The sequence below is a fragment of the Lygodium microphyllum genome, chromosome 26 (genome assembly GCF_053477565.2).
Source record: "Lygodium microphyllum isolate KBCC chromosome 26, Lygodium_microphyllum_v1.1.10, whole genome shotgun sequence".
Taxonomy (NCBI): domain Eukaryota; kingdom Viridiplantae; phylum Streptophyta; class Polypodiopsida; order Schizaeales; family Lygodiaceae; genus Lygodium; species Lygodium microphyllum.
In genome coordinates this window covers 122,302,221-122,374,309 of record NC_141160.1, presented here as the reverse complement: position 1 = coordinate 122,374,309, position 72,089 = coordinate 122,302,221, and positions in this window count along the sequence as shown.

Here is a 72,089-nt window from a genome sequence, read left to right as displayed (position 1 = left end):
CCGGTCCAAATCACATGGCACTATAATTTCCATCTAGTATCTAGAATAGGATCTTTCAACACCCTAGTTGCTGGGCTCACAGTAGTCTCGAACTCTATCCTGAACTTAGCAAGGGGTGTCTAGAGCTCTATTGACCCCAAGTGATCTAGAAGTGAGACACAATTTCCATGGTTGGCCTTTTCGCCACTCGACCTTTGGCCCATGAATCGGGCACCGCCCTCTCAAGTTGAAATGCGGCGTAACCTTAGAGATGATCCACCTGTGAAAATTATCCTTCCTTAATTAATCCAAGTAAGAGTCAAGCACAGTCAAGGCAATTAGCCTAGTATCATCTTCCAAGAAGACATCCCTTTATTTCCCACGGCAACTTGTCATCACAGACCCCTACCATGCATTTACATCAAGCACAGGCACTTGGAATAATCATCCAAATCACATCCCAACAATTAGTTTAATGCAAAAAGCATTTAATACAATGTTAGATCAATCAACAAAATGATGATATCCTTTTCCAACATTGCAGGAATAGTCGCGATAACCTTTTCATCACGTATTTTATCTCCCCCTTGGGATCTAAGAGATTCCATGTAAAATTTACTTAACACACCCTTCTTTCGGCTAAAGAATTTTCTAGGGGTTTTAACATTGTTCAAGACATAAGTTCTATTAACCACTTACATTGATCGATAACCCCACCTTCTTCCCAACAAGTATAAGAGCATCACTCTTTCCTTCGGCTTAGGGTTTCCTAATCCTTGAGCTCTTCACTTTCCTTGGAGCTGTTGTTGCATCAAGCCCAACCCCAAATAGGATTGATAAACATAGTAGCTATTGGATAGATCTCAAGGCATCTTAATTTTAATCTTTATGATCATTATTTGTGTTAACTACGCACACAAGATACCAACGAACTAACAGATTCGAGATTGAATTTCTCCTAGGCTAGATTACTTATCATGCAATCCTTCAAGTGTGCAAGCTACAACATACTTTTAGTAAGGAAAAATACCCATCTATTATTTTCACAAAAAGGAGAGTCGACAATACCTTGGAATGCTATTATGCTATGTTCGACTTTGTCACATAGCATCTAGATACAATTAACTTTGCTTCATACGTGTGCTTTGCAACTTTATCTTTTGAATGTATGAGATGAAGCCTATCCCTTTCCATGACCTAATCTCATGCGGCATCTAATGTACTTCATGCCGGAATCAAAACAATCATCTATTAATTTGGAAATACATCACTTATGAATGATACCACAGTTGGATTGGAAGTGATCTCCTCACGTGAGGCTCCATTGCTCATTGAGGGATTGCCATCCTAGCGCGTCAATTTCCACTTGGGGCCATTCTCGAACTTCGTCACCCTTACTCGCAAGTTGCACAAGAATTTTTCACCTTGTGCTTGATTAGTGGGGCTAATTGGGGAGCAAAATACATTGTGGATAATCCAAGTGAAACAAGGGGTATGGATCTGTGGCAATGCAGAAAAAAAAAATGTGTGTGGCCACCGTCTTAGGAGTGGAAGAGAAGGAGACCCTTTCAAAAGGCTCTCCCTCTCTCTCTCTCCCCCTCTTCTTCTTCTTCTTCTTCTTCTTCTTTCCCTTCTCTCTCTTCCTCTTCTTTTTCTTCTTCTTCTCCCCCTTCTCTCTCTCCCTCTTCTTATTCTTCTTCTCTCTCTCCCCCCCTCGCTCTTTCCCTCTTCTTCTTCTTCTCTCTCTCTCTCTCTCTCCCTCTCTCTCATGCAACTCTCACTCTCTTTCACACCCTCTTCTTCTCTCTCTCTCTGTCTCTCTCTCTCTCTCTCTCTCTCTCTCTCTCTTCAACGTGCTTGGTTAGTATGTCAAGCCCCTTTCAAGGAAAGTGTTATTGGGGGGAAATGTGTGGAAGAGGTTGGGTGGTGGTGGTATCTCCCCACCCACCACCTGTTGGTAAGTATGGCATTGCTGCCGTTGATGCCTTCATCGAATTCTTTGTCATCTTTTGCATGAACTTCCTCCTCTCCCCCTTCCACGTCATCCGTTTTCGCAGCTCGTAGGGTTGAAGGTCATCACAAGGGTTTGGCAGGAGAAGAATGTATGGGGGTTCAAGAGTTTTTACTCCGAAGATGGTAGAGATAAGAGAAGGGTTGAAGATTTCAAGCCAAGTTCTTGAAGATAAGAGATAGCAAGGTGAAGGTAGATTTAGGGGGAGGAGTAGACGGAAGAGAAGGGGTTCAAAGAGATTGAAGATGTAGAAGGGTACTGCCAAAAAGAATTAGAAGTTAAAGAAGAATACTAACAAAGATAATGCCTGTCAGTTTCTTTCAGCATTATGAGAAAATATAACTCTAATAAACAAAAATGTGTACAAAATAATACCTTCCTCTATGCTGCTCAAATTGCCAATCTGATACCTCCATTAGCTCCAAAAGGGGGGTTAAATACTAGGACACTTGGCCAAAATTCAACCAGATCACTCCTTCATCTCCCACTTCAGAGTGTTGTTCACTACTTGAAAACAACGATCGTGTGTTGCGCGATTTCGTCAATCTCTCTTTTTACATAAAATCCTCTCAAATTGGCTGAAAGCTATATGTTTTCTTTTACATGCCATCCCAATCTAGAAGTTGTCTATAGTTTTATGGATTTTTTACAATAGATAATATCTAGAATATCAAAAATTGACTAAAAACTTGTTCAAAAAAATCCAATATTTTGAACCATGGACACTAACACTAATGCCTAAAGTGGCATTAGCTCTTTAAATCTAAAAGGAAGCCACACTCTAGATTTTTTTACATGGTGTATGCGTAGCGCCACGACATCCATCCCCTCCTAACTTGCACATCCTCTAGCATGTACCAAAGTCTTACGGATTTGTGGTGTTAGAAGAAGTATCTTCTGCCATGTCAATGTCTTCATCTTTGAGAATAGACTGGTGCCATCTCTCACTTTTCCCATTGCCTTCAGGGTTGTAGGCTGATGTTAAAGCCAACTTAATACCAAATTGAGCAAAGAATTTTTGTGCCTCATCAGCATCCAACTCTCCTCTATCTGCAGTTACTTTACCCACACAACCATATCTACAAAACACTTCTTCAAGCAAAAAATGACAAACAGCTTGAGTGGATTTGGTTGTTAAGGCTTTTCTCTCAACTTGATTGGTTAGATCCTCTCTTGTAAGCATTAAATATTGCATATTCCATATTCCTGTAGGCATGGTTACAAGATCAATAACCCATCTATAATGTATAGACAAGGGAGAAGTCGGCTGTAACCCATCTCGATGCTTAACCATAGAATACATCTGACACACATAACATGTTTCAACAAAATGTGATATGTCGCGATACATGTTTTGCCACCAATATTTTTCTTTGACTTTAATAAAGGTTCTCTATATGCCTCTATGTCATGCCCACAAGCTTTTATGAAATTCCTTCATTATCTGTTGTTGCAACCTTTTATTACCTACAACTCCGACAGGTGCTCCTTTCTTCTTCTTTGCATGCTTCCATAGATGTCCTTCTTTAAGAAAAAAACCATAAGCTTTCCTCTTGATATGCTTGAACTCCTCATCAGTCCAAGTCTCCTTCTTCTTCATTGTGCTCAAATATTGGCCAATCTTCAGCCAATCTTCTTCAAGGAAATGAACTAGAACTTCAGCAATGGAATGAGCATGCTGGCTTCTAGTTGACCACCCTGTTGTTTTCAGCTTTGGACCAGTATATACTATAATTGAAAAGGTATTTCCAGCAGTCATGGAATGAAATTCAGCAAGGATAGATTCTTCAGCTTCATCTTCTTCCATTAGCTCTTCTTCATTGTCATATCTTTCATGTGATAGCATGTCAGCAAGTGGATTCGCCTTTCCTACAATATGCTTTAATTCGGGGTTGAGAGATTTAATATACATCTTAGTATAGCAATGCCGGGTGTAGAGCAGTATGCAATCATGTGCAAGAGTGGAAGACAATCAGTTTCTACCACTATGGTGTCGCAGTGCGTAGGGTTGAAGGTCACCACAGGGGTTTGGCAAGAGAAGAATGTATGGGGGTTCAAGAGCTTAGACTTCAAAGATGGTAGAGATAAGAGAAGGGTTGAAGGTTTCAAGACAAGTTCTTGAAGATAAGAGATAGCAAGGTGTAGGTAGATTTAAGGAGAGGCATAGACGGAAGATAAGGGGTTTGAAGAGATTGAAGATATAGAAGAATACTCCCAAAAAGAATTAGAAAATATAAAAGAATACTAACAGAGATGAAGCATGTCAGTTTCTTTCAGCATTATGAGAAAATATAACTCTAATAGACAAAAACGTATACAAAATAATACCTTCCTCTATGCTACTCAGATCGCCAATCTGATGCTTCCAATGGCTCCGAAAGGGGGGTTAAATACTAGGACACCTGGCCAAAATCCTGCCAGATTACTCCTTATTCATCTCCCACTTTCGGAGTGCTATTCACTACCTGAAAACAATAATCGTGCGTTGCGCAATTTTGCTAATCTCTTTTTTTTTTACATAAAATCCTCTCAAATTGGCTAAAAGCTACATGCTTTCTTTTACATGTACTCCTAATCTAGAAGTTATCTATAGTTTTATGGATTTTTACAAGAGATAATATCTAGAATATAAGAAATTGACTAGAAATTTATCCAAACAAAATCTAATATTTTGAACCATGGACACTAAAACTAATGCCTAAAGTGGCATTGGCTCTCTAAATCTAAAAGGAAGCCACACTCTAGATTTCTTTACACAGTGTGCACGTAGCGGCACAACATCCACCCCCTCCTAACCTGCACATCCTCTGGCATGTGCCAAAGTCTTATGGATTTTCAGTGACGCATCTTCTGCCATATCAATGTCTTCATCTTCTGCGTCTTCTTCTTCCTCTATGTTTTCATGGTCTTGAATTATATTCAAGTCTTCTAGCTCATATGTTGAACTTTCTCTTCGTTTGAAGAGCTTGATTCTTTTTCCAGCTATGGGTATCTTCATGCTTGTTCCATCCAATTCAGCCAATGAATATGTGGCATTGTCATGAATGACCTTTACCACATATGGGCCAAACCAATGCTTTACCATCTTCCTAGAAGCACTGTATTGATTGTCTAGGCTGTTGTCATAGACAAGCACCCAATCATTTTCTTCAATTGCTCTTGGCCGAAGTCAATGTCGCTTATCAAATCTTCTTTTGCTCTTTAGTCTTGCTATCTTTAGCTTCTCAATAGCTGCTTGAATATCTTCAGGCCTTCTTTCTAGCTGCCATATGTGCAAAGTTAGCAACTCTTCTCTATTGATGCCTTCCTCCCAAGGTAGAAGACTCCATGTGAGAATAGATTCTTCAATTGGTATAACTGGTTGTTACCCATGTATAAGTTCAGCTAGCATATAGCCAGTCACTGAATTGTGAGTAGTCCGGTCAGCCCATAATGCAAAAGGTAGCATTTTAGGCCATTCTTTGATCTTTCCTCTACAAGACTTTGCTAGAGCTTTGAGAATAGGTTGATGACCTCTCTCACTCTTTCCATTTCCTTCAGGGTTGCAGGATGATGTTAAAGCCAACTTAATACCCAATTGAGCAAAGAAGTTGTGTGCCTTATCAACATCCAACTCTCCTTTATCTGCAGTTACTTTACCCACACAACCATATCTACAAAACACTTCTTCAAGCAAAAAATGACAAACAGCTTGAGTAGATTTGGTTGTTAAGGCTTTGCCTTCAACTTGATTAGTTAGATCCTCTCTTGCAAGCACTAAATACTACATATTCCATATTCCTTTAGGCATGGTTACAAGATCAATAACCCATCTATAATGTATAGACAAAGGATAAGTTGGTTGTAACCCATCTCGATGCTTGACCATAGAATACATTTGACACACATAACAGGTTTCAAAAAAAATGTGCTATGTCCCGATACATGTTTTGCCACCAATATTTTTCTTTGACTTTACTAAAGGTTCCCCATATGCCTCTATGGCCAACCCACAGGCTTTCATGAAATTCCTTCATTGCCTATTGTTGCAATCTTCTGTTACCTAAAACTTGGACATGAGCTCCTTTCTTCTTCTTTGCGTGCTTCCATAGATGTCCTTCTTTAAGAAAAAAGCCATAAGCTTTCCTCTTGATATGCTTGAACTTCTCATCAGTCCAAGTCTCCTTCTTCTTCATTGTGCTCAAATATTGGCCAATCTTTAGCCAATCTTCTTCATAATCTTCTTCAAGGAAATGAACTAGAACTTCAGCAATGCAATGAGCATGTTGGCTTCTAGTTGACCATCCTGTTGTTTTCAGCCTTGGACCAGTATATGTAATAACTGAAAAGATATTTTCAGCAGCCATGGAATGAAATTCAGCAAGTATAGATTCTTCAACTTCATCTTCTTCCAGAATCTCTTCTTCATTGTCATATCTTGCACGTGATAGCATGTCAGCAACTGGATTCACCTTTCCTGCAATATTCTTTAATTCGGGGTCAAGAGACTCAATATATGCAATCCATCTTAGCATAGCAATTTCGGGTGAAGAGCAGTTGGCAATCATGCCCAAGAGTGGAAGACAATCAGTTTTTACCACTACGGAAGCACCTATAAATTATTCACGATCACACTTTAATGTTGTTACAACTCCCCACAATTTCTTTTTTACTTGTGCATACCTTCTTTGACGTTCATTGAGAACTTTTGCTCCAAAACGAATTGCATACATGTTACCTTCAAGATCCTCTTGGCCAAGAGCCCATCCTATCCCAATGGGACTTGTATCCACCCACAGTAAGGATGATGGGTTGACCATTTGAATAGTCAGCCCTTTTGAGAGTGGGGGCTGAAATTAATAGCTTCTTTAATTTACGTATAGTGAGAGTATGCTCTTTATTCCAAGAGAATCTTTGGCCTTTTCTTAATAATTGATAAAGCTTTTCAACTACATGAGCAAAATGTGGTATCCATATGAGATAGAATACACATGTGCCAAGAAATCTTATCACCTCTGAAACATTTGTGTATTTTTCTTGCATTCTGATGATGGCATCTATCTTGATTGGAGAAGGTTTGCGTCCATAGGGGCCACATAGATGACCGACCACTAGGACTTCCTCTACTCCAAAAAGTGACTTTTCTCCTGAAAGGGTAAGATGTACCTCTTCTAGCCTTATCAAAATCCTATCACAATCATGAATATGATTAACTACAAATGCCATGCAACCAACTTTGTTAAGCTCCTCATTCTTTTCATTGACTTTACATCCCTTGATAAGTACATCATCAAGAAATGGAAGAGTAAGTTGTGGAATAAAGTCCCTTAAGACTTTGTGCATGGCATTCATCATATGGGCTACGGAGTTTGTTGCACCTTGTGGTAGAGTGCACATGCAGACCATTCCAAGAGGTGTCTTCATTGTGGTAATGTCTCGGCTTTTTGAAATTGGTCATGTCCTGAATATAGGTCTCCCATAGAATAAATTGCTCTACCTGCAAAAGCTTCAACAAACTCATCAACAATTGGATCCGAACCAACATTTCGGATTGTGACACAATCGACAGGCTGTAGATCTTGAATGAATCGCAAAGATCCATTTTTCTTAGGCACAGTAAACCATCGATTTGAGTAAGGTGGTGAAGAAGGTTCTAAAATCTTCATTCTAATCTTCTCATTTAGAAGTTCCAATAATTTGGGCAGATGCGCCCTTGGAATGGGAATGGGCTTGAGGTTCCAAGGCACATGTGGGACCGTAAAAATGACCATAGGACCCACAATATTTGGATCCACACAGCCCATTTCACTTGGTTGAAATGCAAAATCTTTTCCATGTTTCATTAGCATTTGTATTAAAGAGTGTTTCTCAGTCGGTGAAAGGAAAGAATTTTCACCTATTTTGAGCTCTTTTATACTTTTAGATGTGAACTTGTGACAATGTTGGAAGGATCATGAAGACTTGGCTAACTTGCTGCCCTTTCAGTGAGCCCTTCACTTTCAGGAGGCAGTGGGACTACCACAGGTTTGACTTTATTATCGAGTGTCTTGTATTTTGTCTCCACTTGTGCTTCAGCCTTGTTGAGTAAACCATTGTCTTCATGTTCAACAAATTCTTGAATTGTTTGATAAAAATCCAATGTACATACTTCTATGGACTGATTTTCAGCCTGATTTTCTACATGAGCAGTTGCATATATTTCAGCCAATGTGTCAGTAGTAATCAGTCCAAAAAAAATGCTTGAAATATCTTCATTTTCAGCCATCATATCATAAGTTTTCAGCTCCCTTTTTACATGGCATAAATATTTTCTTTCAGCCTTAGCCATGGCCAAAAGAGACTTATAATAGCCCATACTATTCGTTGTACATACATACAAATTTGCTAGAGACAGTTTCTGTAGCATAAGGAGGTTCAATCTTTTTACATGACACACTACCATAGCCTCCCTTTATAGTAGTGCAGTCCGAAAACCCTTGAATTTTGGAGCGTTAAGAGGCACATGATAATCACACAGTCAATCTCTGTTTTGATGATGGTTAACACACACAGTAAGAAATTGGATAGCTCGTTCATTATCCTTGCTTTAGATTCGAGCATAGGAATAATCATCATCAAGAGCTTTTGTTTCCAAGCGGGCTTTAGAAATGTAAGGTTGCCCAAGAATGATAGGGTAACTACAAGAGTCTTGAACAAAAAAATGAAAATTATCTTTTATGTCTCCAATAGTTACCTGCACATTAGGACATGCAACATATAACTCTCCAAAAGAGTTATTTGCAGCTCTCATTTGCCAACCTGGATCAACATCTATGGCCCATCCACCACTTTCATAGAGACTCCTTGCCATGACGTTTATCTCTGAGCCACGGTCTAAGAGTGCAATACATGTTGTTTCTTTTACTCCAATTTTGACGACTGTCTCCGTTGTTGCTTTTGCCCAATGCGTATGGGAGTAGTGAGTGCTTGGAATGAACCGAGCCTCTTCTTCCTCATGCATGTGCTAAAGACGACCTTCTTTTTGAGAGGTGGACTGCCCAACTGGTTTGGACCAGCCAACCATTACATTTTCAACTTTCACTTCTTTAATTTTTGCATTCATGTTTTCTTTATCTTCAACTTCAATTGCTGTAATTAATTCTTTAACTGCTTCAAGTTGAATTCCTTGTGAAGTCAGCATCTCTTCATCCTACACAAAAACTCGAAGAACTTTCAAAAAAGCATGCACTGTTTCTTCAGCTTCATCACCAACATATTGTCTTTTCCTTTTGATTACATTAATAATTACATCATGGAATTCACGTTAGGTAATTCCAAGAATTCTCCCTAAGGCAAATTCAATTTTGCTTCTTAGAATTCATTCTTCTAGGACTCGTTTGAGATCGGTTGCAGATTCTATGTCAGACTGAAATTTGTAGCCTAGCTGCTTGCCTTTCTTCTTTCCTTTGGTCTTCTTTTTTGTGGCACATCTTCCATTTCTTGATTTGGGGTTATACTTTTAGCAAGCTTTGGTTGTTCAGGCATTCCTCTAGTTACTTGTTTTGGAGGTCTAGAAGAGGAACGCCCTAGTTCATCTTCTCTTTTCTTCAATCAAGACTTCTTTATGATTGATGTCAGCCAAATGTGCAAAGGTAGAAAAAGGATCTACTTGTTCTTTCCAACCAGTTATTTCTCGAATATACTGACTGATGTTAGCCAAATCTTCTTTGGCTACTTTACCACATTCCATTTGATCTAGTTCCTACATCCATACTTTAGATTGCACATTAGCTTTACATGCTTTCAAACTTGATTTAATTGGTTCAATTTGCAGCGCATAGGTAGCTGCATCAATTGCTGCATAGGCATTCTTTACAGCTAAATCTTCTAATCGTTTCTTCATTCCACCATTGCCAAAATTTGGCTCTAGTGGAAGACCAGTTTCAGTCGCATGAATTTTTTTGTCTTTCCAAAAGATGAGCTTCTGTGCTTTAGCCTCACGGAAGGCAAAACACTCCCTCTTATCATGTTGTTGGCTGTCACACCAAATACAGTGCCTCTTAAAGTCTTCTCTCATGGGTCTTTGAGTTGATGCTCGTCCTCGCTCTTCGACTTTGACATCCAGTTTCTCTACTTTGAAATTAATTTCTGTAAGATTCAAATGACGATCACGCATGCTTTTAATAAGTTCATCCATTATATCATTTTTAGAAGGAACAGAAAAAGAAAGAGTTGGTTGATTAGTCAAAGGAATAGGGGATTTTGAAGGTGGCACAAGCTCCATCAATGGGTTTGTTGAAGTTGAAGTACAACCCAATCTTAGTCACATCCGCTCTCTTCAAGAAATCATGTTAACTGCATCAGTAACATTTGTCCATGCAGTCTTGACTCCTAATTGGGAGGTAGCATCTTCTAGGCAATCAACAAGCTTCTCTTGCAAAATGGGATCTGTAGTCTTAAGAAATAATTCAATCTTCTGACCTTCCATACTTTGTTGGTCTTCAGTATCAAGTTGTCCAAATTTACTTTCAAACTCATGGTATAGAGCTGTTGTAGCTAAACCTTTGTTGGGTTTTTCAACCCATTCAGTGAAAATTTTCTTCATCATTAGGCCAGAGCCTTCCAAGAAGAATTCTTCGCGTAGGGCTTTTTTGAATGCAGGCCAATCCGCATCTTGTTGAAAAAGACCATTGATTCTTTCTTGAAGACCATGATTGGCTAGTCTAGCAAAATAACGGCTCCATACATGTTGTGGTACACCAAAGAAGAGCATTTTTTTCAACATATAAGCGAATAAAAATAGAGAAATTTTGACCATTAAATTGGTTTAATTCACACGTAACTTCCTTTAGGGCCTTGATAGCTATGGAATCAATCTTCTCTTCATCTTGCCTTTGTTTTTGTTGTTGTAATATTTGGATTTTCTGTTGCTGAGTTTGCTGCAGTATGCACACCAATTGTTGTAGAGTATCTCCTCAAGAATCCCCCATCTTGGAGTTCTCTTACACCGACCTTCACGTCGGGTTCACCAATTTTGTAGCGCATAGGGTTAAAGGTCACCACAGGGGTTTGGCAAGAGAAGAATGTATGGGGGTTCAAGAGATTTTACTCCGGAGATGGTAGAGATAAGAGAAGGGTTGAAGGTTTCAAGTCAAGTTCTTGAAGATAAGAGACAACAGGGTGAAGGGGGTTAAATAACAGGACACCTGACCAAAATTCAGCTAGATCACTCCTTCTTCATCTCTCTCTTCGGAGTGCTATTCACTGCCTAAAAACAGCGATCACACATCGTGCGATTTCGTCAATTTCTCTTTTTACATAAAATCCTCTCAATTTAGCTAAAAGCTACATGCTTTCTTTTACATGTCATCCTAATCTAGAAGTTGTCTATAGTTTTATGGACTTTTTACAAGAGATAATATCTAGAATATCAAAAATTGACTAAAAACTTGTCCAAAAAAATCTAATATTTTGAACCATGGACACTAACACTAATGTGTAAAGTGGCATTAGCTCTCTAAATCTAAAAGGAAGCCACACTCTAGATTTTTTTACACGGTGTGCACGTAGCGGCACGACACCATTGTTTCCCCCTTCGTCCTTTTCCTTCCCCTGCCACATCATCTCCTACTTCCTCTTCTTTCCTCCCGCCACTTGTTTGGCATTGGAGGGGGCAGAATCATTTTTAAAAATTGAACTATTTTTAATTTTATAAGGGGAGGGGGGGTTTTATGTGGTAGCAATATGCGGGTAGGCGGAGACATTACATCCTCTCCCCCTTAGAGAACTCAAGATGTCCTCATCTTAGAGGAACTAGGGAATACAAGCATTAATGGGGCTTAGGGCCTATGGGTTAGAACCCACCATGTGTCCACTATGCTACTCGTAATCACTCAAGTAGTGCAACTCATAAGCATGTGATCGTTTGAAACACAACTTATTGTATTAGATCTATATGAGTCTGGATTACAAGAGAAGAATTTATTGTAATTACGTCTCATGGATATCTTCTAGGTGTTTCCTAACTATTTGGTATATTCTGGATCACTGGAGCTTGTACAATTTTATTCCTTGTAAGTTCAAGTTCCCTGTGACTCTTGTCAGGACAATTGACATGGTTATATCCAAAATTGTGGTGCTTGGAGCGTCAGTGTTTAGAGTGCTTTGGACATTCACTTTTGAAATGACCTAGCTCCTTGCAATAGAAACATCACGAAGCTTTATCACTTGGAGTCACAAGACTTCTGGACATCCTTGGCAAGATTTTCTTCTTTAGGCCAAATTGTTGTAGGATCCTTAGCAAACTAAAGTGGTCCTTTATCGCGGAAACTTTGTTTCCAAATTGTCCTCTTTTTAAATCTCGACTGATGTCCATGGTTAATTAGCTTTGCTTGTAATATTAAAGAATACTCCCAAACTTTGACATTTTGGCAGGACCCAATCTATATTAGTCGAGAAGAACACTTAAGGAAATTCATTGCAAGTTATAATTGTCATTCCTTGCTAGAGTATCTCTAATCATTTGCAAGTTCTAGGCCCCAAATAGATGCAACTCATATTACTCGCGTGGTTAACTGTAGTTACAAGAGTAAGGTTTATACCCAATATAATTTGTATTACATGTCGATAAAACTTCTAGGATTTCTAGTCATCCTAATAAGATGTAGTGGGTTCTAGGTCTTCGTCTTTATCTGATTCCTCTATATATCCGTAGACTACACCTGTGTAGCTTTGTTTTCTTGGAGGCTCAATATCTTCTAGACTTAAGTAAGTTTAGTCAACTGGACATGTCCTAGCTCATTGCAGTGGAAGCATTGACAGTAGGGACATCTCCTACGGATGTGCCCTATCTCTCCGCATGTGTGACATCTCTTGTCATGGCCACGCAAATCATCTTTACCACAGTTGCCTAAATTAAGTTGTTGGACGATTGGCTTTGCTCAAAGTAATGCATCTTGCAAGTCCATTGGACATATTGCTTCAAGACGGTCGTTTAGAGGAGTGTTCAGGCCATGGCAAAACTTGGATACTTGCTGCACAATATCCATAGGTGGTGCATATTTTAGTAGGGTTACAAACTTTGAGTAGTAGGCTTCCAAGGCTAACTCCAGTTGCTTGATCTTGAAGAATTAATTCATCTCCAAAGTTTGGTAGGTTGGTGGAAGGTATTGCACGCGTACAACATCTTTCAGTAGAGCCCAAGTGGCAGCGACTTCAGAAATACCTTGATCTTTGCACCATTTTTTCCACATATCTGAGCCTAGCCAATTAACTTAAGTTTGGCTATCATTGCTTGATTGGTAGAAGCAGTTCTTGAAGCTGCAAAATAATCGTCCATTGACTCAATCCATGTCTTTGCCTCTACTGCGACGTCTATTCCTCTTCCATCAAACTTGGGTGTCTTAACTTGTTTGAGAAGGAATTTCTTCTCTTGCATGTCAGCATTCGTGGGTGCAGAAGATGCCTAACAATCAACCCATACCACTTAGATTATTATGTTTAGGATGTATCTAAGAACCATACATTAATCAATCATAGTACAAAGTTTTGCTCTAATACCAACTCTAACATGCCTGTCCAAGCACGTTTTAGCAGTCCATCGAGAAACAAGTCTAAGCGTCGATGCTCAGCACTCCCATGGAATGTTTCGGGGTTTGTCACCTAGGGTTCCTCAAGTCTACCTCGCAATGGAACATTCGTGGCCAAACCCACTAAGATCAACCTGAACTCTGGGTTTCTAGTGGATAGGGTCTCTTGACAGTGTTCTAGTGTCAGATTCTGGATATTCTACTTTACCCAGGGATATCCAAGCCGAAGAAAATCCATACCACACTTGGTTCAAAGAGAATGGGAAACAAGAGGGATGTGCTTCTCAGTCTCTCTGCTGCATAGTCCCATTCCGTCCCCTAAAACAGCATGAATCGAGTTTTAACTTAACATTACCTAGAGGTGGAATGACACTAAAACCTTGTGAGAAGCCTCCCAAATCTCTAGGACTACCCGATCGTAGGACACTTCCATCAGGGTTTTGCCCACCCGCTTCCCTTGATAGCTTTTTTTTTCTAATTAGATCCTATCACATTTATGTGGGGCATTTAAAAACACCTTCCTTAATTAAGACTTTTAAAGAACAGGATTCGTTTACATAATTTATAGCACAAATACAAATATAGAGTAAAAAAATCATTTTGACAACAAGTTCCTTAACTTATTTTCCAGTTAATCTTTATCTCATGACCATATAGGAGAATTATGTATCCCTTATGTCCAACTCCAAATCACATGGAACCATAATTTTCATCCAATATCTAGAATAGGATCTCCCAATGCCCACACATTGGGCTCATGGAAATCTACAACTCTGGACTCGGCAAGGGGTGTCGAAAGCTTCAGTGACCCCAAGCGATCTAGGAGTGAGACACAATCTCCGTGGTTGGCGTTTTCACCACTTGACCTTCTGCCCCTAAATCGAGCGGTGCCCTCTTGGGTTGAAATGCGGCGTGACCTTGGAGATGATCCACCCATGCAAAATATCCTTCCTTAATTAATCCAATTAAGAGTCAAGCACAATCAAGGCAACTAGCTTGGTATCATTTTCCAAGAAAAAATTCCTTTATTTTCCATGGCAACTTGTCATCACAAATCCCTGCCATGCATTTACCATCAAGCACAAGCACTTGGAATAATCATCCCAATCACATCTGAATAATTAGTTAAATGCAAAAAACATTTAAGACGATGTGAGATCAATCAAAAAACAATTATATCATTTTCCAACATTGCAGGAATAGTTGCAATAACCTTTCGATCGCATTGTCATACCGCTACACGTACACCATATTTAAAAAAAACTAGAGTGTGGCTTTCTTATTGATTTAGAGATCCAATGCCATTTTAGATGTTAATGTTAGTGTCCATAGTTCAAAATATTAGATTTTTGGAAAAGTTTAGTCAAATTATGATATTTTAGATATTATCTCTAGTAAAAATCTATAAAATTGTAGACAACTTCTAGATTATGATAACATGTAAAGAAAGCATGTAGCTTTCAACTAATTTGAGAGGATTGTATGTAAAAATATAGATTGGAAAAAACGCGCGATGCGCGATCATTGTTTTCAAGTAGTGAATAGCACTCCAAAAAGTGGGAGATAAAGAAGGAGTGATCAGGCACAATTTTGGACAGATGTCTTGGTATTTTACCCCCTTTCAAAGCCAATGGAGGAATCAAATTGGCGATCTGAGCAGCATAGAGGAAGGTATTATTTTATACACGTTTTTGTCTATTAGTGTTTTATCTTCTCATAATGCAGGAATAAACTGACAGGCTTCATCTATGTTAGTATTCTTCTACATTTTCCAATTCTTTTTTGGAGATTTCTTCTACTTCTTCAATTTCTTCAACCCCCTTCTCTTCCATCTACTCCTCTCCTTGAATCTACCTTCACCTTGCTATCTCTTACCCCTGTGCTGGACTCTTCACCAAATGCACCAACAACACCGTGATAGGGAAAATTTATGCTATCATCAAAGGTGAATTCTAGAAGATATTTGGGCTGATTTGGGGCTGATATCTTCAGCCATATTCAAAGAATTAGCTACAACAATGTTCTTTTTATTCATTTCTTACTCTATAGAAGACATCTTGTCAAAATATGCAAGTATTATGTGCCCCTATGGAAAGGCAATGTTTGTAGATCATTCATAGATGCTTTGATTTGAATTAAGAGGATTTTTTTCTCTTATTTCTTGGCTGTGGTAACTTATCCTTATCAAGAACTCAATTTGAAGCTCTCTTGAAGCAAGTCTCTTTGCTCTACTGTAAGCCTTGTAATTGACTCATAAGCTTTTGTCCCTAACAATCTACATTGAATGTAATCATGCAAAGTTGATTCATGCTATGGCATCATGTATGAATGATGGGATGCATAGTTGCTTATGATACATGACAACATATTGCTCTTACAATCAAGAAAACAAGCTTGATTTGAGTTAGAACTTGTGAGATAATACTCTTGTCATTTTTGCTAAGAACATGCATTTGGAAGCTCTATCAACATCTTCAAGAACTTGGCTTGAAACCTTCAACTTATCTTATCTCTACCATCTCTAGAGTCTAAGCTCTTGAAACCCCATAGATTCTTTTTTCTCAAACCCCTTTGATTGACCGTGAAGTACCTCTTGAACCTTTCAACATTCACTGTGTTGGAAACTGCGAGGAAGACGAGAGATGAAAGGAAGAGAGAAGAGAATAGAGATATGAGACACCGGAAGTGGAACCTCAGAAGTGTGTAAACTGAGCACACATGATAGGAATATATAGAGGGGACCTGGGGCTCTATATATAGAGAGACTTTATATAGCTAACACTATATATAGCTAACACCCCCGCTCAAATAAAGGTCCCTTACTATGGATGAAAAAACCCTTGGGGGCTCAAGGGAAAAACCCACAGCTCTATATAGGCCTATCGTTATATTAATATTCAAAATATAAAATTACAAAGTTGAACTTACAAGAGCCTATTCATAAACATCAAAGGAGCTACATCACTCGTGAATTACAACATCAACGGAGAAGGAGCTACATCACTTAGGAGCTACATCACTCCTGAATTACAACAGCCTATTCAGAGGCATCAAAAGAGCTTTATCACTCCTAAATATACAACATGTAAAATAAGGATAAGTGACATCATTGCAAAAGATAAAATCTCCAAGAAATTCCTTCAACTGAACTTGGGATGTAAGTAGTATATCTGTCACATCAAAACTTTTAATTAAAAAAAACGTTACAGTGACATTAGAACAACACAAGGTCTATAGAGATGGTTCGCAACGCCACTCTATAGACAACATAATACATGTGGGGCCCCATGAACAGAATATAAATAAAACAAATTGTCATCAGCTAGAATATAGACGCTCATTAGCTGGAAAGAATATAAATGAAATAATGTGTCATCAGCTGGAATATAGACCCTCATCAGCTTGAATAATGAACGAGGACAATCATCATGAATCTGAGTAAAAGTCAAGACATTAAGAAACTCTCACAATGAGTACCCTGAATTACTACCATAGATAACAATCAGCTTGAGAAACTACTCTTGAACTCAAAACATGACCAAAATGAGGCAAACTGTAAGCCAAAAGAAATGCACACATATAAAGATATTAAAGGATCAACTTTACTTTACCTTAAACTATTCCTTCTTGGCGTTTAGTGGTAAGTAACTATTAGCGTTTTAGAACGAGACAAAACAATGGAAGCAAATGCATAGATGCGCACTTCAACCTCTCCATTGGTCCCTAATCATCTGCTCTATATGCTCGCGGAGGTCCTGACAGCGTGCGCACTTAAACCTCTCCGTTGGTCGCTAATCATCTACTCTTTCCAAGCTTCCCTTCTTCCAAAACGGGATTTAAACCCTAGGATTCTAGGGTAGACTTCTACCTGGAATTACATAAAAAAGATAAAGCTGCACTACTCATATCCATTCGCTGCCATGAAGATAGAGAGAAAATAGGAGGTGCCGCAGGGGGGCCTACGGGCTTTTGCATGGAACTCCCTGGTGATAGGGTCTCTGGTGGCCACCAACATCCTTAGCCTCTACAGCCTAACAGTGTCGCGGGAGGTCAGCCGCCGCCACCTGATGGCGCCCGTCGATGCCAGCGTGTCTGGTAGCTCACCCCCCTCACCGAGGAGCTCGCCTCCCTCTACCAGCAGCTCGACCACAACTACTACAACCTCACCGACTGGCTCTGTCACCAAGAGCCCCCCTTCGTCACCCTCACTGGTGCCGTCAATTCCGACGGTGACGCCACTGACCAGAACTCCTCCTTCACCCTGCGGCTAATCCCGGAGCTCAAGAAGAAGGTGGAGACAAAGAACTCGCTGGAGAACTATGCATACAACATGCAGAACACTATTTGGGACGAGAAGATAGCTGACAAGCTGAATGGCGCAGACAAGAAGATCGAGGATGCAATGGAGCCGCCCTCTCGTCATTGGTGATCGTGATCTTATTCTTCTGCCCCATCATCTTGTCCTCGTCTCTATCTTTTGCCCTCGCCTGTCTTCCCATTGCAGTTATAGGCTTAGGCCTCATAGGGTCGGCAGCGTGCCGCCATCTCTCGCAGGCGCTGCTGGGCTCTGATACCATGTTGGAAACTGCAAGAAAGACGAGAGATGAAAGGAAGAGAGGAGAGAAGAGAGATATGAGACACCGGAAGTGGAACCCCAGAAGTGTGTAAACTGAGCACACATGATAGGAATATATAAAGGAGACCTGGGGCGCTATATATAGACAAACTATATATAGCTAACACTATATATAGTTAACACACTGTAATCTACTTATCTCTTGAAGACACATCTCTATTTATCTTTTCCAGTTTCTTGCCAAACCCCTATGTGGTGACCTTCAACCCTACATGCTGCGACATTGGTGAACCCGAGGTGAAGGTCGATGTAAGAGAACTCCAAGATGGGGGATCCTTCAAGAGATACTCTACAATAGTTGGTGTGCATAGTGCAGTAGACTCAGCAACAACAAATCCAAATACTACAACAACAACAACAAAGGCAAGACGACAAAGAGAAGATTGATTCCACAGCTATCAAGGCCCTAGAGGAAGTTGTGCGTGAATTAAAACAATTTAATGGTCAAAATATCTCTGTTTTCATTCGCTTGTATGTTGATAAAATGCTCTTTTTTGGTGTACCACAACATGCATGGAGTCGCTATTTTGCCAAACTAGCCAAGCATGGTCTTCAAGAAAGAATCCATGGTCTTTTTCAACAAGATGCGGATTCGGTTGCATTTAAAAATTACCTACGCAAAGAATTCTTCTTAGAAGACTCTAGCCTAATGACAAAAAAAAGTTTCACTGATTAAGTTGAGAAACCCAACAAAGGTTTAGTTGCAACATCTTTATACCATGAGTTTGAAAGTAAATTTAGAAAACTTGATGCTGAAGACCAATAAAGTATGGAAGGTTAGAAGATTGAATTATTCCTTAAGGCTGCAAATTCCATTTTGCAAGAGAATCTTGTTGATCGCCTAGAAGATGCTACCTTCGAAGCAGGAGTCAAGATTGCATGGACAGATGTTATTGATGCAAGTAACATGGTTGCTCGAAGAGAACAGATGTGACTAAGATTGGGCTCTACTTCAACTTCAACAACTCCATTGATGGAGCTTGTTCCACCTTCAAAATCCCATATTCCTTTGACTAATCAATCAACTCTTTCTTCTTCTATTCCTTCTAAAAATGATGTCATGGACGAACTCATTAAAAGCATGCGTGACCTTCATCTAAATCTTACAGAAATTAGTTCCAAGGTGGAGAAGCTGGATGTGAAAGTTGAAGAATGAGAACAATCATAAACTCAAAGACCCATAAGAGAAGGCTTTAAGAGGTGTTGTATTTGGTGTGACAGCCAACAACATGACAAGAGGGAGTGTTTTGCCTTCCGTGAAGTTGAAGCATAGAAGCTTGTCTTTTGGAAAGGCAGAAAAGGTCATGCAGCTGAAACTGGTCTTCCACTGGAGCCAAATTTTGGCAATGGTGGAATGAAGAAAAGATTCGAAGATTTATTTGTAAAGAATGCCTACGCAACAATTGATGCAGCTACCTATGGGCCGCAAATTGAACCAAGTATATCAAATTTGAAAGCATGTAAAGCTAATGTGCAATCTAAAGTATGAATGCAAGCACTAGATCAAATGGAACGTGGTAAAGCAGCCAAAAAAGATTTTGGCTAGCGCCAATCAGTGCATTTGAGGAATAACTTGTTGGAAAGAACTGGTAGATTCTTTTTCTGTCTTTGTAAATTTGGCTAACATCAATCATAAAGAAGTCTTGATTGAAGAAAAGAGAAGAAGAGAAGATGAACCATGGCCTTCCTCTTCTGGCCCTCCAAAACGGGTAACTTGAAGAATGCTTGAACAACCAAAGCTTGCTGAAAATATAACCCTAAATCAAGAGATAGAAGATGTACCACAAACAAAGAAGACCGAAGGAAAGAAGAAAGGCAAGCAGTTAGGCCACAAATTTTAGTCTGACATAGAATTTGCAACCGATCCCAAGCAAGTCCTAGAAGAACAAATTCTGGGAAGCAAAATTGAATATAGCTTAGGCAAAATTCTTGGAATTGCCAAATGTGAATTCCATGATGTAATTGTTAATGTAATCAAAAGGAAAAGACAATATGTTGGTGATGAAGCTAAAGAAACAATGTATGCTTTTTTGCAAGTTCTTCGAGTTTTTGTGTAGGATGAAGTGAAGCTAACTTCACAAGGAATTCATCTTGAAGTAGTTAAAGAATTAATTGCAGCAATTGAAGATGAACATAAAGAAAGCATGAATGCAAAAAATAAAGAAGTGAAAGTTGAAAATGTAATGGTCAACCGGTCCAAACCAGTTGGGTAGCCCACCTCTCAAAAAGAAGGCCATCTATAGCACATCCATGAGGAGGAAGAGGTTCGGTTCATTCCAAGCACTCACTGCTCCCGTATGCATTGGGTAAGAGCAACAACAGAGTTAGTTGTCAAAATTGAAGATAAAGAAACACCATGTATTGCACTCTTAGACCATGGCTCCAAGATAAATGTTATGGAAAGGAGTCTCTAAGTGGTGGATGGCCCATAGATGTTGATCCAGGTTGGTGAATGAGGTTGGCAAACAACTCTTCTCGAGAGTTATATGTTGTATGTCCTAATGTCCAGGTAACTATTGGAGACATAAAAGACAATTTTTCCTTTTTTGTTCAAGACTCTTGTAGTTACCCTATCATTCTTAGGCAAACTTACATTTCTAAAGCCCACTTGGAAACAAAAGCTCTTGATGATGGTTCTTCCGATGCTCGAATCTAAAGCAAGGATAGTGAATGAGCTGTCTAATTTTTTTCAAACAATTCAAGAATTTGTTGAGCAAGAAGACATTGGTTTACTCAACAAGGCTGAAGCACAAGTGGAGACAAAATACAAGACTATGGATAAGAAAGTCACTACCTCCTGAAAGTGAAGGGCAAGCTGATAGGGCAGCAAATCAGCCAAGTCTTCGCGATCCTCCCAACATTGGTCACAAGTTCACAACTGAAAGTATAAAAGAGCTCAAAATAGGTGAAAATTCTTTCCTTTCATCCGCGGTCTGAAAAACACTCTTTTATGCAAATGCTAATGAAACATGGAAAAACTTTTGCATTTCAACCAAGCAAAATAGGTTGTGTGGATCCAAATATTGTGGCTTCTATGGTCATTTTTACGGTCCACATGTGCCTTGGAACCTCAAGTCTATTCATGTTCCAAGGGCGCATTTGCCCATATTACTGGAACTTCTAAATGAAAAGATCAGAATGAAGATTTTAGAACCTTCTTCAGCACCTTACTCAAATCGATGGTTTACCGTGCCCAATAAAAATGGTTCCTTACGATTCATTCAAGATCTATAGCATCTTAATCGTGTCACAATCCGAAATGTTGGTTCAGATCAAATTGTTAATGAGTTTGCTAAAGCTTTTACAGGGGCAATTTATTCTATTGGCGACCTATATTCACGATATGACCAATTTCAACTTTCATTAGAAAGCTAAGAGATTACCACAATGAAGACACCTCTTGTATTGGTTTGCATATGCACTCTACCATAAGGTTCAACAAACTCCGTAGCCCATATGATGAATGCCATGCACAAAGTCTTAAGGGACTTTATTCCACAACTTACTCTTCCATTTCTTGATGATGTATCTATCAAGGGATTTGAATTCAATGAAAAGAATGAGGAGCTTGATGATGATGGCTGCAGGACATTTGTAGTTAACCATCTTCATGATTGTGATAGAATTTTAACAAGGCTAGAAGAGGTACAGCTTACCCTTTCTGGAGCTAAGTCGATTTTTGGAGTAGAAGAAGTCTTAGTAGTCGGGACATCTCTGTGGCCCCTACAGATGTAAACCTTCACCAATTAAGATAGATGCCATCAGCAGAATGCAAGAAGAATGCACAAATATTTCAGAGGTGAGAAGATTTCTTGGCACATGTGTATTCTATCTTGTATGGATACCACATTTTGCTCATGTAGTCAAAAATCTCTATCAATTATTAAGAAAATGCCAAAGATTCTCTTGGAATAAAGAGCATACTCTCATTGTACGCAAACTAAAGAAGTTGTTAATTTCAGCACCCACTCTCAAAAGGGCTAATTATTCAAATGGTCAACCCATCATCCTTACTATGGATACAAGCCCCATTGGGATATGATGGGATGTTGGCCAAGAAGACCTTGAAGGTAATATGTATGCAATTTATTTTGGATCAAAGGTTCCAAATGAATTTCAAAGAAGGTATGCACAAGTAAAAAGGAAATTGTGGGGAGTTGTAACAGCATTAAAGTGTGATTGTGAATACTTTATAGGTGCTTTCGTAGTGGTAGAAACTGGTTGTCTTCCATTCTTGGGCATGATTGCCAACTGCTCTGCACTCGACATTGCTATGCTAAGATGGATTGCATATATTAAATCTCTCAACCCCGAATTAAAGCATATTACAGGAAAGGTGAATCCACTTTGCTGATATGCTATCACGTGCAATATATGACAATGAAGAAGAGATTATGGAAGAAGATGGAGATGAAGAATTTATACTTGTTGAATTTCATTCCATGGCTATTGAAAGTACCTTTTGAGTTGTTGCATATACAATCCCAAAGCTAAATCTTGCAGGTGAAGCTGATCTTTTTAATGGTATAGCATTAAGTACAGTAAGAACAAAAAAGGGTACTGCTATAAATTAGCACATAGCAACAAAGTTAAAAGATTTATCTATGGAAGAAGTGTGGTCAACTAGAAGCTAGCATGCTCATTGCATTGCTCAAATTCTAGTTCATTTCCTTAAAGAAGATTATGAAGAAGATTGGCTAAAAATTGGCCAATATTTGAGCACAATGAAGGAGGAATCTTGGACTGATGAAGAGTACAATCATATTAAGAGGAAAGCTTATGGATTTTTTCTTAAAAATGGGCATCTATGGAAGCACGCAAAGAAGAAGAAATGAGCACCTATCGGAGTTTTAGCTAATAAAAGGTTGCAACTACAGGTAATGAAGGAATTTCATGAAAGCTTGTGGGCTGGCCATAGAGGCATATGGGGAACCTTTAGTAAAGTTAAAGAAAAATATTGGTGGGCAAAACATGTATCGGGACATGGCACATTTTGTTGAAACCTGTTACGTGTGTCAGATGTATTCTATGGTCAAGCATCGAGATGGGTTACAAGCAACTTATCCTTTGTCTATACATTATAGATGGGTTATTGACCTTATAACTATGCCTATAGGAATATGGAATATGCAATATTTAGTGCTTGCAAGAGAGGATCTAACCAATCAAGCTGAAGGTAAAGCCTTAACAACCAAGACCACTCAAGCTGTTTGTCGTTTTTTGCTTGAAGAAGTGTTTTGCAGATATGGTTATGTGGGTAAAGTAACTACAAATAGAGGAGAGTTGGATGTTGATGAGGCACACAACTTCTCTGCTCAATTGGGTATTAAGTTGGCTTTAACATCAACCTACAACCCTGAAGGCAATGGGAAAAGTGAGAGAGGGCACGAGCCTATTCTCAAAGCTTTAGAAAAGTCTTGTAGAGGAAAGATCTAAGAATGGCCTAAAATGCTACCTTTTTCATTATGTGTTGACCGGACTACTCACAGTACAGTGACTGGCTATATATGCTAGCTGAACTTATGCATGGACAACAACCAATTATGCCAATTGAAGAATATATTCTCACATGGAGTCTTCTACCGTGGGAGGAAGGCATCAATAGAGAATATTTGTTGACTTTGTGCATATGGCAGCTAGAAAGAAGGGCTGAAGATGTTCAAGCAGCTATTAAGAAGCTAAAGATAGAAAGACTAAAGAACAAAAGAAGATTTGATAAGCGACATCAACTTTGGCCAAGAGAAATTCAAGAAAATGATTGGGTGCTTGTATATGACAACAACCTAGACAATCAATACAGTGCTTCTAGGAAGATGGTAAAGTGTTGGTTTGGCCCGTATGTGGTAAAGGTCATTCATGACAATGCCACATATTCATTGGCTGAATTGGATGGTACTAGCATAAAGATACCTGTAGCTGGGAAAAGAATTAAGCTCTTCAAATGAAGAGAAAGTTCAACATATGAGTTAGAAGACTTGGATGTAATTCAAGAGCATGAAGACATAGAAGAAGAAGAAGATGCTGAAGATACTTCTTTTGACATTGCAGATCTGTAAGACTTTGGCACATGCTAGAGGATGTGCACGTTAGGAGGGGGTGGATGTCATGCCACTACACGCATACCATGTAAAAACGAGAGTGTGGCTTTATTATTGATTTAGAGAGCCAATGCCATTTTAGACATTAGTGTTAGTGTCCACGGTTCAAAATATTAGATTTTTGGACAAGTTTAGCCAATTTATGATATTTTAGATATTATCTCTTGTAAAAATATATAAAACTGTAGACAATTTCTAGATTATGATAACATGTAAAAGAAAGCATATAGCTTTCAGCTAATTTGAGAGGATTTTATGTAAAAAGAGAGATTGGCAAAATCGTTCGATGCGCGATCGCTGTTTTCAAGCAATGAACAACACTCCAAAGTGGGAGATGAAGTGATCAAGCAGAATTTTGACCAAGTGTCCTGGTATTTTACCCCCCTTTTGGAGCCAATGGAGGCATCACATTGGCGATTTGAGCAGCATAGAGGAAGGTATTATTTTATATATGTTTTTGTCTATTAGAGTTTTATCTTCTCATAATGCAGGAATAAACTCACAAGCTTCATCTATGTTAGTATTCTTCTACATTTTCTAATTCTTTTCGGGAGTATTCTTCTACTTCTTCAATTTCTTCAACCCCCTTCTCTTCCATCTAATCCTCTCTCCATGAATCTACCTACACCCTGCTATCTCTTACCCCCATGGTGGACTCTCGACACCAAATGCACCAGCACCGTGTTAGGGGAAGTTTATGCTATAATCAGAGGTGAATTCTGAAAGATATTTGGGCTGATTTGGGGTTGATATCTTCAACCATATTTAGAAATTAGCTATAGCAATGTTCTTTTTATTCATTTCTTACTCTACAGAAGACATCTTGTCAAAATATGCAAGTATTATGTTCCCCTTTTGGCAAGGCAATGTTTGTAGATCATTCATAGATGCTTTGAGTTGAATTAAGAGGGGATTTTTCTCTTATTTCTTGGCTATGGTAACTGATCCTTATCAAGAACTCAATTTGAAGCTCTCTTGAAGCAAGTCTCTTTGCCCTACTGTAAACCTTGTAATTGACTCATAAGCTTTTGTCCCTAACAATCTACATTGAATGTAATCATATAAAGTTGATTCCTGCTATGGCATCATGTATGAATGATGGGATGCAAAGTTGTTAATGATACACGACAGCATATTGTACTTGTTTTTTTCGTTGCTCTTACAGTCAAGAAAACAAGCTTGATTTGAGTTAGAATTTATGAGATAATACTCTTGTCATCTTTGCTAAGAACATGTAGTTGGAAGCTCTATCAACATCTTCAAGAAATTGGCTTGAAACCTTCAACCTTGCTCTTATCTCTACCATCTCTGAAGTCTAATCTTTTGAAACCCCAAACATTATTTTCTCTCAAACCCCTGTGATTGACTGTGAAGTACTCTTGAACCTTTAAACATTCATTGTAATGTACTTATCTCTTGAAGACGCATCTCTATCTATCTTGTCTAGTTTTCTTTCCAAACCCCTGTGGTGACCTTGAACCCTACATGCTACTATGGTGTATTTTCTCTCCCCCTTGGGATCTAAGGGATTCCATTTAAAATTTACTTAACATACCCTTCTTTCGACTAAGGCATTTGTTAGGTGTTTTAACACTGTTCAAGACATAAGTTCTATTATTCACTTACATTGATCGATAACCCTGCCTTCTTCCCAATAAGTACAAAAGCATCGGTCTTTCCTTTGGCTTAGGGTTTCCTAATCCTTAAGCTCTTTGCTTGCCCCGGAGCTGTTGTTGCATCTAGCCCAACCCCAAATAGGACTGATAAACATAGTAGCTATTGGATAGATCTCAAGACATCTTAATTTTAATCCTTATGATGGTTATGTTTATTAACTATGCACACAAGATCCCAACGAACTAATAGATTCAAGATTTAATTTCCGCTAGGCTAGATTACTTATCACACAATCCGTCAAGCATGCAAGCTACAACATACTTTTAGTGTGGGGAAATACCCATCTATTATTTTCACGAAAAGGAGAGTCGACAATACCTTGGAATGCTATTACGCTATGTGTGACTTTGTCGCATAGCATCCAGATACAATTAACTTCTCTTTATACGTGTGCTTTGTAACTTTATCTTTCGAATGTATGAGATGAAGCCTATCCCTTCCTATGACCTATTCACGTGCGACATCTAGTGTACTTAATGCCGGAATCAAAACAAGCATCTATTAATTTGGAAATACATCACTTACGATCGGTAAGGAACTTGGATTGGCAGTGATGTCCTCGCCCAAGGCTCCATTATTGGTTGAGGGATTGCCATCCAAGTGCGTCTGTAATGAAAGAGACCTAACTATACTAACTAAGGGGAAGGAGAGAGAGAAGGACTGTAGGAGAAGAGGGAGAGGAGGGAGAGAGGCAAGAAGAAGAGAGAGAAAGAGGGAAAAAGGAAGAAGAAGAGGAAGGAGAAGAAGCCATGGAAGCTTGAGAAGGTGAAAAGAGAGTTTCTTGATAATTTCTGTGATGCCTCAAAATACCCTCTTACACATTATATACCATCAGTGTGACTGGTATGTTCCCATACCATATTCTTGTGATCCCCGTTCATTACAAACCATCCCATCTCATAAAATTTTTGTCCTAAAAAACAAGGGATGTGCTCATGTCCTGTAAGGGTGTGCTATAGGAAATCAGCCATAACTTTGTGTGAGAAACTCCAAATGGGACAATTGAGGTGTCGTTACGGAGCCCATGAGATGTAATTTTAGCCCATGTGGGTGGGCCGAGGCTACAATTAGGTCAGTACCAAAACTGTTACAAAATAGAGGGTTGTCCAAGAATTACTAGTGTGTTGTCCCAGATGGTATGGCTGGAGAAAAACAGCCATAACTTCCTCTAGGGAACTCCAATCGAGGCAAGTAAGGTGTTGGCACCGAGCCCTCAAGGTATACTTTCAGTCCATGTATAGGGGATGGGTCTAAAAATGGACCAGGACTAAAACCGAGGCAAAACAGGTGGCTATCGAGATGCAGACTGCAACCCAAAACAGGTGTCATGGTTAAGTTCTAGCCAATATGGCCTCCTTGAGTTGTGGAAATTCATCCAAGATAGATGCTGGGCGCCAAGAGGCTTCCTCTATTGGTAGGCCTTGCCATTTGATTAGGTGTTCATGTATGGAATGGGTGTGGAGTTGCTTTTCACGTTGCCCAATGATCGCTTCAGGAATATACTAGATAAGGCCCTCCTCAACTATGGGTGGTAGCTCCTCTACATGATCTTTGGGAGTGCCAATGAAAGGTTTCAATTGGCTCACATGGAAGACATCATGGATCTTAGTAGTGGGAGGGAGTTGGAGACGGTAAGCCAAGTCCCCAACCTTCTTAATGATTTTGTAGGGCCCATAGTAACGGTGTGCCAACTTGTTGCAAGAATCGTCCTTTAGTGTAGCATAACGGGACTTGGGGACCTTGAGGAGTACCAATTCACCCTCTTGAAAGTCAAGGGGTCTTCTTTTTGCATCAGCATGGAGCTTCATGTGCTCTTGAGCCTTTTGAGGTTTACCTTGCATTGTTGAAGTAAAGCTTGCATGCGGTCCAACTCTTCTTTTGGGTTAAGCTTTTCATTGAAGATCACGGTAGGAAGGGGCACCTGATAACCATACAACGCTTCGAAGGGAGAGACTCCAATGCTCGAATGAGTGGAGTTGTTGTAAGAAAATTTCGCCAAGTGCAGCCATACATCCCAAGAATTTTGCATGTCATGACAAAAATGTCGCAAATAGGTTTCAAGCCACTTATTAACTTGCTCGGTCTGCCCGTCCATTTGGGGATGACAGGCTGTAGATGGAGCCAATTTGGTCCCCATGGAGCTGAAAATCGTCTGCCAAAACTGACTCATAAATTTGGTGTCCCAGTCATGTACTATGACGTGGGGTAAGCCATGCAACTTAAAAACATGCTCCATAAATTGAGTGGCAACTTGAGATGCTGTAAATTGAGATTTTGTAGGGATGAAATGGGCTGCTTTAGTAAGTCGGTCAACTACCACATAGATGCTATCCCAACCCTTCTTGGTTGTAGGTAAACCAATGATGAAATCCATGGTAATGTGGGTCCATTTTCCTTTGGGGATAGGTAAGGGCTGCAACAATCCACCCAGTTTAAGAGTGCTATCTTTATTTTGTTGACAAGGCACACATCTAGACACAAAGTCTTTAACATCCCACAATAGGCCTTTCCAATGCAAGCTTTTTGAGACTCAGTCATATGTTTTGAAGACCCCTAAGTGGCCAACAATCAATGAAGAATGCATCTCTTCAAGGATCCTTTGGGTGAAAGGAGAGGTATGGGGAATCACAATACGGCCATGGATCCAAATGAGGCCGTTGCGGAGCTGATATTGGGAGTTGTCATCCATGACATCTTGCTGTAATTTCTGGAAAAGAGGGCTGAATTCAGCATCAAGCAAGTATGCCTCTTGGAGCTCTTCAATCCAATCATGGTGGAGTTCAGTGATGGATGAAACCTTGCATGCCCACATGCGAGAGAGTGCATCAGCCTACATTGTCCTTGCCACGGGTGTGGGTAATCTCAAAGTCATAGTTTTGTAGGGTAGCCACGCATCTACGTTGTTTGGGAGTGAGGTTGGGCTAAGTCAAGAAGTATTTGAGCACACACTGGTCACTTTTCACCTTAAATCTACTGTCATACAAGTAGTGATGCCACTTTTTGATAGCATGAATGACTACCAACATCTCCTGATCATAGACATGCAACTCTCTCTCTTTATCATCCAATTTTTGGCTCTCAAATGCTATTACCCCGTGTTCTTGCAGCAAGACTGCACCAATACCCCGTCCACTACCATCACACTGGATGGTAAAATCCTTTGAAAAGTCAGGGCGCATATGAGGATGGGGGCTAAAGTGAGCAAGTCTTTCAGCTGCTGAAAACTGCGGTCAGTCAATTCATCCCATAGGAAAGCCTCTTTTTTTAGCCTATCTGTTCATGGGGCTGCAATTTGGCATAATGGCGAATAAATCTCCGATAAGAAGAGGAGAGGCCAAGAAATCCATGCAAGGAGGTAGTGGTGGTGGGGGTGGGCCACTCCTGGACACATTGCACTTTCTTAGGATCAACTTGGATGCCTTTTTCACTAACAATGTGTCCCAAGTACTCAACCTCTGTTTGCATGAAGACACACTTGCTTTCTTTGGCAAATAGCCGGTGCTCTCTTAGTACATCAAAATTTTCCTAACATGCTTCAGATGCTCATGCAGTGACTTGCTGTAAATGAGTATATCATCAAAGAATACCAACACAAACTGGAAAAGCCATGGCTGCAATATTTTATTCATTAAGCTCTAGAATGTGGCGGGTGCATTACTGAGCCCAAATGGCATGACAAGAAAATGGTACAAGCCACGATCAGTCCGAAAGGCTGTTTTGACTTCATCACCCACCCTCATTCTGATTTGGTGGTAACCGGATTGCAAACCAACCTTGATGAAGTAGCGTGCTCCCTTGATTTCATCAAGCAAGTCATCAATTCGAGGGATGGGGTATCTATTTTTGATGGTGATCTTATTGAGATCACGATAGTCAATGCACAATTGGAAGGATCGGTCCTTTTTCCTAACCAATAGAACCAAGGAGGCATAAGGGGAAGAGCTAGGTTCTAAGAATCCCATTTCAGTTAGCTCCTTGACTTGCTTTGCAACTTCCTCTCTGTCACATTTAGAGAGTCAATATGGGGGTTTATTGATGGGCTTGGCATGGGGCTCCAAGTCAATTGGGTGATCCACCAATCTTTGAGGGGGAAGGGTTGTGGGGGGCTGAAATAGGTCCTCATATTCAGCCAAAAGCACTTTTAGTGCTGCATTTTTCTTCCACAATGTGTGTTGATCATCATTATCCTTATGCAAATGCAAGACAAAGATCTGGGAGCATTTCTTGAATTTCTTTTTGAGTTGTCTTACTGTTATAAGCTGAAAATCTGCAATTTCTTTGATTCCCTCCAAGTGTACAAGCTGCCCATGCATTACAAACTCCATATACAGCCGAGAGAAGTCCATAGAGATTTTTCCCAACTACTGAAGCCAATCACATCCCAAAACAACATCCACGGGACCCATATCAAGGGTAATTAAGTCCACCTTTATTGTGTAATTTTTGGCTAGCATAAGAGACACTTGTGTGCATACATGGGAGCTCACTTCCTTATTTCCATTGGCCACTTGAACCCGAAGAGGTTGTTGTAATTTAGTGGGAACACATGTCAAATGGCCAAGAGTCAATTTATTCACAAAACTGTGCATGCTGCCACTATCTATGAGAATGTATACACTCTTGCCATCAATGTTACCATGTACTCATAGGGTGTTCGGGCTCCTAGAGCTGGTCCATGCATCCATGGAGATTGAGCAAGCTAATATAGTGGTGAATGAGGGGTGCCAAGGGTCATTCCCAACCATGTCATCAATGGGGCAGCCACCGGGGTCAAAAGGGAACCTGTCCAATGAGTCATAAAACTGATCGGTATCAAGATCCTCTTCATATTTAGCATTTTCAGCAAGTGTCATCATGGGAGAGTTGTCATGCAAGTCCTCTTCTAATTTGTCACTATCTTCTAGCACATACATGCTATTAAACTTGACAATGGCGTTCTTAAAGGGGCATTTGGATGCATGATCAGTCGTATACTTATCCTCACATTTAAAGCACAAGCCTTTAGCTTTTTGATCCTTGACAACTTCAGGAGGAATGAATTTTTGATCGTTAGGACTAAAGCCATTCCGTGTCTTATTTTCAACATACTTTGGGTCACTTTTGGAGGGTAGTGCTGTCCCAAAACTGCCATATTTCCTTTTAGCATTAAAAGTGGGGTAAGTAGGGATTTTGGGGCTGCCATTCCCTGCATTGTTGCTGCGATAATACTAGCATATGGGGGTTTCCTGATAGGGTATCTTTGTTATCCTACAATGGCCTGCATGCCCTCATTGCAATGGTATTTCCAACCATAGCGTTCAGCCAATTCTATGGCTGCAAACACGGTGGCTGGCTTTTGAGCCATTACATTAGCTAAGAGATGGGCATCTAGCCCATAAATGTATTTATGCAATTTGGCCTCATCACTGACTGCCTCAACATACATGGATAGGTTCATAAATTGGTTGGTGTACTCCCTCACGCTGAGATTTCGCTGATCAAACTGATACCATTGCCTAGCCAAGCATTCTTTTTCCACCGTGGAGACAAAAACTTGGATCATATGCATCTTGAACTCTTCCCAATCACGAAACTACTGATTTTCTCTTTGAACGAATCTCCACCATGTGTGGGCAAAACCTTCTAAATGAAGGGAGGCAAAAATAATCTTCGCCTCATCGGTACGGGGGTAGATGAGAAAATAGGCTTCCAATTCAGAGGTCCATTCCTCTAGATCAGCTGGGGATGAGGACTGCCCATTGAATTTAGTAAACACAATCTTGTTACCCAGCTCATTTGGGCCTTGCTACCCATGAATGCCATGTGCTACATGCTGCCCATACATGCCTTGCTATCCAACCCCCGGCTGTCCAAAATTTCCATGGGGGCCATGCTGCCCTTACATTGCATGAGGACCAAATTGCCCATTAGGACCTTACTGTCCAAAATGTCCATGCTGCCCACTACCATATGCATGCTGCCCATTGCCATATGCATGCTGCCCATTGCCATATGCATGTTTCCCATTGACATGTGCATGCTGCCCATGTACTCCATGCATTCCATGCTGCCCAAGATTTGCATTGGAGCCATTCCCCTGAGTGTGCAAATAGCTTTCGTTACGAGGGAGTTGGGGTGCCAAGGATGGGCTTGAAGGATTCATAACGGGGAAGGGAAGGAGGGGTTCATCATGTCGGGTGGAAGGCTCACCTGTCTTATAAGTACTATGGGGAATGCCATGTGTACCACAGAGACCTTGTGGGCTACTCCCGATCTCCAAGGGGGGAGGGCGGTTAGCCTCATGGGGAGGGACATACTCCTTGGGTCGATCCGAAGAGGGGGGCAATGGCGGGAATGAGGGCGCCCATGCACTCTATGAGTAAGTCCATCTTGGCCATCATCTTGGAATGATGGTGATCTTGGTGGGTTTCCATCTCCCTGTGGCATTGCTCCATCTCTCGATGTCGTTCAGCATGACGGGTCTCATGTTGGCATAAGGTTTGGTTGAGCATAGATAAGCAGTCTATCTCGGGGGCACCCTCTTCAAACATGTCTTCACAATCCTCCTAGGCTGAGCTAGGATCGTTCATTGATGCACGGGAGTCCCTTATTTCATGCTGGAAGTCCTCTTGGGCCTTTGTTTTACCCTTGTGGCATGCCATCCCCAGTGCAGTCCACTAGACCCCTTGTTACAAAAATGACAATATCTTGAGCTAGAAAGCTCCGATTGCCAAAATTTTTTATTCAAATGAAAGCTCTCAATCCCCTCTACAAGGTTATGCAAAAATATTTGTGACAATAAATGATCAGGCCTTTGATGTAATCACTTTTTGTTGTTTGACTGTGTAGGACTGCTACCTGTCCCACAGTACCTCTACCTCTGGGCACAAAACTGAGTGTATCTCCCAAACCGTAGGGCGAAATGGGGAGGTTTTTAGTTTAGATTGAAAGGAGGATGTCCTCTTCGAATCAATCTATAGATCCTACACTCAGTCACACAAGAAGGCTTTGCTGTAATCAACTTTTGCAGGCTGACTATGTAGGACTAATGCATGTCCCATAGTACCTCTGAGCACAAAACTGAGTGTATCTCCCGAACCGTAAGGAAAAATGGGGAGGTTTTGAGTTTAGATCGAAGGGGAGGATGCCCTCTTCGAATGGAGCTATAGAGCCCACACTAACTCACACAAGAAGGCTTTGCTGTAATCAACTTTTGTGGGCTGGCTGTGTAGGACTGTCTGCAACTGTCTGCAATACCCTGCAAAGACTCCCTCAAGGAGCATACCTTATCCCAATGGTGAGGGTCTTATCCCAGACATCCAGGGCCTCAGTGGTGGTCCTTAATGCCACATGGAGCCATACATCCTTTGCATCCATAGTTCTATTAATGAGACCATTTCCATGACTGCATACCCTGCCCTTCTTGCATGCATCCACCATACATTTCCAAGTGATTCATGACATTACCAATGCATGTAGGGGGCTGTAGACTCAAATGATCAAGGCTCGGGATATTCCATCAAATGTACCTGCACTTGCAATAATTCTTTGGGCTCCGGATCACTGGGAGGTGGGCAAAGTCTCCCCCCCTCCCCCCCCCCCCCCCCGGGCCCGGTTGTGCACCCCTTCAGGGTCTTTGATGGCAAGGGGGGGTCACCCCTCTTTTGTCCTGCCATCTCGCCTAGCATCGGGCTTTTCCTCACCCGGAATATACATGGAAGGCATTTATTGTTAAGAAACCAGCATGATATGCATTTACAAATTGAAGATTGGGCTTTTCATGATATGCATGATCAATAAGGAAATGGGATTGGAAAGGGAATTACCTCTGCAATTCAGTGACTCACTGATTGCATGACTTACCCTTCTTACAATTTTTATCAATAGGAATCAAACAAGACCATGGTTAAGGATTAGAGTTCAATCTTGATCAATGGGAAAGAGATTGAAGATTATCCAGCTATGCATGCATTCCCAGGGTGTGGACTAAGGTGGGAATCCCATTGGCAATCATTGACCCAAGTATTTCTTCCATCTCTCTCATCAAGTGGCTGAGCTCAACAATTGGATGTAAAAGAGAGAGGAAGAATTGATTGACATACCTTGTTCAAGCCTGGGGAAGAGTTAATGGCTATCTCCTTCAAGAGCTCCGTGGTTGCCCCTCTTCTTGCTGCCCAAGGTTGTATGGGGGGGTCTTCAATGTCGTATATCTTCACTTGTTGAAGCTTCTGGCTGCTCCCAAGGCTCCTGGGAAGAGTAAATTGAAGGGGATTCAGAGTTTTACGAGCTAGGCTGAAGGTTCAATGGCTGCCATGGCTGCTGCCCATAGTAGGGTTTGAGGAACTGCCAAGAACTGATGGGGGGGTCAATACCCATGTTTAATCTTGTTCAGGGTGTGCCAAAACTCAGGAGTGAAGCAAGGGAGGACTAAGGTTGAGCTAGAGCAGAGGGAGAAGGCCAGGAAGATCAGCGCAAAATGCGTCATGATTTTCGGGCTACTCCTTGGAGGCTCCAGATAGGGTAGGCCAAGCTTGATGCTGCTCTAGATGTTGCTCAAGCTGAAGGGAAAGCACTGGGACCAACCATTCTTGCTGAGGAAGAGGGGGAAGCAACATTTCTGAGGTTCTTGGGTTGGAGGTTCCATGGCAGCTTGGAGGAAGGAGGAGAGAGAATGTCTTCTTGAAAAGTAACTGAGCTTTTGGTCTTCTCTAACTATGCTACACTCCTTTTTGCCCAAAACCCTCAAGAAACTTACATGAAAATTAGTGACGACATGTCAAATTTGTCTGCTCGCCTCCAGATGTGTCCATGGTTCTTGGGAAAGCTCCAAGAAAGGCTGCCATAGTCTTTAAGAGGGCTGACAGCCTGCCTGAGTACTCCTGTATACCTGTGAGAGAGATGTAACTAGAGTTTTCTAACTGTGGGAAACTGTGAGAGCCCTAAATCTATGGGAAAAGAGAAGGATCAAGGACAAAGCTCTGATACCACTTATAATGAAAGAGACCTAACTGTCCTAACTAAGGGGAAGGAGAGAGAGGACTGTAGGAGAAGAGGGAGAGGAGAGAGAGAGGCAAGAAGAAGAGAGAGAAAGAGGGAAAAAGGAAGAAGAAGAGGAAGGAGAAGAAGCCATGGAAGCTTGAGAAGGTGAAAAGAGAGTTTCTTGATAATTTCTGTGATGCCTCAAAATACCCTCTTACACCTTATATACCATCAATGTGACTGGTATGTTCCCATGCCATGTTCCCGTGATCTCCATTCATTACAACGTCAATTTTCACTTGGGGCCATTCTCAAACTGTGTGTCCCTTAGACGCAAGTCGCACAAGACTTTCGCACCTTGTGCTCGATTAGTGGGGCTATTTGGGGAGAAAAATACACTATAGATAATCCAAGCAGAACAAGGGGTATGGATTCGCGACACTGGGGAAAAAAAGGATGTGTGCGGCCACTCTCTTAGGAGGGCAAGAGAAGGAGACCCTTTCAAAATGATCTCTCCCTCTCCCTCTCTCTCTCTCTCTCTCTCTCTCTCTCTCTCTCTCTCTCTCTCTCTCTCTCTCTCCCTCTTTTTCTTCTTCTTCTTCTTCTTCTTCTCTCTCTCCCTCTCTCTCTCTCACTCTCTCCCTCTCTGTCACACCCTTTTCTTCTCCCCCTCTCCCTCTCTCTCCCTCTCTCTCTCTCTCTCTCCCTTTCCTTCTTCAGCGTGCTTGGTCAGTATGTCAAGCCCCTTTCAAGGCTTCCTTACGATGGGGAGGGGGTATACGGGAGGGGAAGTGTTAATTGGGGGAAAACGTGTGGAAGAGGTGGGGTGGTGGTAGTTTCACCCACCGCTTGTCGGCAAGCATGGCAGCATTGTAGTTGACACCTTCATTGACTTCTTCGTCGTCTTCTGTGTCAGCTTCCTCCTCTCCCCCTTCCACATCGTCCGTTATCTCCCCCTTCGTCCTTTCGCTTCCCCCGTGAGAGCAGAGTTTTGAGCCCGGGATGTGCCTAAAATTTGCCAAAAAATCCAAAATTTAGGGGAAAAATATTGAACATCGAAAGCGGCGGCTCCAGCTAGGACGATTTTAAGCACCAAGTGAAAGACAACTTTTAAAAGGCGCGTGAGTGACACTTGTCAATTTTTGATAGGTTATCAGACTACCATGTGGGTTGTCAAGTGTTTCCAGTCAATGCAGGATGTCAAGACGGATGCACATAAATTTACAGCACTCGAATCGGAGCTAGGACGGGGAAATAGCCATAAATGGGGCAAGATATGAAGAGGTGGACATTAGAGAAGACCAAAAGGGGTGCCCTTTGGAGCCTTTGGACCCCCCCTCAAAAATTGTATCCATCCTTGATCAAAAAACGTGGAGAGAGAGGAGGAGATGGCGTGATCTACAAGCGCCGTTTTTTCGACCCCCCCTTCATGAATGGTGGATGCTAGGCTAAATACAATCTATGTAATGGACATTGGCCCTGGATTTTCCTTTGTGGGCTAAGCATATCGCCACCCTTCACGCAAGCAATGGTGGCCTGAATGAAGAAATCTGAATCTAGTCTTTCTCTCTCCTCCCTCTCTCTCCCCTAAGGGGTTGTTCTTGTGTGCAAGAGGAAATGAAGAATGGTGAAGGAAAGATTGTCTGGTTGGGACCGGATTGCTTCCGGATCGATGAAGACATGAAGATTTTTTATTGAAAAGATGTTGGACATTGAATGTGGGCTGACCCGCAGTCCCGCACCAAAATCAAGATCCTGAAACATGGAGCCTAAGCAGTAATTCAATTTTTATGAAGGAAAAAATGAGTTTTTATGCTATTTGATTGATGAAACATTGTTTCCATGTGCTGATTATGCATTATGATGTTGTTTTCTATGAGTTTCAAGAGTTTATAATCTGAAAATCAGAAAACCATAAGTGATATGGCTGAAATTAATGTTATAAAACCCAAAAAACATGCGTTTAAGGGGTAAAAATGAGGTTTTTGTGATATAAATGGGAAATACGAGACATAACATTTACAAAACATGAAATTTTGTTGTCAAGGAACCTAAGGGCCACAGCCCACAATCAATCTTAATTTCTAGTCATTTTTTATTGAAGAAAATAGAGGACAGGCAACATGAGCATAAGGCTCGGTGTCTTTTCTCGTTACATAAACGCTATCATGGAAATCATGAAAAGATTTGTTTCGCACGAAGCACAATGCTGATTTTCTTCTATTTGTGTACTAAACCATTCACATTATGCACTATGCATGGTTCATGGTATCAATGGAAAAGCTCCTGGACTACATAGCACTTGTTTTCTTAGGAATTTGACCCACGATTGAGAGTGTAAGGTTATCCCTTGCCGTAGGATAGAGGGGCGGTTTCCTAAGGGACTGTTAAGTAAGGACACATGGTATATCTCTTGGATTCGAAATGAAGAGTGGAGTGTGTTCGTTTGTTTTATATATTGAGCAGCACATCAAGGGGCTAATCCCTGCGATGTAGGAGAGTTGCATTGGGGCCGCGGTGTTTCTACCGAGAGGTTGCCTCCATGTATGTAATCGTGGCATTGCCAAAGTGTATGGGTTCTCCCTCTGAGGAGTTTATAAAAAAGGGAATGTTAGACTATAAACTATAAATCCATAGATTAGGCTTTAGGGCAGTTTGTTCTTTAGCATTAGATAGATGCTCCTGGTCCGGGAGGCCGTGAGGGTGTGTTTGTCTGTCATGAGCATGAGGTCCAGCTAGTGCAATAGCCAGTGCTGGCCCATTTCAGGTCCCATTAGTGGTGCGTCTGCCGGGAGCTGCCTATAAGTGGCGGTTTTCGAATCTAGGGTTTCAAGGGACCCTAAGTTATCCATAAAATGGGGCTTGTTCAAGGATGGAAAAACTTGGCTTTCCCCATACAAAACTTACTAATGGACTTAGTTAGTTATGTAGAGCATGAGTCCTCTGTAGAAGATAACTTATATGATGGAAAGAGTAGCCAATCAGTGGTTACCCCATCCTCTAATATGATGGCACAGGCCAAGGTTTGCCTTGGTGTGGTCTCTATCCAAGAGAAATCATGTTTAACCAGCCATCAACCTAGAGGGCATTGAACAAGCATGTTGGAAACTAGGGTAGTTATGGCATCAACAGCAGGTCACCATGCTAAAGCCATAATGCTATAGGAAAGTGCTGATATACGATGGAATATGCTTGTGGTTGAAGTATCCCGTGTAATGGGCCACCATGATAACATAGTAGGCATCACAAGGATGTTAAAAGCCCTAGCTTTCAAGGGAAAACCGTTGCTTAAAAGGCACGGTTCCCAAGTTTTAAGAAGTGATAATGATAAATCTACTTTAGATAAGGACCAAAAGCTCTTATATAAACCCGTTATGGACTTTCCTTTTAAAGGGAAAGGTATGCAAGATCCTCTAAGAGGGGATCAAAATGACATGTTGAAACTTATAGGACTCCCTAGACCACTCAATGAGTTGGCAGAAAGGGATGTCAATGAGGATGTTAACCTCCCTGCACTGAAAAGGGTGGGGATGGAAGAGGTTAAAGATCCTAAGAGGCTGGACCAAGATCATGATGAATATGAATATTTTAATGACCCGGTGTTGATCCCAAAAGGGAGGACTAAATGCCCTCCTCTTTATAGGGATCTCCCAATGTTTTATGGGTTTCCAAACGAGGATCTGATGATTCATTTAAGAGAATATGGCCTAACTTGCATTGCAAGTCGGTTCGACGATATACATCGGATGCTCGTATTCTCAAGTACCCTAAAGGGAGAGGGAAGGAAATGGTATTGAAGCCTCCCAAGAGGGTCGATCAAATCATTTGAGGAGTCTTGTGATAGATTTCTAGATGAGTATGAAAAGAAGCTCCCTATGATCAAGGTTTTAGGGTAGCTTATGCAGTTTAGACAGGAGTCTTATCTTTCTGTTAAAGAGTATGCTAGAGCCTTTGATAGTACTCTTAGGCTTTGGCCAAGAAGAGCCAATGCACTACCATATGATGTGCTATGTGAGCTCTTTCTGAATGGCTTAGAGATTAATACGCAAATCCAAGTGGGACTGCGGAATCCTAAGTCATTAAGGGAAGCAAAAATGCATGCCATCGATTATGAGGGTTATATTCAGAGATGTTGGGAAAACTTTTGGAGTTTTTCCCACTCAGTACAAGTGTATCCTAGCTTCCAACCATTTCTGCAAGAAGACAATTCACTTATTGATATCAAGGAAGCCTATGAGGGGAACCTTGGTGGTCAAAATCTCAAAGCAGAAAATGGCCATCCTATGAGTAGCAATGACATGCCTCTCAGTGAAAAGGTTCCAAGCCATGTAAGTCCCATCAAGGCTTGCAACACTTCCACGGGAGGTAGTTGTGATGGCAACATGGATGGAACCAATGGGCCTATGAGTGTTGATAAGAATTCTATGTGTGGCTCTAATTTTGTTGCTAGTAAGGCTCTTGAGAGACCTTTGGTGTCGGAATCATGCTTTCGGGTGGATGTTGTTCCTTTCAGTGAAAGCATGGTTCTTATGGGGAAAAATTTGCAATATGGACGTAAACAAGTAAAGGCATCTTTTGTAAAGAGGATGCAAAATGCCAAAAGCCCATCTCTGCTTCACAAAGGTCATAAGGATGTGAAGCCATTTGTCCATAGGGATAAGTTTGCATTGAGTTCGTTAGACCAGTGTAGCAAAGTGAGGGAATGCAAGAATATTAAGGGAAATGTGAGATGGGTTTGGAGACCCAAAATCTCCAAAAGTATGGCAAGAGTGTTGGATGTAGGGCCAAGGATCCCATCTGGATATATTTTGTCGAACCCCCAAGAGGATAAGACTGGATATACATCTGACAATATACACTGCCTTGGGATACACCCATGTGATGTGCCTAGGCTTGAAGCTTTACCTAGTTTAGGTCGCAGCACTGATTTATGTGAAAACCCAAACAGGGGAGGTTCGAATGAGTACAAAGCTATGATTCTTTCTCCCAAAGTAGCCACTCAGCCAGTTGAATGATTTGTTTATTCGGATTACAATAAATATGGGACATGCAAGCCCACTGAGGCTGTTCATTCAGCTCATAGTGCCCAAGAAGGGATCGGCCTTATTGATGAGTTATTTGTGGAAAGGCTTGGATTTGTAGATCTACAAAAAACCCTAAGATAAAAAAACTACAAGATCAAGCTTTTAGCTAACTTGCATGAGTAGCATGGGGCTAGTCAACATATGATATGCTATCCTTGGCACTCTAGGTAGTCTGATAGGGTGTGATGTATATGCCAAGGACATCAGTATTAAGTGGACTAAAATGACCTATCTAGTTTTAAGCTAGGAAGGCTAGCTGCTTTGGATATTACGTCCAGATCTCATTAGGCCAAGAGGGCAAGTTTTGTGAGGTTTTAAATGTTTTATTTCGTTAGGCCAAGAGGGCCGATCAGTTTTTTCGTGAAACGCTTTATTTCATTAGGCCAAGAGGGCCAGTGGTCTGTTTAGTACAGGTGTAGTTAATGGTTTTTGTTTTAGTCTTGTGCTAGACAGGTTCGAAGAAGAGCTTGGAAGGAGCCTTTGTTGCATGGGAGCTTCTCATGGCCCTATCCAGGTGATATTTCTCCTTTATGAGTACCGTGTTTTTATGCTATATGTGTCTATGTACTTGTAGGGGATTTTCTTTTCTTGCTGGGGACCAGCGTCCAAGGCATGAAGTCCCAGGTTTAGGTTAGGTATGTCTGAGGGAGGTCTGAGTAGTCGTTGCCTCTTGTAAAGACATTGCCATGCATTGAAAGACCTGTTTTAGAAGGGAGTTCTAGTGGCCCTATTCTGCTAGCCTGCTAGGCAGCCGTTCTAGGAGTTCTTGTTAGTTGTGAGACAGTTAGAGAAGCCTGTCGAAGGAAACTGATGTTGATGATAGAGAGAAACAAAACCTTGAATATCTAAAAGCAAATAAATATATACAAAGGTGTGTAAAAATGGGTTCTAACCCCCTATAAAAATAGAAAAGAAAAGAAAGGAAAATTTATAAGCAGTTGATAATCGCCTTGTGAAGGCTTGGCAGGTTCCTGGAGACGAGTCATACCCGGCGCCGATGCCTTCTCTTCCTAGGGGTAGCGACTTGCTGGAAAAGAAGAAAGTAAGGAAGGTTTGAGAGAAAATAAAAGTGAGAGTCAAAAAATGATTAAGTGTCGCCTTGTGAGGGCTTGGTAGGTTCTTGGGTACCAAGACAGGACCTGAGGCCGATACCCTGTTCTCCTTAAATCACTACACTCAGCTCCCTCCTTTTTACATGCCCGAGTATGGATAATAAAGAAACCTCAAAGAAGAAATGTGCTAAAAGAAAATACTTCTTGATCAGGCTATAGGAGTCCTTACCTAGTAGGAACTCCTGGTTGTGGTGTCCTTAGTTAGGTAGGTAGTTCAGACCACCACTTAGGGCGACTTCTTTGATAGTTCTTTTTAGTTTGGTCATGTTAGAGCAGTCAGTTAGTGACTAGCTTCGGACCCTCTATCAGATTATGCTAGGCCTACTCCTTGTGGGTTTCATGCCTTGGTTTTGTCATGGGGTAGGGTGAGCACTGTGCTGTGTTTTGGTATGCATCTATTTTGTATCAGCTTGATGCTTCCTTTGGTTGTTTTTGTGCAAATCTATTGTGGGATTTGATGAACTGAGTCGCCCTATCCCGTGGTCGCCAATGAGAGCAAATTTTTGAGCCCAGGATGTGTCTAAAATTTTCCAAAAAAATCGAAATTAATTAGGGAAAAAATATTTAACATCGAAGGCAGAGGCTCCAGCTAGAACGATTTTAAGCACCAAGTGAAAGACGACTTTTAAAAGGAACCTGAGCGACACTTGTGGATTTTTTATAATTTTTTAGACTGCCTTGCGGGTTTTCAGGTGTTTCCAATCAATGCGGGATGTCAAGCCGAACACGTAGAAATTTACAGCACTCAAATCGGAGCCAGGACGGGGAAATGACCACAAATGGGGCAAGATATGAAGAGGTGGACATTGGAGAAGACCAAAAGGGGTGCATTTTGGAGCCTTTGGCCCCCCCCAAAAAATTGTATGCATCCTTGATCAAAAATGTGGAGAGAGAGGAGGAGATGGCACGATCTATAGGCGCCGTTTTTTTCACCCCCCTTCATGAATGGTGGATGCCAGGCTAAATACAACCTATGTAATGGACATTGGCCCTTGATTTCCCTCTGTGGGTTGAGCATATCGCCGCCCTTCGCACGAGCAATGGTGGCTTGAATAAAGAAATCTGAATCTATTCTTTCTCTCTCCTCCCTCTCTCTCCCCTAAGGGGTTGTTGTTGTGTGCAAGACGAAATGAAGAATGGTGAAGGAAAGCTTGCCCGATTGGGATTGGATTGCTTTCGGATCGATGAAGACATGAAGATTGCTAATTGAGAAGATGTTGGACATTGAATGTGGGCTGACCCGCAATCCCGCACCAAAATCGAGATCCCGAAACATGGAGCCTAAGCGGTAATTCAATTTTTATGAAGGAAAAAATGAGTTTTTATGCTATTTGATTGATGAAACATTGTTCCCATGGGCTGATTATGCATTATGATGTTTTTTTCTATGAGTTTCAAGAGTTTATAATCTGAAATTCAGAAAACCATAAGTGATATGGCTGAAATTAATGTTATAAAACCCGAAAAACATGCATTTAAGGGGTAAAAATGGGGTTTTTGCAAAATAAATGGGAAATATGAGACATAACACCTACAAAACATGAAATTTTGCTATCAAGGAATCTAAGGGCCATAGCCCACAATCAATCTTAATTTCTAGTCATTTTTTATTGAACAAAATAGAGGAAAAATACCAAAAATGGTGGAAAATGGGTTTCAAATGGGAGAAAATTAGGAAACAGTAAAAGAAAAATTTCAAAAAATACATGTGTGTTTCTGCAGCGTATAATGGAGGTAAAGCACGAGGTTGGCCTCAGTTTACCCTTGTTTCTATGTTTCCGTTCATGTTTATCGCTTTCTTTGTAAGGAAATACACATAAAATGACTCTTTCGCCTATCAACGAATGTAAAATATTAAACGGTAGGGTGAGAGGGGAGGTTGAGCATCAAAATATATACTAAAATATGTTTTATGTGTTGCATCATTCCTATAGGACATTGTTTTAAAATAAAGGGAAAGGTAGCATGAGCGTAAGGCTCGGTGTCTTTTCTCGTTACATAAACACTAGCATGGAAATCATGAAAAGATTTGTTTCGCACAAAGCACAATGCTGATTTTCTTTTGTTTGTGCACTAAACCATTCACATTATGCACTATGCATGGTTCATGGTATCAACAGAAAAACTCCTGGACTGCATAGCACTTTTTTTCTTAGAAATTTGACCCACGATTGAGAGTGTAAGGTTATCCCTTGTCGTAGGATAGAGGGGCAGTTTCCTAAGGGACTGTTAAGTAAGAACGCATGGTATATCTCCTGGATTTGAAATGAAGAGTGGAGTGTGTTCGTTTGTTTTATATGTTAAGTAGCACATCAAGGAGCTAATCCCTGCGATGTAGGACAGTTGCATTGGGGCCGTGGTGTTTCTACCGAGAGGTTGCCTCCATGTATGTGATCGTGGCATTGCCAAAGTGTATGGGTTCTCCCTCTGAGGAGTTTATAGAAAAGGGAACGTTGGACTATAAACTATAAACGCATAGATTAGGCTTTAGGGCAGTTTGTCCTTTAGCATTAGATAGACGCTCCTGGTCCACGAGGCCGTGAGGGTATGTTTGTCTATCATGAGCATGAGGTCTGGCTAGTGCCATAGCAAGTGCCGGCCCATTTCACGTCCCATCACCCCGCCATGTCATCTCCTACTTCCTCTTCTTTCCCCTTGGCTACCTATTTGGCGACGGTTGGGAGGAGGGAAATTATTAAAAATATTTAAACTATTTTTAAATTTCTAAGGGGGGTGTTCTATCCAGGTAGGCAAGAACATTACAAAGATAGTGGGGTAATAGAAAGGTGACCCCTTCCCCACCATTAATGATCCCAAAGGGTGCAACCAACCGACTCGGGGGGAAACTTTTCCCATCTCCTAGTGAGTTGAAGCCCGTGTAGGGAGCCTCTCATGCCATTATATCCCTCACCATAGGTACTACAAGTGGAGTTCTTGAAGACATAAAGTTCTCAATTGGATAGTATTGCTTGGAACTCCATTGATCAGCCACAAGGATTATATAGATTATTACAGGCTTGCTATAGGAGGAATTTCAACCATTCTACTCCCTAGAGCAAGGGTTAGGTGCATTCATTGGAAACAAGGTATTTAGGTATTCATTTGGCAGCTGATTTTTCAGTCATTCATAGGTGTTACAGTTCATTCCATGTGGATTACAAGTTTTACACAGGGTAATACACTCAAATAGTGAATTGGGATCAGTCTTGGATGACTTTTACTACCCAATTACAAGTGTTATATAGTAATTCAAAGAACTTTCAAGACCTCTACATGGTATTCCAAGGTGCATTGAGCACTTACAAGTCATACAATAGGTACAATAGGGTTGGAAGACCTTATCTTTGACTTAGGAGAGGTGGATACACTAAAACAATATTTTTACAAGGTGTAGCACTGTTCTAAATAGTAGTTAAAAATATTTCTAGAATAGTTTTTTGATTCTAAATTTGAGTGTTATAGCTTATCTTGAAGAGCTATATTTAGGCTTTTATTTTCATAAAAAAGTTATTGATTCCAATATGTAGGTCAAAAGTTATAGCCATTTTTGTAACAGGGGGTCTACTAGGACCGCATTGTACTAGTGGGTAGAAATGGCTAGAAACAAGGGAAAGACTAAGCCTAATGATGATGTTCAGCAACAAATACTTGAGGCATGTCTAGATGAGGAAGATTCACGAGAATATGGTGCTTACAGTACTCTTAATGCCACTCTTTCTAACCATGAGACTAGGCATTTCATCAGACACATGGATTTGGTTTCTAAATTGGATTAGGTGGTTGAATAGTTGGTTCAATAAAAAATGTAGACCAAGTAAGTCATGGAGCATAAGACTTAATCTACCCCAAGGATTCTTTGGAAAATTTTTCCTCTTATACTAAGGATTCTTTAGACAAACATAGCTCTCATATTTTCATACTTGTGGCAACATAGATGGCAAAAAAAGAGATTAGAGATAAACACTCCTTTCAACCATCAAATAATAATCCTCAATCAGGTATTATTGGAAAGAAAGGGATAGTGCATATCACTTATGAGACTAGGGAGACTTCTTTTTGAGGTGATGAGCCTATTTTGAGCATTCATGGATCAAATCCTCCTCAAGCTACTAGAAATCAACCAACTATTCATTTAAGCAAGTTTCAAACTAGCTATCATAGGAGTATCTCTAATCTTTCAAACCCCAATGGTAGTTACATGGAAATGTAGCCCCAAGTAACTAATGGACAGTAAAGCTTTGTTGAGAGACAATGTTGTGATTAGATTGTGTTAACCAAATATAGTAGCCATTCATCATCACCAGCTAATTTGGAAAGATGGACCTCCAAGTTGGAATCCTACTTTGATGGGAGGAATTCAAGGCTAAGATGTCTTAGGTGTTTGTATCTCCCATTAAGAAAGAGAAGTTGGCAAGAAGATGGTATCATTTGGACCAAAGAAGCCTATTAGTTAGAGAGTATACAAATCAATTTTCGAATCTTATCATATATATAGAGAGTGTGAGCGATGATGCAAAGTTGCATAAGTATATATATGCTTTCAAACCTAATTTGTCAATGATGCTATGGCTCAGAAATGTGCCACACTATTCCATGCTATTGATCTAGCCAAGAGATGCTCATTAGTCTAGGAGGGACATTCGTATGTAGGATTCTTTTGGATAGCAAAGGGCTATTGCTACACATGGCAACTTTGGTGGCACTTATGGAGGTGTCAATACTTCATTTAGTAGTCCCTAAATCCTCTACTTTCAATGTCGCAAGATAGGAAAGTGCTTCAAAGTTAGTAATGCAGCTTTAAGACAAGGTGATAAAGATCCCAAAATAATTCAATAGATAATGCCAAGTTCATATCTATTGGTTTTTTCAAGGAAAGAAAGGAAAATGATCTATGCTTCAAATATGGTGAAAAGTATATAGCTAATCATGCATCAAAGTGTACTTTCAAGAACTCTACGGCTAATAATTATAATACAATAGTACTTGATAACGGGGATGATGAGATTGTTGATGAAACAATAGTGAGTGCACAAGTTGAATTTGAAAAGCATGATGAAAATTGTGATCCCGATTAGTCTTATGAGGTTGCAAACAGATTTCCATTTGACCTAGGTGGGCATATTCTTTTGACCCTGGTGGGACAGATTTAGTGCTTTTTGCCTTTACCCTTTGTTCAATTTCCATGGATTCTTGGGCAAGTTCAAAGACCCCTAATACACTCCATGCACAAGGTACCATTTATGAAAAGGACCTGTTTATTCTGATAAAAAGTGGCAGAACACACAATTTTATAAATAAATCAGTTGTGGACAGGTTAGACTGCTTTCCCACTAATCTATAACAACCTATAAGAGTGCAAGTAGCAAATGGAAAAGATAAAATTAGCACTCAAATGTGCCCACAATTTCCCATACATCTAATTGAAAATTATGAAGTACAGGAGAACCTAATTGCTTTGGAAACAGAACCCACTGATATTCTACTTGGTTGATGACTTTAGGAAAGATTAATATGGATTTCTCACACTTGTACATGGAGTTTTCCATCGGTGGGAAACCTATCCATCTATAGACAATCTTGTGTAAATCTAATTTTCATCTTATCATCATTATATAGCTCAAGGAGTACAAGAAGCGATCACAGATTTTTGTATTCCACTTGAATAAAGAGATAAAAGATCAGTCCAAGAATTCAGCTGAGCATCTGACTTTAAAAGCTCTACTTGAGGAGTACAATGACTCATCGAAATACCTACTTCATTACTTCCTAAGAGAGAAATGGATCACCTTATTTATTTCAAGCCTTATTCAAAGCCAATTAGTAAGCTACACTATAGATTGTCGAAAGGCAAGCATGAGCAAGTAGCCATGCAAATCAAGGAGCTTTTGAATATGGGATTTATTGAGCCTAGTTCTTCACCTTTTGCATCTCCAATCTTATTTCTGAAGAAGAAATATGGATCTTTCAGAATGTGTATTGACTACAAGATCACAATAAAGAACAAGTATCCAATACATAGAGTTGATGATGTGCTTGATGAGCTCAAGGGGACTAGATTCTTTACCAAGATTAATTTGAGTTCTAAATATCATCAAATTTGTATGCAAGAGGGTGATGCAGTTAAGACTACCTTCTCAGGACTGATCATGGGCTATCCCATTTCCGAATGATGCCATTTGGGCTTACTAATGCCCCAGCTACCTTCAAGAGTTTGATGAATAAGATTTTGCAACCTTTCCTATTTCAATTTTTCCTAGTCTTCTTTGATGATATATTGATTTAGAACAAGACTCTATAGGACCATTTATTCCATATGAGAAAGGTTTTGGATGTGTTCAAACATCACAAACTCTTTTTAAGGAGAAGAAATGCTCTTTTATGTAGACTGAAGTGGAGTACTTGGGTCATATTGTTAAGGAGAAGAAATACTCTTTTATGTAGACTAAAGTGGAGAACTTCATATTGTTAGTGAATTAGGTATACGGACTGATCCTAAGAAAGTGAAGTGTGTAAGAGATTGGCCAACACCTACCACCACTATCAATCTTTGAGGATTTCTTGGTCTATAATCATTCTACCATAGATTCATTAAAGCATTATGTGGTTGTAGCAGCTCCTTTGACTGACACGTTGAAGAAGGATGTTATCTTTTCGAATGCACTTGTAGGGTAGTAGCTTCAACTAGTTAAAGAGATACTTATGCTCCTATTCTAGTATACTCGGATTTCTCTAAATATTTTACTATACAATGTGATGCTAGTGGCCGTGGAATAGGGACTATTTTGCTACATGAGCATGGAACACCATCTTAGAGAATTTGGGAATTTCCCAAGTCCCAATTTCAAGTAAGTGATAAATATTTGACCACGTGGCTAAATCTTGATCCATAGTTGAAAGTGGGATTTGGGAAGTAGCTTATATAGCATTTAGGGTAGACTCCACCTTTAATTAAGACAACAATATTTGACCATGTGGTCAAATAATAAAGGTATTGGGGGTTCCCAAAGTGTACAAAAATTCCCAAATTCCCTAATATAGTGTTATAAAGTTATTTCCTTTAAAAGTTACAAGCTTACAAATAAAGAGATGGCTATGAATGTCTATGACTAAGAGATGTTGGCTATTCTACATACAATAAAGAAATGGCACCATTATTTTTATGGCAATCATTTTAGAGTTCAAAGTGATCATAAGGTCCCAAAGCACTTCCTTACTTAGTCACATCTTACCCCTAAGCAGCACAAGTCGGTAGCTACCTTACAAAATTATGATTCTAGCATCACTCGTACAAGGGGCAAAGACAATTTGATAGTGCTGATTCTCTCTCTAGAATATGGGCATGTCGGATTTCAACTATTATGATGAGTTACATGGTGACTAGATCAATCAATTACAGGAAGCCTATCTTTTGGATGATGAGCTCAACCATGTACTTCAAAATTAACGGCAAGGTCATATAGAGGAGAACTCCATTATCAATTTTGAAATTTCCTCATTTGGCTAAATGGCAAGATTGTTATTCTCTTTACTTCTTCTTTCAAGCTGAAAATTATTGAGTTACATTCTTCACCCACAACTAGACACATTGGAGTGTTTAAGACTAATGATAAAATTAGCAAGAATTTTCATTGGAAAGGATTGTGGAAAGATGGTAAGGATTATATTATGAAATGTAAGCCTTATCAACAAAATAAGGATAATACCTATAAGCCAAGTGGTTTGTTATAACCATTGCCTGTTCCAAAAAGTAAGTGGACACATATTATCATGGACTTCATTACTGGTCTATCTATTACCAAAAAGGATTGGAATAGCATTTATATGGTACTGGAAAGACTCACTAAGGCAACCCATTTCATTCCTACTAAGACTCAATCCATTACTTCACAAGTGGCTAGTCAATTCATGGAGTAGATCTTTAGATTACATGGATTACCACATGTGATTGTGCATGATAGACATATCAAGTTTATGGGTAACTTCTGGCAGGCAATATTCAACTACATGAGAACTAAACTAGCTCTTTCTATAGCCTATCATCCACACCTAGAAAAGCTCAAGATAAGATAAAGGTGCATGTTGATGAGAAGAGGCAACCTTTGGAGTTCTAGGAGGGAGAGTTAGTTCTCTTGAAAGTACCTGTCTCGATATTCAACTCTAGAAACAAGCTGGCTCATAGGTTCTATGGGTCCTACACGAACTTGAAGCATATTGGAGACTTGGCATATCAATTGGAACTTCCCTCTTCCACTAAGATTCATAATGTCTTCCATGTTAGTTAGCTCAAACCCTTTTATGGTACTTAGGTGGAAATAGTTTATGAGCTACCTCTTATTGATAAAGGACTTATTCATTACATTCTTGAGGTCATAGGTTAGCATGAAAAGAAGCTTCATTTTCACTCCATCATCAAGTATTTGATTAAGTGGAAGAGCTTTCCACTTGAGAAAGCTTCTTGGGGACTAGATTTCATCTTGGATGAGTTTCGCTACCTACAAGATGCATTTATGGTGGGCTGAGACATTGTCATATGGGAGCCTGTTGCACTCTAAATGGGGTTTGGAGAGTATTCTGTTTTAGAAAAAATCTTGCTCTACTTGGTTTTCAAAATTCATACACCTACATAGGGTCAAAGTACTCTTCAGTAGAAGCCATTTTTTATATGTGGCATGCTCTATTTGGATATTTCTATCATAATTTTGGTAATTTTCTTCTGCACGTCTTGTTAAATACAAGCTGCCTACTCTTTATAGAGGTTATTTCTTGAAGATTTAAAGGCTCCAATTCTTTTTGAAGGCATCTAGATTATGTATATGAGATATTTTTCTTAAAATCTTCATTTTAGCAACTAACTCTTCACTATTTGATTCCTATCACGTCTTTTATATAGTTGAAATCATAGTACTTTGTTTCTTCCATCCTTCTTTGCAATTCTACCTTTGTTTTTATGGTCAAAAACCTGGGGGAGGGATGGATTGTAAGAAGCTAGGATTACATGTATTAGTGAGAGAGAGTAATTAATAATACCTTGTCACATTGACATATGTATAAAGGGTGTGAGAAATGTAATTTTTGGCATCTTTGATCATAAGACAATTACTATCTCCCATCTCACCTCCTTATTCATAGCTTTCATGGCATCTCTCTCTTCTCTTCTATTTTTCTATTCTTTCTCTCTTCTCATCACTCCTTTTCTCTCTTCTGCTTTTCTTTCTCTCACCTTTCAATCCTTTCCTTGACAAGAAATTAATACTTAATTCTTTTAAAGCAAAAGTAATGCAAAATTTTCTAAGAAAAATTAAAAGTATTTTTATTTTTATTAAAAATTATATTCTATTAGTCCTAATAGTAATAAATTTAATAAAAAAGTAAATAGAATAATATTTATCTTATTATTATAGTATTTTCACATCTTTAAAAATAGAATACTATCAATAGTCTTAAGAAAAATATAAAAGAAAAAAAAACTAGTTTAAAGATAATGTTTCTTAAGTATGACTAGAAATATTAGTTATTTGAATATTTAATTAATGAAAAATACTTAAGGATTCTTAAAAACTAGACAACGGTGTGAATTTACATAAAAATCTTAGTAGTGCTTGGATTAGAAAATTCTAATTTATTTTTCAAATGATAAAATTTGATTTTTTTGTAAATTAAAATTTTAAGGTTTTTTATCATTTTATTACTTGCATCAATTTATATAGTATTTCCAATAGTAAAAAATGATGTTTCTTTTTTTTTAAAGTTACTTTTGAACTTGGTATTTTAATAAGATGCATTCACACATATGATTTGAAGTACATTCATTAGGGATTGGTTACATGTATAAACAATGATTGTATTGTTTTCACAAATAGAAAAATAGAGAATAAAATGTGTTTATATGCATGAGTGGAAAAAGAGTTTATGATATTTGATTCTAATTCTGAATGGAAAAAAAAGACATGTTTACATACATGGAAAACTAAGTACCTACAAATGCACAAGACAAACTTGTGTTGTGGATTCATGGAAATTTCCTACTTTCAATTTGGATTTGAAAAGATTGATTGGTTCAAAACTTTGCAATTGTTTGTGATTGCCATTGAATATGATAAAAATCATACTAATTATACCCATAGCTTGAGTAGGCAAATGTGAACGAGGTGCGTAGCCATCCCCAAGGTTTCCTTTGCTACTCTTCACCTCGAAGTTTTGTACATTTCATAATGTGGATGACTACTACTAGGTACATTTTGGTCTCCCTTATAGGAAAGTTCACCCTTATGGCAGGCGAGAACCAATGCAACTCTATTTTGAGTTATAGCTTGTGCCTCAAAACTTAAGATAGGGTCAAAAACCTATAAGAGCACAATGTGGTTTAATGTTTGAAGGCCTAGGAAGAATAGGGCAAGGTGGAACCCAACTTTATGCATCCGTTTGCTCTTGGAGCAATTGTATGTATGGAAATAAGAAAATTTAAGAATAGTTATTTTTTAATGGATAGCTTAGTGTATGTCAACTAAGTACATGAGAAGGAACCAAGTGTGAACATTAATTAAGGAAGCTATCATATCTTATTTAGAACACTTAATGCCTCAAAGGAAAGCGAATGAATGATTTCCCTATGAAATCATCCTATGGTTGGGTGGACCCAGTTAGTCAAGTGGCTTTTCCCAAACTTAGAATAAAGACTATTAAATCAAGACATTTTTATGAGCTAGTTGGTAAAGCATTGTTTTAAGGGACCGATGTGAGACTATGCCTTATGGGTAGAGGGGTTGATGCTCACCACCCCCTCATTTCTCACTCTCACTAAACTAAGCATGATGTTTGCTTACCTTGAACTTAGGTGATTTGCAAAATACATTCATATTTTAAATGTTGGACTACTGTTAGAGACCATGGTTGTATATTAAGAACCTACAAGTTGATCCCTATGGGATGAAGTCACATGCTTTGCATGTGAGATAGACCTAGAAATCACCTCGGTGTCTAAATTTGAACACTAAGATAGCACAAATGGTGGCAACTGGGATTGATTCCTAGATGACTAATGAAAACTATCTATCCTAAAGTCATTTAGGTGTGGGTATGTGCCAATACATCATCCACAAAGATTCCTCTTTTTGTCCCTTGACTTAACTAATTTTATTGAGTCTTATTAAGTATACATACATTCATTTTTATAACCCTTGCACTATTTGTGAGGCTTTAGCTAATTGGATTTTTAGCTAACAAACTTTACCTTGAAGAGTCACTTGATTCTCTTCTAGGACTTGGAATGAGACTTGGTCTCTTACAAAATGGATGTAAGAATCATTGAGGATTAGCTATCCATTCCTAATGAGAACTCAAAGGTATCTAAGTTTATGACATGAAATCTTATGCTACTGGATTGACTGCCTAGTTCAAACTCTAGATTCATAGTTTATTATGAGGATATAACTTTATTTCCATTTGCTAAGTTTATGATAAGTTTTCATAATCACGCAACCTGTATGCGTAGCTCTTCTCCACACTTTGTAGAAATAAAAGAATGAGTACTTCCATAATATATTAAAATTTGGAAGGGTTTACCTATGTTATGGAGCTATAGATGATGTTATATTTATGATAGCTTACTATTAGAGCCATTGGCACCTTGTTTATGTTGGTACCTCATTATATATTTTAATCTTTCATATTAAATTACGTGAATTTTTTTAAAGGTTTATAGGTCATCATGAGCTGATAGTTTATAGACAAGGATCTTAAGTATATATTTATACATATGTCTCCCAATCAATCTGTCCATTTTAGAGACGTAACAGATTCCAAGTTGTCTTAGTTTTGATATTGTCATTTTCTTTTTGGGTACGCTCGAATACATCCCTCTAGTAGAATGCAAGGCCCTAGATTGGCTATCAACAGGTATGCCACACTTGACTAGTGGGGTTAGTGGCTTTGTTGGATATTATGGCGACATGGATGCTTTGAGTCCTCATTGTATTGGAAATCCCCCTATCCTACCAACACTCCTTGCTCTACTACACATGCCTTTAAGAGTGTCACATAGATGGGGATATTACAATTCATGTCCTCTTGGTGCTTCTCTCTCGTGAGGATGCTTAAGAGGATGGCTCAAGTGAACTGTTAACCCCAAGGCAAGAGGGCGAAAGATGGAGGAAAAGCAAAGAAAGATGAAAAAAAGAGCGAAGACATGCAAGCGGCCCCTAAAGATGGACCAGGGCAAAAGGCACAACCTTAAAAGAGAAGGCGCCTCAAAAAACTCCAAAAATCTTTGTAAAAGAGCGCCAGGCTCCCTCCTGTGCCCATTGTAAAATATTAGACAGGTGTAGGCTAGAGGCACAGGGCTAAAAGAGGAAATGGAAAAAGGGCCTTGCCACAATGGCCGGTCATGTAAAAAAGGGGTGGGTGCCCATGGGATTTTAGGGTTTGTATATATAAAGTTCAAAAAGTGAATAAGAGATCATTCTTTGGTGTGTGGCAAAAGGAGCCTTCTTCTTCTTCATTCCTTCTCACCCTCTTGCTTTTGTGTGCTCTTGAGAGAGGGAGTGTGAGAGTGTGAGGGAGTGAGTGTGTGAGAGAGTGAGGGATCGAAGGGTGAAGCTCTTCACCATCTCCTCTTCTTCTTCTTCTCTTCCCTTCTCTCTTCTTGCACGAGCGGCTATGGAGGATGGAGCTTGGAGGCAGAGGAGGCTTGAGGATGCTTGAGCTAGCATCTAGGATCGTGGAGCTACCGGTGTGTGGAAGGGAGGAGGCAACTCATATCAGCACTAAGGTAAGCTCACTACACTTGTAGGATAAACGCGCGTTGGCTAGGTGAGAGATAGCCATTAGAGCTCGCTTGGAACGCTTGAAACAATAAGCGGTCCGTGGGTCTTGGCAGTTGAACAAAAGCTCGCACATTTTGGCTCTGTTTGCAGGACCAACGGATTCAAGCTTGAGCACTTGTGCACCTCATATCGAGCATCAAAGTAAGGGATTCATCCCCGAAAAGGAGCTTGAGATAGGTAGGAAGTTGGGTGTTTCTTATCTTCAAAACAAGTAAGTATTTTTGGTTATTTTGTTTGTTTGATGATTAGAAAACATGGAGAAATTAGTTCAGTACTTTGCTTTTGATTTGTGTTGCATTTAGAGTAGGATAGGATTAGGAAATCGCATCGGAGAAGGGTAGGGAAATAAATCTCATAGGCATTCCTAGGCCGCCTGGTCCTTACGTAACCCACCCACAGAGTGACACTCCTGTCCACTACGTGGAAGAACCAAATGAGGAGGAAGCTTACATATGCCCTTACATTTTGCATGACGACGAGGGCAACGTTGTCCAATGCCCAGTCTCGATGATGGCGTTAAGTAGAGGACGAGGTAAGGGCCTAGGAGGGCAGGCACAGGACCCAATCACCTATTGGACTTGTGGCCACCCAGGTCATGTCTCATCACGCTGCCCTAAGAGGGAGCAGCAAAATAGAGATAAGGCTGACCAAAGGTGCACTCAGTGCGGAATCACCCATCTTTTCATCGACTGCCCAAAGAGAAAACCGTCATCTAATTCAGCCAATGAGCCGTCTGTCCCATTGGGGATGTTCAGTATCGAGAACCACGACAGGGAGGCCACGCCTATCCCCTTGTGGGTCATGACCCGTGCCCAAATGAAGCAGGCTGGCATCTCCCTACTAGGACCTAGCAATCTAGATGCAGCCTTGATAGGGAAGAAGAACCGTAGACAATGAAAGAGGAAGTCGGAAGCTAAAATCGCACTAAAGACGGAGAGTGTTACAACTCTGCCCACTGGAAAGAAGGTCTCCAACGCAGAAGCACAGACGTCAGCCCCTAAGAGGACTGAAAAGGGAAGCGCTAAGGTAGGGGAATACCCACAACCAAAGCGACAATGAGAGGCCATAGAGAAGGTGAGAGAATGGGTGAAGGAAGCCCAAGAACACATAAAGGATGTTGATCCCATCATAGAGGATGGGATTGATGACCTCTCCAACATAAGTATGCCGACCTCACTCCCACAACCAAAGTCAAGAGAAGCAAGTGCACCACAAGAGGTACCGCTAAGGCCAAGCCTCGGCGCTGCTACAGGGCCGCGGTTGAGTCACGGCCACTGGCCAGGACAATCCAGGTTAGGAGAGAGACGAACACCCAATGATCTCCTAACCACACTAGTGACCACCCCTATGACACTTAGTCTAGGAGATTTTCTTAGGCAACACCCCACCCTATGGCAGGACCTTAAGCAGTGGATTGAAGGGACACAAGAGCAGGTCACGACAGACCCTCATGACCAGGAGGCAGAAATGCAAATACTGAGTTTGACACTGCACACTGCGCCTAAGTCCTTGCACGTCAATGCCTTTTGGGAAGGCTCCGAGATGCATGCAGTCTTGCCAGTTTTAGCCCTAGGCAACACAATGAGGAAGGGAATCGTAGACATGGGAGCCGGAGTTAGTGTGCTTAGTCACACAATGCTTCAAACTTGGGGAAACCCACCTCTTGAGACTGCTAGGTTTAATGTCACACTAGCGAATGGTATGAGAGTTTAGCCATTCGGGGTGCTTAAGAATTGGCCAGTGAAGATCACAGGTGTCCAGTTCTCCGTTGACTTTATAGTCATGAAGGGAGTGGACTATGATATCCTATTAGGCCGCCCCTGGATGCGCAATGCTGGGGTCATCGAAGATTGGGGTAACAGCTTGATCTTCCTTGGCAATAGGACGGACGCTGTGAGAGTGGAGATGGATACTTAGAAGACTTCATTTGTCGACTTAGATGCCATCTCTGCTATGCTCAAGGGTAATGCTCAGGCCAAGAAGTCCTACCGGCCCTTGGCCAGGTATATCCCATGCCCAGAGGACGAGCAAGATTGGATGCATGTCCTTGCTACAATTGACCTACCGTTCTCTGATCATGATCATGAAGCATATGAACAAGCCATCAAAACAATCGGCAAAGCTGATGACGCACCCTCCGTGCCAGTCTGCATGATGGTAGGAAGCCTTCAAGGGAAGCCAAAACCCGTCAACTCCCACGTTCCAACCAACAAAAGGGAACTCCAATAGATACTGGAATATCTATTGAACAAGCTAACTGGCAATCCCAGCTGCAAATCTCAAACCACTCCAGGATCTCTTAGATAAATCCAAGTGGAAATGGACCAGAGTGCATGACTTAAACCTCATGTATAACTGGGCCCTAGTGCCTGGCCAACGACCAAGGATAGACCGAGTCCTAGGAGATGACGAGCAGTCTGATGAAGGAAATTCAAACAATGAATACGAAGACTGCCAGTCCTTCAGTGATGAAAGTGAGGGTGAGGTAGATACTATGGAATACGACATTGAAGGATAAGAAATAGAGCAAATACGAACAGACTCCAAGCCGCACAGAAAGAGTATCTTCCGAAGGAAATGAGGAGTCATGAGCTTGGAATGTGACCGCGCCTAGTTGGAACATGTAGGAGCCATAGACCTCGAGCAAGCGAGACTAGCCCCAGCCATGAATGACGTCAGTATTGAGAACTGAATCACCATCTGAACTGCGCCCACTAGGAGAAACCACCTCTTCTAGCGAAGGAGGGGGATTCGACTTTGAATCAGAGGTTAGCTCGGAGAGTGATCCAGAGATCCCTAGGCCGCCCACAACCAAACACACCAAGTGGAACCTTTCGGTCCACCTGAGGCATAGGCGATTGAGACAGGAGAAGACAAAACAACCTAGGGAGGATCGAACGGAAGAACAACGGAAGCCGCAGGACCTCCCTAAATGATTCACAAAATTCAAAAAGGGGGATAGGGTGGTAGTGTTGTTAGGTGCCAAACATCAAGCACAAACAAGCAAACCAATTGAGGGACCAGCCAGGGTCAAGGAGGTGGACCTCGCCCAAGAGGGGGAACCACCCCGACCAGTCTTCATTGCTGATGATTTGACTAATGAAGAAGAAATGAGTCTTGTCGCTCTCTTGCAAGAGTACACAGACATGTTCGCCTGGTCCTTATGAGAGCTTAAGGGGGTAGACCCAAGTGTCGTGACCCACAACATACCCATGACGCCGAATACAATACCGGTCAAGCAGCGACCATACCCTATGAACCCTAAACATGCTCATGATGTCAAGGAGGAGATTGATAAGCTAATGAGAGAAAGATTCATTTATGAAATTGAGCACACGGACTGGGTATCGCCCATAGTCATCGTGATGAAGAAAAATGGAAAAATTTGAGTGTGCGTCAATTACAAGAAGGTGAATGCTGCCACCAAGAGGGACAATTATCCGTTGTCGTACACCAAGCACATGCTAGAGAGAGTGGTAGGCAAGGAAGCCTACAGTTTCCTAGACAGCTTCTCAGGGTACAACCAGGTGCAAGTGCATCTTGCTGACAAGCATAAGACTGCCTTCGCCACTGAGTGGGGTGTCTTTGCTTATATAGTCATGCCCTTTGGGTTGACTAATGCCCCTGCCACTTTCCAATGCCTCATGTGCACCATCTTTAAGGACATGCTTCGCAAGGAGTTAGAAGTCTTTGTCGACGACCTCTGTGTCCACTTGACATGGGTCGAACACTTAGACAAACTCCGAGCAGTCTTTAAGCGGTTTCGTTTATACCGCCTCTCCTTGAACCCCTTAAAGTGCCAGTTTTGGGTGAAGCATGGATGCATTCTAGGGCATGTGGTGTTAAAGAACGACATTGCCACGGACTTCTCGAAGGTGAGAGTCATTGTTGACCTTCCACCCCTAAGCAACTACAAAGGAGTTCAATGCTTCCTAGGCCATACTAGGTACTATCGATGATTTGTACTCAATTATGCACTGATCGCCAGACCATTGTACAAGCTGCTTATAGTTTTCGAATGGACTGAAGTATGCCAAAGGGCATACAAAGAGTTGAAGAAGGCTCTAACCACAGCACCAATCCTACGAGCCCCCGATTGGACCATCACCTTCCACGTGCATATTGACGCTTCTAAGTTTGCCATGGGGACAGCCTAGCAAACACAATTTAGACTATCTAGTGAGCTTTGCTAGTAGACAACTCACTGAGACAGAAATGAACTACTCAATGATGGAAAGAGAAGGACTAGCCATAGTATTTGCAGTGAAGAAATTTCGACATTACCTCTTGGCCACGCCCTTCACCTTTTTTGTGGACCATCAAGCCTTGCTACATCTAATAAACAAACCTTGTGCTAAAGGACGCATAGCTCGATGGCTCCTTCTACTTTTAGAGTTTCACTTCTCCGTAGTGGTACAGAAGGAAAAGCAGCATTACATGGCTGATCACATGTCGCACGTCCCCACCGGAGAAGCCACTGGACAAAGTGTTATTGATGAATTGCCGGACACCCATCTGTTTAACCTCCCCAGCGAGAGAGGCATGTTTAAGGCTGATCTAACACTGTATTGGGCAGATGACATAGTCTAAGTGCTTGAGCACGAACTGCCTGACCGACTAATAGAAAAAGCCTGGCTTAGGCGATTAATCCTTAAGATCCAGCCCTATCAACTGATTGCAGGCCAACTCTATAGGCTGGGACAAGACGGATTGTTGCGCAGATACATGTGCGAATATGAGATGCACGATGTGCTCTTAGAAGCGCACAGCGGCATTGCCGAGGGGCACTTTAGTGGAGACACGACAGCACAAAAAGTTTTGTAGTTTCAACTGTGGTGGCCCACTCTTTTCCGCGATGCAGCACGATTCGTCAAGCACTGTGACGAGTGCTAGCGGGACGAAGGTCGCAATTCGCAAAGATCGAATGGAATTAACCCCGATTATTGCTCGACAACCCTTCGAAAAATGGGAAATTGATTTCATCGGGCCCGTCAGTCCTGCAACACAGTATTCACAGGCTAAGTACATCATTGTGGCCACGGATTATCTCACTAAGTGGGCAGAAGCGCAAGCCACACGAAAAAACGACACTGGAATGATGGCTAAGTTCTTATAACACCATTTTGGGGAATATGGGAATTTCCAGTAAGTTTGGGACATGTGGTCAAATCTTTGGATTTGTCATAACTTGAACACTATAACTCCAAATCAAGCGGTCTATAGCTCAATAGATTCCATTTTTCAAGTGTTTTCCAATGATAGGTCACATCATATGGTTTTGAGAAACTTATGGGCATGTTATCCGGGTGCCACCTTTTCAATATTCAAAAAACGAGAATTGGGAGATTCCCAAACTCACTAATATTGTGTTTTATGGAAGCAAGTAATCTCACGATTCGGTTGCCCCATTGAACTGGTTAGTGACCAAGGCACACATTTCATCAATGAAGTGATCGCACACCTCCTGTCCACCTTCCTCATCATCCATTGCAAATCCTTGCCGTACTACCCTCAGGCAAACGGCCTGGCTGAATCAACAAATAAGGTTCTCATCAATGTCCTAACCAAGGTCGTCTCAGCTTCGTGCAGCGACTGGGACAACAAGTTGATGGCAACTCTCTGGGCTTACCGAACCGCTTATAAAATGGCTATCGGTTGACATATGGGACAGAAGCAATTCTACTGATAGAGTTCTTTGTCCCTAGCCTGAGAATAGCATTGCAAGAGCGATGGGAAGGGAAGGAGGCATGGACGCAGTGACTAGTTGAGCTCAAACGTCTCTCAGAGACTCGTCTTCTTGCCACCCATGCACTGATCTGCGAAAAAGCCCGACGCAAGAGCTGGTTTGACAAGCACATCAAGCAGCACGAGTTCGAATAGGGTGACTTAGTGCTCTTCTACTCAGTTCGAGGGCATAAGCAGAAGATGAAATTTAGAGGTCTTGAACCATTCGGGGTTCGTGTAATCAACCGAACCGGCAATGTCAAACTCGAGACCCTAAACGGTGAAGGAATAGGCTTCTTCAATGGCAGCTGTGTCAAGAAGTACTACCCACCTACGCATCCTTTGCATGAACCACCGATGTTAGAACCACTTGTCAAAGTCTGAGTAGCCACAATCACTGAGATCGATGATGAGGATGAGGAAGCCATGGAACCCGCATACCTTCGTATCACAGTCATGGCCAAACAAACATGTGCTTTCACCGCCTTGATCGATGAGGGAGCGGACTTCAACGTCCTGACCTACGATCATTGGACCCAACTTGGCCAGCCACAACTTCAACCCACCACTACAAAATTAAGCCCATATGGGGCTCATTCCTATGCACTACTTGGCAAGTGCAAGGCAGCCACTTTTATCGAGTCTAAGACTGTTCCAATGCTTTTCTACGTGCTGCCAAATGCTAAAAACACAGGCACAGAGTCACTGGGCACACCTTCAAAAAGCAGACCCACTGCAATGTCGACTACGCATCATAGTGCATCCACCTAGCAATAGGCAATGTTCGCATTGTTACAGCTTTCAGCAAGGGCTGCGCAACCTCATCCCAGGCCACCCAGCCACATCAATAGAAACACCCGTAGGTAATTCTAAGGAGGGGGTAGAATGCGGCCACCACTCCTCGAGTCTCATCGCCCACAACACATACCAGCCCAAGCTAAGGCCCCACAATCCCGCCTCCAATGGGTGCCTAAACAACCACAACAGCCGCCTAGGAGTCGATGCTCCTACCCTGAGAAGACCAAAAATTCTAAACCTAGGAGGCCCAAACACAGCCACAGGAATAGACGTGTAATCAGTCAGAGAGGGGTCCCCAAGGCTCTCTTACATGCACAAGGCTACTATGAGGGCAATGTTTGGCTATGGATACCTAGGGCCTATGCGGCCAGAGGCACCACTCGCATGCCAACCTCAAGCTCGATCATCCCAAAAACTGTAAGGCCTCGAAACCACGAGCCATAGAGCTTCCTCGATCTGCAACCATCGAGTCCATCCACGCGCAAATCAATGCGAATCACCCAAGCCTGTAAGACCAATCAACAACCGCGAGCAGGAAACGATCTGGGTTTCCAACCCCATCCTCAAAGCAATAGGCCATCACGCGAGGCCGCTACTAACCTAGCTTCTATCCCAGCGACCCAATCGCAAGCTCCTGAAGTCCTACCACAGCAACTCTCCGTAGTCAAAGGCTCAAGTCCTACCAAACCCCAACCACCTGCAAGCCTTAGGCCCTCTTACGAGAGGAAATCCTTTCTCTCACTACCAGTTGATTTAGCTGAGGAAACAGGGGATGATGTGGTGGATTGCATTAAACGACTGGACGCTACTTTACGATTGCCTCGACTTAGGCCTATTGGATAAATCCTTCGCATTTGAAGTTCAAATGATGCCTTGTTCTTGGGAAACGTTTGAATTTGCATTTGCAAAAGCCCCTACCTCAACTTCTAAGTTGCTTAGCGGTGAGATCTCAAAAGAGAAGGCAATCAAACAATGCCTCATCACGTCGTATGATCAACGAACCACCTTCACCATCACTGACCAAGAAGTGGCACAGTTGTTAAAACTGGTTGAGACGAAATCCCAATTCTTAAGGCATTGGTACGATCTTAGACTGCAATGGGAAGTCGAAGGATGCCGAGTAATGACCAACACTGAGCAGCGACGCTCTATCAAAATGGTAGAGTACGACCCCACATACATCGCATCAACATCATATCGAGTGTTAACCATGCTGCGAGGCCGTCCTATAGAAGACCACATCAAGGGACACCCCTTCCTCAATCGCCTATTGACTGAAGAAGAGTTACACATTGCTAGCCGAGGCAACTCGGGCAACTTCCTAACTGATGTTCTCACATACATCACTCAATTGGGGATTAAACCCTCGGACCTAAATTACAAAGCCCATTTGGAGAACAACCCCAATTTCTATACTTGGCTCCTTCACAAGTAGCCGTCCATGCTGACAGACCTACACCTTCCGACCCTCATCCTATGAAGGATTATTCTCAGACTAAAAGGGAAAGGGGTAAGGTGAATCAGATCAGAAGTAATAAAGCAAATCAAAGCCATGAAGTATGTAGACATACATTGTGAAAAACAGATGGGGTAGGAAAGAGGACACAAAAACTTTGAATTAAAAGGCAAAAAGTTAAAGTCTGAAAAGCGAACCTACACTAGACTTTAATGAGCTCATTCAGAAGCATAAAGTTTTTTCTGTCTTAGCGATTACTATGTCGTAAGCACTAACGAAAATTATGGTTATGACAGGAACAAAAGATGTCGCAGCAGGACCGAGCCCACCGACTCCCCTTCACAAAGGAAGAGAGAATGCGGTACAATATCAACCTGGAGAACTATGCCTATAATCAGATGAGATTCCAAACTATCCACAATTTGGAAGAATTAGTGGCCAAGGAAGAGACGGCCAGGAGCATCATGGAAAGTTGCAACCTTAAAAAGTACCTGGAAAGTTTCTCACGAGAGCCTGAGTACATGAGCTATGTGGAATTCCTCAAGACCTATAACCCCGACGGAGAGTGCGGCACTGTCACAGTGGGGAGGGGACAAAATGCTAAGCAGGTGCTGGTCCATCTAACCCCGGCCTTGGTGGAGAAGGCACTGGGGCTGGAACTGAAGGTGGAAAAGAAGCAAAAGAGGGACATGTATGCCATGCTAGAGATGAGGAAGGAGGATGTGTTGACGAACGATGGCATCAGTATCCAAGACATCCCTAGCGCAGAGACCAGGCTACAAGCGAAGCTCGTACATGCACTTTTCTCCAGTCAGTGCTATAATGCATTGATGCACAGGATCAGCATACCAATCCTGGAAAATGTAGCGGCCCAAACCCTGCACAAAGTCGACTGGAACGGCTATTTGCACAAGACTATCGATCAGGCAGCCCGAGCTCTAGCATTAGGAAGCCTGCCAGCAGGGGGAGAATCACCGATGTCGAAGGCCGTAGAAAGAAAAAGGGCTTCCTCCAAAGCCTCATTCATCGCATATGGGGGCATTTTAATAATGCTTATCCAAGAGGCCATAAAGGAAGCGGAAGAGGGGGAGGGAGAAACACCCGACCCGATCACCACCCCATCAACACCAGGACAAGTCTAGCGATAGGACGAAGACAAAGAAAGAAGGGGAAGAGCAGAAGAGCAAAAAGCAGGTTAAGGAGACTAAGAAAAAAGCAGCGTAGAAGAAGAAGAAACAGGATGAAGGCTGTAGAAAGGAGAGGGAGGACTTGGAGAAAGCGAAACGACAATCCCTCAAGGAGGCAGAGGAGAGAGAAAGGAAGAAGAAGCAGGAAGAAGAAGAGACAATGAAATAAGTAAGGCAGGCCAAAAAAGGCATCCAAGAGAGAAGCCGAAAGGAGAAGAAAAGAAGAGCAGGAGAAAAAAGAAAAAATAGAGGAAGAATGCAAAAAGGCCGAGAGGAAAGGAAAAGAAGAGTCGCGGAGGAGGACAAGGAGTTGAGAAGAAAGGAGGAGGACTTGGCAGAAGCTACCCGCCGGTCCATTGAGCAGCAGTGTAGGGCAAATGACCCAGAAGCTTGGAATCAGCCCAAGGAAGAAAGGCCTAGCTCTAGCATGCAGGCCCCAGAACCCACGCCCCCTGCAGTTCCAGAAGGAAAAGGCAAAGCACCCCTGCATCCCATCCCCACCCTCATGGTGCCCCCCGTTGAACCCACTACGCCCACCCCTAGCATCTCCACCAGCTTGTAAGTATCCAACCTGGTGGCTTGGATGTAATACTTCATTAACAAGGAAATGGCCCAAGGGAAAAGCATGGAGACGATGACCATGAGACCAAAAAGGCCAGCTGCAGATGCTGAATCAAGGCAGGATCAAAAGTGCCCGCACATGGAGGCCTCAACCACCCCCACCCACACAACAATGACGCCACCAATCGGTTACGACGAATACGTTGCTGAGCTACTCTCCCAATTGGAGAGGGCGAAGGAGGAGAAAAGGATGGTTGTGGCTGAGTTGATGGCAGAAAAAGAGTCAATGGCGGCTTTCCAATTGGAAAAAACCCACATCATTGCCGTGCATTAACACCAAATCTTCGAACTCAAGCAAGAGTTGAAGGCCAAAGAAAATAAGAAAGAGAATTATAAGCAACAGCTGGAGGACGAGAACCAGGAACTCATGCAAATGCAGCGGGAGTACAAACTCCTCCTGATGCAATATAAGGAACTGAAGTCAAATTATAAGGAACTGGAGTCAAAGACCGCCACCATTGAGCAGATGATGGGGGAGTTGAACGCCAAGGAAGAGGAGAGGAGCCAAGAGAGGGAGCAACAATGAAAGAAGATCGATTCTATCTCCGATCAGCTATGTCTTGGAAAGACAGAACAAGACAACATGAGCAGAGAGCTCAGGGCCCAAGAATAGAAGCTCATAATCCTAGCTCAAAAGCAGGGGGAGAGCATAGAAGGAATGAGCAAAAGGGTCAAGGAATGGGCTACACAGAACGAGGCGCGGGTGAAGGCTCTGATGCGGCACCTCGCCTTGGTGGAGAAGGAAAAAATCTTGGCAGAAAGCAAAGCGGGTGCCATCTAGACAGCCTTCACTACCCAACAACAAGCCTTCCTCAATACGCTGTTGGATATAACTCAACCAGAGGGAACGGAGCCGTTGGAGGTGGTAAAGAAGAAATTAAGCATCGCACGCAGAGCTCTGCATGCGGAGCTACAGATGCCACCCCAACCTGCAGAGGTAAGGCTAGGCCTAGAGGAGCAACAGAAGTATCTACTACTGGCCGGCCTAACCCCCTAGGAAGCAGATGCCCTCGGCTTTGAGGAAAGAACACTACAAGAAAACCGGCAAGGGGAGGAAGTCAAATTCAAAATTGACATGAACAGATTCAGAGAAGATGTAATCCCGTAGCCCCCCTCGCTGCACGAACAAGATCAGCAACAACCCGACCTGCCCCTGAACAAACATGCCATCCTTAAAGAGTGGCGAAAAAATATGGTGGAAGAGGCCAGAAAATGGCTACAGGCCAAGCCCATTGTGCAGCCATCCGCTCCCCTCCCACCATGCCTCGAAGACCTACCTATGCAATTCCACGCAGAACAGGTAGTCTGGAAATGGCAAGAACTGGAAAAGGACCCTTTCTCCTTCAGCTTCCTCATGCTTGAGAAGGGTCCTGCCGATTAAGGTGATGGAGGAGGTGATAGTGGCTGGCAGCCAACTAGGCCAAAGATGGCTGGAGGACAGGGCAAGAACCCCCACCTTGTGGGGCATGAAAGAGGTCAAATTCTGGCAAGACAAGATATACGAGGTGCCACACACGGTAAGGGGCTACAACTACCAACCCCTCTGGAGGAGGCAAATATGTAATACCAACATACTCACCTGGATGGCTTTTTGTAACACCCTACCCCAGGAGCAGAACAACCCCACGTTTATGGCATATCCCCGTAGGGTAGGTGTGGATTTTGTCACCACCCTCCATGGGAGGCACGACTTTCCTGTTTTCTATAATACCAACGCCACTTCCTTTGAAAACGCTCTACTTTTTTATCTAGGAAGCCTGCCCGTCTCCATGACGCGTTTTCTTATGGAGTTCTCGTCCTGCCCAGATCCTGCATTCATAACCACCTGTAATTACCTTAGGCTCCTTAAACTCCTATTTAAGTAAGATCCAGCACCGCAAGAAAGCGGCTTGCCTCCCCTCTTTTTTTATCCTAACGCTATCGATAGTTGCCCTATGACCCGCTTAATGATGCAGGCTAGTCTTTTACCTTCATTTTGCCTAGCGCTCCTAGAGGATATGAGCAACAGCCAATTCACTAGGTGTAACCACCCCTTCCTATCCACCGCCTCTCTCCATGTCTGCATGAACCTGAAAGGGTACATGCAGAGCCATAAATTTTTACACAAATCCATCCGCCCACCCTCCCCCCTCATTTTGACGACGAGAGCTAGCCTTGGTTGTCCTGCTCCTCATGTAATACTATCCCGCAATGTGGCAAAAAAGAAAAAAAAAATCACCGCACCTAGGGGTCCTTAAGTTAGGCGTGTCCAGTGACCTCAGTCGGCTGGCTCCACTCCTAACCCCCTAGCCCTTTTTGATCCCCCACGTCACGCTTAGGGCACATCAACGGCAGGACACAACTAGGGAAGTAATACTCCCCTATGGTTCGACCTGTCACCCTAAGCCACTAGCACCACTCCATCTTGGCACAAATGGGGTCCTCGAGTGTGGGACATCACCCGGGTCCTAGACCCACTTCCCCATTTCACTAGCACGAGCACACCGCACCAACACACTGACGACAGCACCCCCTAGGTAGAGCATCTCACCTTCTTCTTCAGGTACACCACTTCCGCCCAACCACCAACTTCAGAGGCCCTCGTCCACCCATGCAATCCACTGAGCTACGCCAACGACCATCGTTCTTGAGTTTCCACAAACCCCTGAGTCTACATGTGGCCCTTAACCTTACACCCACGCAAAAAGTGCCATGGGACTAGCACCCATCTAGGAGGGGGTAATGTTAACCTCGAGGCAAGAGGGTGAAAGATGGAGGAAAAGCAAAGAAAGATGAAAAAAAGAGCGAAGACACGCAAGCAGCCCCTAAAGATGGACTCGGACAAAAAGCGCAACCTTAAAAGAGAAGGCGCCTCAAAAAACTCGAAAAATCTTTGTAAAAGAGTGCCAGGCTCCCTCCTGTGCCCATTGTAAAATATTAGATGGGTGTAGGCTAGAGGCACGGGGCTAAAAGAGGAAATGGAAAAAGGACCTTGCCACAATGGCTGGTCATGTAAAAAATGGATGGGTGCCCATGGGATTTTAGGGTTTGTATATATAAAGTTCAAAAAGTGAATAAGAGATCATTCTTTGGTGTGTGGCAAAAGGATTCTTCTTCTTCTTCTCTCCTTCTCACTTTCTTGCTTGTGTGTGCTCTTGAGAGAGGGAGTGTGAGACTGTGAGGGAGTGAGTGTGTGAGAGAGTGAGGGATCGAAGGGTGAAGCTCTTCACCATCTCCTCTTCTTCTTCTTCTCTTCCCTTCTCTCTTCTTGCGTGCATGGCTATGGAGGATGGAGCTTGGAGGCAGAGGAGGCTTGAGGATGCTTGAGCTAGCATCTAGGATCGTGGAGCTACCAGTGTGTGGAAGGGAGGAGGCAACTCATATCGGCACTAAGGTAAGCTCACTACATGAACTTTCTAGTGACATGGACGTTGGCGGTTGAGCAAAAGCTCCCACATGAACTTTCTAGTGACATGGATGTTGTGACCCCTTCCCATGGATCGATCAGACTCCAATGGCTGCCCACATTAGATACACACATAACTACTATTCCCCTACAACACTTGGATTTGCCCAATCATTTTCTATATAGGTTCCATTCCTACAAGTACAAGTCATATACACGATTCTCCTAGATATGTTGGGCACTATACTCTTAAGTGGGAGCAGCCCCATGCTAGAGACTTTCTACCAAGCTAGGCCTACCTACTAGATAGAGCCATTAGTGTTGTTATCATGAATTATAAGGGAAAGAGTCTCATTACACATATGTGATGAGGGAGAAAATGCACACTTGTGGCATTTACAAAAATGGGATCAATCTCCTCATTAAGGGGTATGAAAGAGGCATCACATAGCCAAATTAGAAGTAGGCTTGGGCAATGTTTACACACATGATATCCTTTTCCCATAAGGAAATTCGTCATTCTAAACTTCCATGCTTGGAAGTTGTTCTTGTCAAGCTTTTCAGTTACAATCTGTGAAAGAGAATTAGACGCCATTACAGAATACTGCAAAAAAAAATTTCACTGCAGAGAACACAGCTTCAACCTCACAAGGGCAAATCTGCAAAACTGACGAAAGTGGTATTTAACCACACAGTCACTTCCTAGTGACGATTTTGCATCAACAGGCAACAAGGATGATTCTGTAACTCCCAATGTCTCTGCGCAAAGGCATACGATGCAATTTCTACAGTAACTTTTCACCGACTTGTAGAACAGTGGTCGCACAACATAAAACTGGGCCTTTTCCTGAGTGCATGCAGAAAACTTCTGCCTCCAAAACAGGCCCCGAAATGGCCTCAAATCAAAAAAACAAGGTCGCCATGGGCTAAAGCCCTCTCCCGCAGCATATATTGCCCTCTTGCTTCACCGCGAAGGGCGTCTCAACCTGAGACAATGCACTCTTGCAATTTCCGGCTGTGCTACCTACAGAGATCTGCTCCCAAAACAGAAAATGAAAGCAACACTGCTCCTCTTACCAGAACACCACGAGCTTGGCTTGCTTTCTTGAGCTCCTTACCACAAACAAGGCTCTGATACCACGTCAAGATTGTGGGAGAGAAGGAAGGAGTCTCACTTGTAGCTTTCTTGCTTGCACAATGGGGGAATACACACAAGGGTGGAGGCTGAAAACAGTTTTCCTCTTCTTAGTTGTGTAAGCCAAAAGAACTCTCATACAAAGAAATAGAATAACCCTATATATGGGTCTCAAACCAAACTCAACTAACTAAGGTGACATACTAACTAAGCCACGAACTAGAGTAGATAAGGATAGCTGTCATGTAGCTATTATTCATGGGCGGTGTACCAACCGCATCTGCACAACTGACAAGTCGGTGACATAAATGCACAATGGTCACCCTGGCATATCACGAGTGGAGCTCGATATCTCAACAGACAGAGGGTGGGGTGAGTGACCAGTCCTTTTCCTTCAATTCAACTGAGACGTATGATGTGTGAATGGCATGTTGCATGCACGGGTTGGGCCTCTCAATGCACAAAGCACGATCTATTCCTATGCACTGCACTATAAGGGTCTTTGGCCTTCCTTTTTGCACCGTATGCTGGCAAATGGTGGGATGCACAATTGCACCATCAAATGCGCACAAGGCATACAATCTCTACATAAGTGACTATGAGGCTTACCTCAATGGGTGTAAGGAACCGACCGCCCTCCTGTATTCTCCAACAGAGTGTCAGTTAGAGGGGAGTTGAGCGTGACTATGTCCCTAAATCCATTATCAAAAGGTGAGGATTGAGGGACGTTACGACACTTGGAGTCAGGTACATTCTTGTTTCCCTATGCACCTATGGGATGGGTCTCTGCCACCATCACAAGCCATGTCACCTTGTTCTGTACACTGCACGATAAGGCTCCTTGGCCTTCCTACTTGCACCTATGCCAAATAGTTGGAACGCACTAATGCACCATCACTTGTGCACACTAGCATCCTTCCTCCAAATTATTTTTCCCCTTTTCAATTCTAAATCGGGTGTGAGTTATAGGATTTCATGCTTATTCATTGAGCGATGTGCGTCATGGGGTGAGCGACTGTTCTATCCTCCTCCTAAGTGCTCGTGAGCTAAGAGTTTTATTCTTCATCATCGACACTTGAATCGCCGGACTTTACCAACAAAGCTACCTCCTTGGGTACTGTTGCATGGTCCCTGCCATGCTAGACATGTTCTGTGGTGAGCCGTGGTACCTCCTGCCGATGGCTCCGATCTTCCTGCATCAACAACGATGGTTCCCTTCAACCATCTACGAAATGGGCCAAGTATTCCTAACCCTACCTTTCTGTTTGCAAGTGCATGTTATATCTTAAGTGTGGGGATATCAGCGTCTAGTCGGTTGGCAAGTCCTAGGCCATGTGAATCAATCTACCCTAACCGGTAAGGTCTTAAGTGTGGGGACGCGTCCCTGCACTTCTACTGTGCATACCCCTTACATATGTCATTACCCAATCATGTGTGTTTTTCACATACTATTTCTGCCCTCATGGGGTCCCTTCCCCACCTACCCACCCTCATACCCCCTGTCGTCGCGGCTGTTTCCCTTGTGGTTGCTTTTATCATGCCATTTTTTCCCTTTTCTATGCGAACACCCCCTGTGTTCACCAGACTCCCAATCCAACTTTATAACCATGTTCGTCCCTTTGAAAGACACACTTTTCCTTTTTACATCCCCTTGTTTCGGCTTACTTTTTTTGTATTATTAAATTTTTTACAAAATTTTTACCAATTAGATGTTTTTTCCATGTGAACGCTCCTTTATTGTTTCGAAATGCTACTTTGATATGACAGCCATGTCCTACACCTTCCCTTGGATATTTTTCCTTTTAGTTGCATGTTATTCCGACGTACAATTTGTATGTTATTCATTTTTGCGTGGTTTCGTGCCTTTTTCGCATATGTTTTTTACATTTTTCCATGTGAACTTGCCCTATTCTCCTCGGAATTCAATTCTGACTAGATAGCCTTGTCTAGCCACCCTTCTTGCCCATTTTTCCTTTTTCCTTTTCCCTATTTTCCCTATGGATTTTTTTGTTATTCATTTTTATTAGCATTTTTTAGCTCAATTTTCTTATTTTTTCCATGTGAACGCCCCCTAAACCCCCCGGAAATGCATTCCAACATGACAGTCCTATGACACACTATTGTCCGGTCATTCTTTCTTTTCATTGCCCCTCCTTCCAGTGCTTGAATCTTTTCATATTCATTTTTGAATCCCTTTTCGGGTACAATTTTTGGGTTTTTTCCATGTGAATGGGTCTTATCTTCGTTGAAACAGTGTTTAGACATGATAGGCCTATTCGGCATGACTTTTTTCACTTTTTTCTTTTTTTTTGCACTTCATTTTGGTGACCAAATTTTTTAATATTAATTTTTGTATGCATTGTCGGGCCCTATTTTTCCATTTTTCCCATGTGAACGCCTTGAATTGTTCTTGGACACCCCATTGCCCTTTTCCGCTGTCTTCCCCTCGACTTTCGACCTGGTTTTCCTTTTTCCAGCATTTTTTTTTGGTGTAGGGTTTGGGTTTTATGCATTTTTCGGCTCATTTGCACCTTTCGTGCCTCTCACATCACGTGTGACTGCAGTTTCTTTTTCCGTTTTAATCATGACATCGCATCCGTCGCATCCTCCCGCACCCGCGCTGCCGCTCCAACCCCCATTGCTTCCCGTCACTGCAAATTATTTTACCTCGCCCCACGCTTATGTGTAGGACGGGGGGTGGGTTCCCTTGCTTTTAAATTTTATTATTTTATTATTATTACTATTATTTCTTTTTTTGTTTACATTTTACAAAAAAAAAACATTTTACCCCCGCTCCCCCCGACAGTTTCCCCCCTCTCCTTTCTCCTTCTCTCTCCTCTTTTCTCTCTCCCTGACCCTTCCCTCTCTCTCCCCTCTCTCCCTGCTCATGTTCTTCCCTCCTTCCCTTTCCCCACCATCTCCTTCTCCCTCCTTCTTCCTTTTCCTTTCTCCTCCCCATCTCCTCCCCGTCTCCTTCTCCCTCCCTCTTTCTTTTTCTCCCTTCCTCCTCCACTTCTCCTTCGTTGTCGCCTCCCCTTCTCTCCCGGCCACTGCTTTCCCTCCTCCTCTTCCCCCCCCCTTCTCCCTTCCTTCTCCCCATCTCCTCCACCCCTTTCCCTTCTCCCTTCCTCCTTCACTTCTCATTTCCCCTCCTCGTTTGTTCTCCCTCCCTTCTCCTCCACCACTTCTTCTCCCTTTCGCCCCCCTCCACACGGCCCTCCACCCCTTCGGTGCCCCAGCCCACCGACCCTGCCTCCTACAGCTACGTCTTAGCAGCACGCGGCCCTACTGCCCCTCGCGTCACCCTTGCCAGCGGATTGCTGCCCCTTGGCCTTTGTTTCCACCCCCTGCCTCGCCGTCGGCCGGCCATCGCTATGCTTGCCGTCATCCATACACCCACACTGCCACCTCGCCTTGGCTGCCGCCACCTACACTTAGCCCCACTCCCCTCCCTTGCCTGTCCATCCCACCCCACTAGTCTCCTATCCCTTCCCCCCCCCCCCCCCCCCCCCCCCGCCCACATTAGTCGTGGCCACCCCCCTTGACCACCCCTCCTACCCACTACCCCTCCCACTCCCCCTTGCCTGCCGCCCATCGTCCAACCCCCTCCCAAAACCCAAAAAAAAAAAACCCTCCTTTGGCCCCCGTTTCCCCGCAACACCCTTCGAGTCCCCTTTGGCCCCATTCTCCCACAGAAATGATGTGCTCGTGTCGAAGACCGAGAGTCATCCATTTGTGTTCATGTGAAGGGACGCGCATCTAGACTTATCTGTGCAGTGGTGCGTGTCGTCCGAGCACAAGCTGTTGTTCACACGCAGCCGGCTACCCCATTTTTCATTAGAAAATGTAAAAAACCCTTAA